Source organism: Strongylocentrotus purpuratus, unplaced genomic scaffold (genome assembly GCF_000002235.5).
Source record: "Strongylocentrotus purpuratus isolate Spur 01 unplaced genomic scaffold, Spur_5.0 spur5_scaffold_16, whole genome shotgun sequence".
NCBI lineage: Eukaryota > Metazoa > Echinodermata > Echinoidea > Camarodonta > Strongylocentrotidae > Strongylocentrotus > Strongylocentrotus purpuratus.
This window is the reverse complement of record NW_022145601.1, coordinates 27,980,496-28,041,443: the sequence shown is the minus strand read 5'-3', so window position 1 is coordinate 28,041,443 and position 60,948 is coordinate 27,980,496. Positions and strand designations below refer to the sequence as shown.

At 36.8% G+C, this 60,948-nt stretch overlaps 1 protein-coding gene across 2 annotated transcripts; it reads right to left on the bottom strand.

Moving 5' to 3' along the window:
* Nucleotides 1–475: 475 nt before the first annotated feature.
* On the bottom strand, nucleotides 476–46,272 carry LOC576735 (probable cation-transporting ATPase 13A3). Of its 2 annotated transcripts, XM_030987216.1 has the most exons (28): nucleotides 46,141–46,272; nucleotides 40,706–40,778; nucleotides 39,898–40,068; nucleotides 35,923–35,975; nucleotides 33,858–33,989; nucleotides 33,052–33,132; nucleotides 31,526–31,595; nucleotides 30,397–30,531; nucleotides 29,166–29,232; nucleotides 27,545–27,676; nucleotides 26,905–27,069; nucleotides 26,217–26,327; nucleotides 21,400–21,446; nucleotides 20,648–20,836; nucleotides 19,008–19,069; nucleotides 18,246–18,390; nucleotides 16,963–16,989; nucleotides 10,482–10,598; nucleotides 9,394–9,547; nucleotides 8,654–8,774; nucleotides 8,084–8,208; nucleotides 7,766–7,941; nucleotides 7,288–7,398; nucleotides 5,802–6,034; nucleotides 4,926–5,246; nucleotides 3,823–3,971; nucleotides 1,627–1,715; nucleotides 476–1,188 (listed from the first exon to the last, which is right to left on the bottom strand). In XM_030987216.1, exons 2-28 carry the CDS (start codon nucleotides 40,760–40,762, stop codon nucleotides 988–990), a joined length of 3,441 nt encoding a protein of 1,146 aa, XP_030843076.1. In that variant the 5' UTR covers nucleotides 40,763–40,778; nucleotides 46,141–46,272; the 3' UTR covers nucleotides 476–987. The 2 variants fall into 2 exon arrangements, with proteins under 2 accessions (XP_030843076.1, XP_030843077.1); XM_030987217.1 differs by lacking the exon at nucleotides 16,963–16,989.
* Nucleotides 46,273–60,948: the final 14,676 nt, after the last annotated feature.

Below are 60,948 nucleotides of genomic sequence, written 5' to 3'. Positions count from 1 at the left end.
GGTGTTCTAGAAGATACGTCACCAGATCCAGGATCACATGAGGTGTGGTGTTCTAGAGGATACGTCACCAGACCCAGGATCACATGAGATCACTATATGAAATACATTGTAAAACCTGATATCATTAGGGGCTTTAAGATTTACACGACGAGAGCGTGGACTGCCGCATGTGTTAAGGCACTGGGCAGTGCCTTAAAAGGATGTCACATTACCTTAAATGGATGTCACACGTGGCGGTCCACGTTCTCGTCGTGTAAATCTAAAAGTCCCTATTACTGACCTTCACAGACTACCTTCAAGGTAAATCCAACTTTCATAGAAAACTACGAGACAGGCTGAAAAAATGAGAGAAGTAGACTGGTGAAAGAATTTGTGCTCAAGGACTTATATGAACCCCTTACCTCAAACAAATAGTGAATATATTTCATTATGTTTTCTTCTTTCCAGCATATAAAATTTGGAATTTTAATTTTAATATTGCCTTGTGCAATGATTAAATACTATTTTTAAACGTCTGTTTTAAAATTTAGCTTTTCACTTTCTAAAATGTTATCAGCCGTTGTATAAAAAATATTATTTATAATATAAAAATGGATTAATGTCTTACTCTTATGTATTTACATGATGAACTTAAACGAAACAAGAATAACTAAATTATGCAACAAAATTGTCACTTTAAAGAATATACAGTATTCTTAGTATTAATGGTAAAAGAAATATATTATAGTGGTTAAAAAAGTTACTATTCTTTGATTGATACAAAAATCCTTACGATAACCTTAAACTTGATGATGTAGTGCATTTTGAATCCAAAATAATGTCTCCACATAAATGCACATCAAATTTGACATAAAATATAATTATGTGTAAGACAGATCATGACTGGCCATTCTTCATGACAGAGCACATCCTCTCATCCAATAGGTCTTCGTATAAAAAAACATCAAATGTGACCCAAATATTGAGAAACATTGAAGCACTTGGTTGTCATGACAATAAATTGACCTCTTCCATCTCGAGGCGTTGGAAGGTGTTAAGGGTCGTGAGACGCAGACACTGACATGTCAAGAAGGACATGAGGGCCTTCCATGGAACGAGGAGAAGCTCAATAATCTCAACTAAAGCAAAGTGAACCAGTGCAAAGGCCAGGATGATGCACTTGAACCCGTAGTCTGGGATGTCCATCAGCTGCAGATAGAATTGAGAGAAAAGAATTCCTCTGCTTGAATTTCAGTGTTTCTATGGCTCTGCACTGCAGTAGAATATTACTTTAATAAATCATGGAATTCCCTCTAGATCTTTATGCTCTCAAATCCTTGATTACTTGTTCTATCTATGCTTAAAGGAGAACTAACCCCAAAGAATAGGTGTAGGTATTCTGAAAAACAAGGTGAATTCATGCCTTTTGATTTACAATAAATCTTACAAACATGTACAAGAGATATATAAATAAAGATTGTTTGGTGAATATTTGTGATCAGAAACTGAAGAATTTAAAGGTAGGATTCATGGCTCATGAACAGGAGCGTATGGCTTCAAAAAGAAAGCCAGCCAAACTGTGAGAGGGAAATAGAGCTACATGTAATCGGTGATGAGACAGTGTTTCCAAAATGAAGGTTTACTCACCTCAAACTCCTCTCGCAGTTTTTCAGGTGGCCCAAACAGAAGGAAGAGATTCATCCCATAAAGGAGTAAAAGAGCTACACAATAAGGCCCTGTCATAAATCAAAACATAAATCAAGTTTATCAATCCATTTCATGTCCGATTCAAAATGAAGGTATCTGCTTTATATTTCATTCAGGAGAGTAATCATGTGACAGTACCACCTGTGCGCTTAGAAACCCCCGTATTAAGAGAGCTGCATGGACCAGGCAGGGACATGAGAGAGTGAAGAAGAACGACAAGTGAGACTAGATAGAAAGGGTGGCTGTGTGTGATCAAAAACTTAAATTACTCACAACGTCCAAGACTTTGTTGATTGATATTTCTAAAACTTCAATTATTATTGTTATCATTATTTGTGTATTTTATTTATATATGAACATTATTTTAGGGGGGCGAGTCGGCAAGGGATTGATATTAATATTGAGAGAGAGAGAGAGAGAGAGAGACAGAGAGAGAGAGAGAGACTCGGGGAGAAGGGATGTGAGAGGAACTGACCATCAAATGTGTAAACATTTAGAACTTTGCTTGTCTGAGAGTGCAGTAATAAGAAAAGGTACATGAACACATTGCAGAGAGAAGGGAATAGAGAGGGTGAGAAAATAGGGAAGAGGGCATGGTTGTTTTATTGTTTACAAATTCATTCATGGAGATTACTGCTGCCAGAAAGCTGGCACGCAGCGGACAGGGTGTAACATTACATTGCGGTTTCTTTGATTATCTTTATCATCGGCTATTAGCACATTCCAAAATGTATGCAAATAACGGTTAAACGGAGCAAGAAATGCGGTCGGATAACCGTCGGTTAAACGGTTTGACTCAGGCCTAATATTTATTATTATTAACAAAATTTTACAGGGAGCGGCCATTTACTCCTGCAGCCCCTGCAATTTAGGAGCATTATTCCATCACATATGAAGGAATCATCCACTATATCCATGTTAAAAACCCTCCTCAAATTGTCCTAGTTTAAGAAACGTTTTGTATGAGCTATGGTTTGGCCATTAAAGCACCTGTTTTTCCTTTGTTGTTTAGTTTTCTGAGGTCATAGAGATGCTGCGATACTGATATGGGATATGAATGCACTGTAATGTTATTTCTTATAAAAACACAACATATAAATTTAAACGGTTAAAGGGATAGTCGAGTTTTGTTGCAGGAGCGCTACACACAAAAAAATTGTGAGATAATGGAAAACTGAGTGTCAAATTTGAAAGAATACACAATTTAAATGACAAAATCATCTTTGTTTAATCAAAATCGGGTCAGAGACGGCTGAAATATCCATAAATATAACCATTTTGATTATTTGTGGTGCCCCACAAATCTTCGGTAATTTTGAACCAGCCGTTGAAAAACGAGAAAGCGCCTTATACGTTTTATTCCAGCCAATGCCAACATAGGCTTTTTATTGGCTTTTTGTGTTGGTTATTATACGTATAACCAGTCGGCCTATGTATTGTTATTATTAATTAATCAGTAAATTAACGGTCACCATATTTTTTTGAAAGTGGAGCTGAATTGAAATGATGGTATTCAATCTAAACTCACACATTTTGGGGTCTAAAATTACCTTCATAGCAATTTTAGGTTCTAAAAGGGCACTAGAAATGTCATAAATAAGAATAAGATCAATAACCATGCACTTTGAAGAGATTTGCGGTCTTAAACAAGAACTCAACTATCCCTTTCAGTTAAAGAAGCATGAGGAAAACAAAATTACCTTTTCTGCAATTGAGGGAGTTCTATATTTCATGTATAAACAGGACTTAATGTAATTTCACTTCAAACTATGGAGGTGTCTCTGTGCCCAACTACCTCCATGCGAGAGGTGTCGTAGTCAGGTGGTCTAAAAACTTGAGTAGAGATGCGAAGGTCGTGTGTTCAAGCCACTGCACCAACACTGATGTCCTTTGGCAAGATCTTAATCTACATTTACAATCTTAGTTTGCTCAGCATTGTGAGCTTCTGTCAAATGGTGCCTGGATGGAACAGTCCCCAGAAAATAGAGAGTGTACATAAATTGATCGTGTACAAGCCTGAATCCCAAGACCAGGGTAATAATATATCTTTATAGCGCTTTGAGATAATCGTTGACGTATTAAGAGTGTCTAAATTCAGAATATTATTATCATCATTCATTGTTATTCATGACTTACAGTTGGTGTAGAGTTCTTTACGGTATGGCGCCCCTGGTGAGAATGCTATGGCCGAGTTGATGTATAAGAAACATGTTAACATGAACACTGCTGTGTTCTCATAGCTCAGGATGTAAATACCATCGTCATCGTATACAGGAGGCTTGTACCTAGAGAAATGATTAACAGAAATAACAGTACTAGTTAGAATAAAAACACTTCTTGACTATTATTACTACTAAAGTCTGAGCAAATTACTCACAACTTGAACATACAGACTTCCCTCGATCAAGTATGTCCTAAGTTTTGTTTTTCTTCTATATGTACAGGTTTCGTGGTCGAGTGGATACGTCAACAGACTGTGGAGCACAAGGTCTGTGGTTCGAGTCCGGCCTCGGCACCAATGTCCTTTGGCAAGACATTAATTTACATACGCCACACTCAACCCAGGTGATGTAACTGGGTACCTGGCAAGAATTAATTCCTTGAAATGTTAGAGCCCCATAATGGCAGCCATGCTAAAGCCGAGGTAATAATCAGGAACACCAGGAGTGTCAAGTCTGACAGACATGAGTGCTATACAAGAACCCACTTTTATTATTATTATTATTATCTGCCCACAAAGACCAAATTTTATTTTGCTTTAAAAATGTTTTTTAACTGAAATATGTTTTGAAGAAGCCTGTATATAAAGAGTGGTCTTTACATGCTTCACTGTATGCCTACTCATTGAGTCTGTTGCTGGATAACCACATACAGAACAGCCTATAGGATAATTTGAACAACTACACTCTACACCCTAGAGAGATTGATGACTGGTATTTAAGCTCACCCTAAAACTAAAACTAACCCTAACCCTACACTCAAATACTCATCAACTATGTAGCTCAACTATCAAATAAAGCACTGTCCATAGAATGATCGGGATGCTTATACTAGAAACCATGGAGAGGATAATGGGTTATGTCAGGAAAAAACCATAACTCTAACCTCGATACTAACACTAACCCTACACTTTGTACTCACCAAGGTAATCTATTATACTCTATACCATGAAGACAGTGAGATAACCCTAATACTAAGCCTACACTAAACCTAACCCTAATCTTGAACTCAATACTCACCAAGGCTGCTGCTGAACAATCACATAGAGAATGGCTTGCAAGATGATTTGAATGATCACACTTGACACCATAGAGAAGATAATGGTGACCGTCATAAGCTGGGGAGGAGGGGGCACTTTGGAGAGGACAGGATAAGCTTGGTTCCTTCCCATTAGGAGGATGACCACGGTTGAGAGGATGATGTCGATGTAGAGGAACTGGAGATCACCGATGTAGCCAAACCCCCACAGCAGGATGGTGGCGGTGGTGAATTGGATCATGCTGTACAGAGCCATGAACTTGAACATTCCAAAGGAGGTGGTCAGGGCTGCACGACCCTCTCTGACAGATTACAACAGAAATAACGAATTAATGTTTTATCAAGAAAAACAGGGTGGCTTAGTAGTTAAGCTTGAATTTGGTAGTGGAATTGCATTAATAGAAAACAAATTTACTGAGTCAGAAGGGTGTTAACTCATAGACTCTGACTTTTATGTCCTTCTGGCTCTCATCATACATTTACAAACAAGTACACCATTCTGTAGCATGAGCAGATGAAGGTCTGCCAACTGTAAATATTAATAAGACAAAGCTAGATAGGTGCTCATTATTTATTGATGCACAAACTAGGATACACAGGGTAAGCGGTCTTTTCAAATCTTTTTACAAAAAATCCACATATTCGCTATCCATACAAGAACCTTCCTTTACTTTAGGAATGATTATTCTGAGCTGGGGACCTCTGCATGTTAGCAACATCTGGGGACATTTGGGCCATTCAGGTGGTGTACAAACTCTGAAATGGACTATCAAAGTAATACTAATGCCCCCCCCTCCCCTTATTATAAGATACTACAAGAAGACACATTTCAAGTAACATTTTTGGCTCAAACTCACTTAATGACAGCAGGTATACATGAGATATCATGAATCTTTGATGTAAACGGAGCAGCAACAGAAGCCTCTGCCTCAGACAGTGCCACCCCTGCGTGGGCCAGCTTGAGGGCGCCACAGTCATTAGCACCATCACCGCACATACCAACGTGGTACTCTAGCTTCTGAAGGATGTCTATTAGCTGCATCTTCTGGTCAGGTGACATACGCGCAAATACTTGGGCATGGACAGCAAGCTGTAGGATGAAGAGAGAGAGGGAGGGAGGGAGAGAGTAACAAAGTAGGATCAGGTACATGAATGACCTGCAGCACAGCCTATTACCATACATGTATTTGAATCTTTGCTCCTTCTGATAATAATGCATTACTCATCAAAATTAGATAGATAGATAGATAGTTTATTGGTTTCCACAATATCTCATTTTACAAAGAGTGTAACAACATATTGAAAATGATTATTTTATACATGTACATACAATGCCAGTACACACTATTCAGAATATTGTCCATTAAGTTTAACTTAAGAGATAAAGTGGCGGAGCCTATGGAAAAGCAGAGCTTGTTGTGAATAGGCTCCTTAAAACTAAAAAAAAACATAATTAACTAAAGTAAAGTTTATAAAATACAAATACACGCTGAAAGAGGGAAAGGGGGATTACAGGGATACATGAACCGATACTCACAATTAACTACAAAAGACAAGGAAAAGGGAAGGGAATATATCTGCAGCTTATTGAAACAATATTAAAATATAGTTTGTTCTCGATATGAGTATATAATAAACATAGTTGGTATGGTCATACCGTTAGTTACTCATTGTAATGAACAAAAGTATACAGTTTGGAGACAAGAATGGTCAGGAATTATCTCTCACAAAAAAAGTTTATCCCGTTACACCCATATGTTCAATGTTATACTCTGAAGTTTTTCTTCTTCCTTTCTTTTTAAAGGTAATACAAAGTTTTGAGAAATTGTGAAAATTTGGTGGATAGTGATTCTTTACAATTTTGATATAATTGGATGCCTCTGTGGATGTTTTATAAGCACAAGAAAATTTAGCCCTCAAAACACTTTTGCTTTCAAGAAAAATTGAATATAACAATTTACCGGTGCTCCCGATAAATTTTGATAAATTCTAAATAGGGCCTATGGCCGTACAATGGTAGCTGTGTCCATGAAAATCTCAGAATATGTAGTTGTGATATATAATTTCAAAACGGGAATAGCTAATTGGTTGATTTTAGTCAAGAAACATTGTTTTATAGCTTAATTAATATCTTGACCTTGAGAGGGAGCTATACAACATTGAACATGAAAAGTTTATTATTTACAATTTTATAATTTTAGAGTTGATTTCAACCCCGACAACAATCACTGAATATTGTAGGGTCGCATATGCTTCCAATATGTTCATTTGAACCAAATTCATGTTCCCATACCAAAACTTTGTATTACCTTTAATAAATTGAAATACTGAATGTTGACTCACCCTGTCCATTAGATTTGGTTCCAGTTCTCTGATCAGACCGAATGTCTGGCCATCCATAGCATACGTCGTCCTATTCTGATTCATTATGTCAATGAAAACTTCATTCGACCCCTGTAATAGTCCATATAAAAGAGATATATACTTGTATAGTGGTTGACGATGTCATCAACATCAGAGAACTAAAAACATTTCAATGGAAGTTGAAATGCGCTATACAAAAAACTGTTATTACCATCATCACCTTTCTCCTCCAAATCCCTCTCTTTCTTATAAACACATCATCTTGAAAAACAACATCATCAACACCTTCATCCTCATCAAAACCACTACCCCCACCACTACTACCATCACAATCGAGCAAGCCTTTCCATTCCTGTGCACATCCTTTCATCATACTCCGTCCTGTAAAACAAACATCAAGTCAAGGACATATACAAGCCCCAAGACATAACCAAACCAATTGCTACTATAAACTTACGATTGGTTCCTTAGTGGACACCTCTGCAGTCTCCTTATGGAATTCGACGGTCTGATATTGGATATCCAGTTTATCACCGTTGAGTGGAGGGACTGCCTCAACGTGCACAACCTTTTTCCCAGGCTGGATGATTTCGCATTTACGAGCGACGTTGATTGCAGTCAAAATGTTGTCACCTGCAACATGAAATAAAGAGTTTTGGAACAATCAAAACAATCTCTGGTTAATTTGGAATAGTCGCTGGTTTGAGTTTGTTTTGTAGGATCATGATACCATAGGATAAAGAGTAAGTAGAGTAAGAGTTTGTTTGTGACTAACCTGTAATCATAAGAGTCCTTATCTTGGCTTGATGAAGCTCCTGCAGTGATGGAATAGTCTCTGGTTTGAGTTTGTTTTGTAGGATCATGAGACCAAGGAATTGAAGATCACTCTCTACCGCATCCCTAATCAAAGGTACAAAAAAGAAAGAAACAGATTATTCACTACTTTTGATTGGCTGATGATACACCTGTCCTACTAATAATAAGGTATAATAGTCATATGTCACTAATATGACAGTTTTGAAGAGCCATTATATAATATAAAGCACTTCCACAATAGCATCAAACAGAGTAAGCATAAAGTTTACAATGTCATCAACATACACTCTTCCATGAGATTGGGGAATATTTTTGTAACCCATTAATAGAGGAGAGACAGAATTTGATATTCATAACAGTAATAATACAACACAAAATAAAAGTCTATGATTAACAAATGCTTTGTTTTCTTCCATTTCAAAATAGAAATTTCAAACCTCATAGAAACTAACAATTTGTTATGAAGAAACTTGGCATAAATATCACAATGTAATGACAAACATCAACATCTCTAAATAAACAAGGGTACCTTTGTATTTTCTGGGCCTTGTGCCACTGCAATGAAGTATCCAGTGGTTTCCATGCCAACGCTATAACCCTCAGACCATCCGCAGTGTAGGAACTCAACGTGTCTTCAAAATTGTTAGGAACTGCGGGAGAAAAAAATAATGATAGAGACAAAGAAATGATGGAGATGATGGTTAATGATAGGGACAAAAGTGAGGAGGGGATGAACAAATTTGAAATAGTGGAGTACTAAAAATATCATAAAATTTCAAAAGGTGCATTGTGTTCTTCACAAAAAACATATTCATTAAACTGCTTTGACCTCGGAGAGCATGACTAAGCTATGTATCACACATTTTGAAATCCTCTTATGTTTGCATATTTGTCATTCTTGTGACTACTTTAATCTTTGTCTGCAACTATTCCAACTTCTAAGACCATTTTTGTGAGCTTGTTCAAAGTCTGTAGACAAATTTCAGAAGAATTTTCTGAGCACCTTCCCCATTTAACTTGTTGGCAAACACAAACTTATCAGACATCCCTCCTCCCAAGAAAAAAAACATTTTAAAATGACATCCCTGATAAAATTACTTGCTAGTGTTGGATGAACAGAGTGAAGCATTTTTTTCTGGAGCTCCTTAGGTGTACTTATTGACAAATTTTGCTTTTATCATGCAACTTACAAGCAAATTTCATCCAACATATTTCCTCCCAAATCCCATCCCTGCCCATTCCTGTAACACCTCTTATAAGGCTCCTTACTGGTATCGGGAAGGCAGAGAGAAGCAATCTTCTCTGGGGCTCCTTTGGTATAGACACACATATGCTTGCTATTCATTGCCCTGGTGATGACACTCATACGCTGAAGACTGGATGAGAATGGAAACTGCTTGATAATACCGATCTCACCTAAATCCTGTAGGATGGATGAACAAAGCAAAAATATGAGCTCAAACAATGGACGGTGCAGTAACCGTCACAGTGCTCTTACTTATCTTATAATCAAGATTGCTAGCCAAGCACTGTACACAATTGATTAGGTTCCCAAAATTATATTTCTGGTGGCCATTTACACCAAATTGACATGATATAGAAATACCAAAGACACTGATAGAGCTTCAACCAAATAACAATGACACTAGTTATAGGTTGTCTGGCAGGAATTGGGGGTCAATGTCATCCTGGCAATCACTCATTTTGAACCCTGCTATCATTTCAAATGTAATTACTTAATTAATATTTTGGTTTCCCCATGACAATATGCAATACGAATCAAAGGTCATACAGTACACATGCAGGCATCCTTAGCCTCCACCCCTCTTCAGCACTGTCATCTTTCTCTTGAACCAATCCACTATACCATGTAGACCTGTTTCACAACTCAAATAAACCATACTTTAAAGACTCTGATTTTAAACATTTAAAAATTATTTTTACAAAAATGTTTCTGTCATTCCAGAAACCATTTGACACCATAGCACACAAATCAAATCAAACCAAATTTCAACTTACATTGTTTGGTGTCCAGAAAGTTTGGGATAACCTGATAAAAACCTATATATCAAGATATTATTTAGTATACCTCTTCATCATTGTCCCAGCCTGCTTTGAGATCAGCATGTACTGTATACCAGGACCCCATTTCATAAAACTTGTTATCAGTGACAAGGGACAGTTTTTGTTATAAACTAGTGAAATCCTTGCTTCTGATTGGTTATCAGCAGATTTGTCACTGGTTTTTGTCATTTGTCTTTGAAAAGAGGCTTTGTGAAACGGGTCCCAGGACTAGACACCATCATTGGGACCACACACAACATCCTCATTGGAAAACCAGTACATGTTGTATATACCTCTACATCACTATCTCCGCCTGCTTTCAGATCAGAATGTTTACCAGGACTACGGACTACTATTGGGACCATCGCATCATAGTTACTGGTCTCTGCTGGGTTCGACTCCTCAAGGGTCTAAATCAGTCAGAAAGGAAAAAGGTAAGGTTAACAAAAGAAGCAGCAAATTTGTAGTGAGATTACCTGCAATATGGTATGTTCGTTCTCATTACTTCAGTCATAACATTGCAAGTTGATATACTGACTGAGTGATCTACCCTTTACAGGCATTTCATCTTTTATTAGAAAAAGGGCAACTTGGCAAAGAACAATTTTCTATAATGCTCTAAGAACTTCATATATGGATGCCTAGCTACTAGCTAGCAAGAGTCTCTGAGGGACAATAAAAGTCTACTGAGCACTCTGAAATAGAGGCATCATTATCATCATTACTTTATTCCTTTAAGAATGTTATGTTGGGTAAGAAAAGATGTTAACAGCTCAAGCGGTTATTTGCATCATGACTTGTATACTCATTAATGTGGAATTTCTCATATATTGTCCATACTTTTGGGGGAAGATGTCTGAAGAACTGTAACTTAGTGATTAGAACATAAAATATGTTCTACTATCATTAAATCAATCAGCAATAGTAAGCAAATAATTACCGTTGGTGAAGGTGATGGGACAAACTATCACCTCCGAGGCGATCTGGATGTAGCTATCTTTCCGAAGCGAAGCTGAGGAAAGATAGCGTATACTTTCTGATCAACGAGGAAGTGATAGTTTGCCATCCCCTAAAACCAAAAGGTGATTATTTGCTTTATATTCCACATCTAAAACAATTTAACTACAAAAAGAAAAGGGCGTGTATGCATCTACACAGTATAAAAGACACAAATTCACACCAAAAAAGTTACAGTTTAACCCAGCCCCTTGAGGGTACGATGCGCGCATGTGTTTGTTTAAATTGCGCTCATTGGTAATGCGCGCTTAATTACGCCTGTTTTAGTGCGCTTTTAGATAATCTTCAGTGAAAGTGCGTTGCCCTGTGTAGATAGTACCTCTATCTTCAGTGAAAGTGCGTTGCACTGTGTAGATAGTAGTACTATCTCCATAGTGTAACAAACTTTTTGCTTTTCCCATCAATGATGGGCGAACTATCTTTCATCACATGATTTACTTTACACCAATCGTAGAGCAAGATTCTTAGTATATGGAATATAAAGTGGAATAAGTTTGGTAACCATGGTAACAATGCTGATCGAAGATTAGGAGGAGGTGATTGCATGATAACTATTCTCCAATGATATTGCAACTGTCAACTTGTGAAGACTGCTTGTTATTATGTGCAAAGTGTAATTGTATAGTTACCAGAAAAAATGAATAAGGTATGAAAAAAATGTAATATCTTGGTTTACCTTTCTGTTGCAAATGAAATAAATATGAATTGAATTGAATAGAATTGAATGTAAATGATGGTATGGGATCAAATGTAGCATCAATATGCATTTTAAAATGTACTTTTATCAAATACAAGACAATGAGAGATATGCAAAGTTATGACAATTCATATATTCCATATACATGTAGATCTTTTTTTTAAGTTTTGGAGGTGTGATAGGATTTATTAAAGTAGATATTCATTGATTTTAAAAACTAACTTTATTTTCATTATTGCAAAGTTGAAACTTTGATTCAACCAGGTTATCAAAATTCAATGCTTGGAAACATTCAAAGTAATGATTATTATAAATTACAAAACGCTTAAATACAGCCCGGCATAGCACCTGAAGAGCTCTCCGAACGCTGCTGAGATGTGTGAAATCACAGTATGGACATGATTTGCACAAGCAGACGATGTCCCATGACATCTCACACATTTTCACTGCCTGTGTTTTCATCTTCTCTTGAGTACTTTCTCTTACTTCACTACCGACGGCTAAATGTATAATCAATTACCTCACTCTAAACCCTGTGCATGTTTTTATTTTGATGACAAATGCAGCGATACAAAAATAAAGGAATCTGTCACTTGTAAACAAAATAAGACGCCATTGTTTATTCAGCTGTACACACAGCGGTATGTTCGGCGTTTCAAGAGGGAACAAATGCCGTCCTTAATATCATTCCGGGGGGTCTTCAATTTGAAAGTCTGGTTTCTTTGATTGTTAATCAACCCCTATCTTGTGTATTTACAAGCAAAAGATTTTAGTTATCAGAATCAGGTCATATTTTTTTTTAATTTATTTATTTATTTCTGATCTTTTGACAGGGTAGCCCATTCACCAGCAAGTAGTGGTCTTCCATGGGGCCCTGAATGAACATATTTACATCGTTTATAACATTTATACAGAACAGTTACAAAAATAATACTCGTTTGCAAAATTAACATATATCATTAACCTAGTAAGCAGTAATGTCAATAGGAAAATATTAATTAAGTCGCAATTATGTGAATAAGACATGTAAATATTACAGAACATGCACGTAGTGTATGTACGGCTGAGCCATTCACAAATTACAACTTTGTTTAAACAATCTCTTAAATGAATTGACAGAGGAAGCCGTTCTCAACGAATTATCTAGCTTATTCCATTCAAATATGGAAGAAACAATTGGGCTACACTTATAACAATCAGTGTGAAATCTAGGCACACGTAAACATCCACTGTCTATTTGCCTTGTATGATGCTCATGTACATCATTAGGATTGATTAAGCCTATCTGAAGGTAAGAGGGTGCTAAGTTATGAACGCATTTATATATCATCATAAAGCGACTTAACTCAAACCGCTTGTCTAGTGTCATCCATTTAAGACTTGTGAACAAATCAGCCGACGGTGTGTCATATGTCTTGTTCAATATTATTCTTGCGGCCCTCTTTTGAATTTTTTGCAGCTTAGTTGTATGAGAATGAAATCGGTTCGACCATACAACAGAGCAGTAATCTAATCGTGGCAACACTAGACTGTTATAAAGTAACTTTAAGGATTTTTGAGGCAAAAAACTCTTTGCTCTCTTTATCATGCTAATGTTTTTCTGGGTAAGTTTACTTACGTTTTCGATTTGTTTAGACCATTTCAATTCTTCATCTATCAAAAGTCCTAGGCATTTGGTGAATTGAACTCTTTTGATCAAATTGCCGTTTAATGAAATGGTGAAAGATTCAATTTTCTTGAGATTAGCAGGAGAGCCTATTAACATGACACAAGTTTTTTCAGTGTTAAGAACAAGACGATTTTCCTTAATCCATGCCATGACTCTGTTTAACGCAACAGTTAATTTTTCTTCCACAACAGTTGCATCATTTGCACTGACGGTAAGTGTCGTATCGTCAGCATACATATCTATGATACCTTCAGGAGTACATTCAGGTAGACTATTAACATATATTGAAAATAAAAGGGGACCAAGAATTGAACCTTGTGGCACACCTAATTTGATGGTTGATGGATGCGACTTGGCTCCTTTGAATTGGGTCACTTGTTGTCGATCCCCTAAATATGATTTGAACCAATAAATAGTCCTATTACTACAACCTATACAAGCTAGTTTATGTAGAAGTAGCTCATGGTCAACAGTATCAAAAGCCTTACGAAGATCTATGAAGGCAACTCCAGAAATTTCTTTGTTATCAATATTCAACGACCATTGATTTACAAGTTTTGCAAGGGCAGTAGCTGTTGAATGTTTAGGTCTAAAACCAGACTGATTAGGGTGTAATAATTTATTCACGTCCAAGAATTCACTGAGTTGTTGGTGGACGGCCCTTTCTATAATTTTACTCACGATAGGTAATATCGAAATGGGACGGTAATTATTCAAAGAAGAAATATCTCCAGATTTGAATATTGGTACTACCCGAGCCTTTTTCCATTCACGTGGAACAACTCCTGTAGACAGGGATTTGTTAATGATATCACAAAGAGACTCTGCGATAACATTCTTCGTCATCTTTAAAAGTTTACAGCTGATGTGATCTTCACCAGTTGCTTTATCTATACTCAGATTATCAATCTGTTTCAATACAAAATCCTCAGTAATCAAATTCAAATTAAATTGCGAATGAGTTGGACCAATATTATTGTCCTCGTCTACTCTCAGTTGAGACTTATTCCTTCGCAGGTCCTTTGTAATCTTAGTAGCATTAGAAATGAAAAAGTCATTAAAAGCTTCAGCAATATTTGCATTGTCTGACACATTAGCACCATCAACATTTATGCTATTGGGAGATATAGGTAATGACTTAGGCACAAGGTTTCTCAAACATCTCCACATTTGCTTACTATTGTTATGATTTTGCGAGATCTGGTCTGCATTATATTCTCTTTTTCTTTTCCTCATGAGATGAATAACTGTATTCTTTAGATATTTGTAGGTGTCCCAAAGATCATCACTTTTGTTAGCTTTAGCAGCTTTGAGAACTTTATCACGTTCCGTCATAAGCTTAACAATCTCGTCAGATATCCATGGACATGCCTTTTTTCTTATCCGCTTTTTACATACTGGTATGTGCTTGTTGATTATATTATTGAATAGAGTCAACCACATATCCCACGCAACATCAACATTATCTATATCTTTTATGACCTGCCATAAATTATCCATTATCCCCTTTTGAATGGTTTGACATGCCATTACATTTATATACACTAAACTCATTATAATTTGACAAATAATAGCTTTGCAATTATGTTCATTCTTTATGGGATGTCGTCTGCTTGGGCAGTATTGGTCCATATAGTGACATCATTAAAACATCGTTATTGTTCCGGCAAATCTCTCGTATATCCCAGCTGCTATGGAGGTGGTTGTATTTGTTTTTTTTTATAAATCACCCGATATGTAGTTGACCTAATACTTGTACAATAGCCATCTGTTAGCTTACCAGTTTCTAGTGTTACATTAGTTACATTAGAATTTCACCTTTAAACATTGATCAGGCATGGTCAAGATTGCCTGATTTGCTTTATTTGTCAGTGTTGGAGTAATCACTTGTTGTTATGGTGTAAATGATATGTACAAGGGTACACCATGCTACCCGGGCAGAGCTGAGGATTGAAATGGGTTATATAAATATTGCAAAATAATAATAATAATAATAATAACAGGTTCTTGTAAAGCGCTCATGTCAGTCAGATTTGACCCTCCTGGTGCTCCCGATTATTACCCTGGCTTTAGCATGGCTGCCATGCGGCGCTCTAGCATTTCAAGGAATAAATTCCTACCAGGTACCCATTTACTTCACCTGGGTAGGGTGTGGCAAATGTAGATCAATGTCTTGCCAAAGGACATTAGTGCGGCAGCGGGACTTGAACCGCGGACCTTGTAATCGACAGTCTGGCGATGTATCCACTTGACCATCCACTTGTATCAAAGAGAACTGTTGCTGAGCTAGCGTTATGAGCATCCCTGGACGGTGTGTGTGCTCTAAAGTCTACACTATTATTATTATTATTATTATTATAATGTGGAACCCTTTTAAAAAAGCGACTAGCTTTGATATTCACGAACCCTAATGCTCCTTAGATTGGATCGCTGTATTATTTGAATACAAATGCACAATGTATACCAAAAAACTGAGATAATGTTCATTGAATCATAAGTGAAAAATACTTGAGTGTGTTAGAATTGAAAAATGTACAATAAACTTGGAAAATAGTGATGAATATATATAGACATTAGAACTATATCCAACTTAATGAAATAGTTATTTGACTATGATGAAATAAATGATTTATATCACTAATTTCATATTTTATGAAACCAAGAGTATAAGTTCTGTAAACTTACATTACAGTGAACCAATAAACCAGTTCATAGATAGCACCTGGTACAAATGATTGCCTCAAATATCCACAGATTGTTTATTCATGGAGAATTAGAATAATCACTGCCAAAGTGATGTAGGTGCTTTGATAATCCCTTTCGTATACAAATGGTGCACAAGTGAATGATTATCTCAATTTCATGAACACGTAAGCAGGGGTAATATTGGAGTGCCTTGAGCACCTTGCATGGTGGATATGTGCGCTATGTAAATACTCAATATTATTATTATTATTTACAGGTTTGTGCAAATTACCGTTATCTGTCCATGCCCAGATAATATCTATGAACTGGCTTATTTTTGTTCACCATTCACTTCATATTGCTGTACTTCCAGTGGTATATGTGTTTACCGTAATCGTACATGCTCCTTCTCCTACTTACACAATCACTTTTCCAATAACTCACATCAGCTAAACCAATAGGTCTCTTTTTCTCCTCTTCTCCTCTGTAATTTTTAAAAAAAAGAGTTTACGTACATCTCGCTCTCTCTCTCTCTTTCATTCACTGTGCTTCTGAGCATTTTCTGTTTCATCCTGTTTTCACACCAAATGAACAGGTTACATGTATGATCAGATGCTGAAGATATTATGCAGTGATTAATATCTGCTGTAATGGAGTGAATGCAAGATAGATAAACAGCATGAAAGAAGTCGAGGAGCCCACATACCCTAAAAGCATCTCCTTCATGTAACGACTTTAACCATAAGAACAAAAATAAAGTATAGAAAATAAGAAATTCATGCATCAACATCAAACAAAGAAATGCAAAACCATCTTTTTATTGGATGAAAATGTAACAGAGTAGTATTCTCTACTCTTCAAATTAATAGTTGACAAATCTACACAGATAATGAATGCTTTCATTTGTTCCTGATTTAAAAAGAGATTAAAGGTAAAGACCAGTATTGGAAACGCCCTAATTTCAAAAAATGAAATGGAAGCTCTTATTTCCAATCATGTGAAACACAATGTTTTGATTAATACATAATGACAAAAATTTTGCCGGGAAACCGCCTACTAGATCGATATATTTGGTAAATTAGTTTAGCTACATGGTCTGTGAGAGATAAACGCACGTGTCGCGCACATGTGTGTAGTCCCATATACATCTTTCTGTGTACAGTGCTTGTAACTTTACGAAGACTGGGCCAAATTTCTTATCATTTTGATGATTCCAGAACCTTGCAGTTCACACCAATACTTATACTTTTCTGATCGATTCCACAACGTTTCTTTCACAATGCAATTGCATGACCATTACTGGTCTTTACCTTTAACTAATAAACTTTTTGCCTCATTAAATGGTCTCAATTATTGCTAGTTTAACTTTGGCTAGCCTGACGGGGTTCATAGGCAAACAAAACAAATGTATTACATGTTTGGAGCCAGAAGGGCATAAAACCATATACTTTAAAACACGAGTTAACACCTCGTGACAATATGATAGTCCCACATGTGCAAATGCCAGTTGTGATTGTCATATATTGTCATATTTGATAGCATTTTGATGTTCCAAATGACCCACCTCCTGCATGACAAGTCAGAAATACTTTGCGTAAGTTTTTGTCAAAATAGACTTCCATTTACAGAACTAAAGTTGGAATTCTTGGGCAAGTCCATGTTGTTTTGTTCCATAAGTGACGACCACTTCAAATATTTTTTTATTAATGATGACTGTATCAACATGACAGCCCTACTATACACTGAAACAGACAGAACGTCAAGTAAAGTTATATTTTCATAATTCCATAATAAAGTTATATTTGATAATTCCATAATAAAAGCATATTGATCGAAAAGTTTAAAATCAAAGCGCTCTTAGTAGAGCAAACCAGCCCTTTCTATGGTTCTTATTCCTATGAAAAAATTACATGGCGTAACCCTAAAAACATTAAGAAATAATTCTATTCAAAACAAGTTATGAACGTTTGGGAGAAGCCTTGTACTTACCCATCCCGTAGCTTCGAACATCTTAGCATCTAAAGGATCTCCAGCGATCTCCTCATTGATATAGGTCAATGAGTGACACGTTGCCATGTTAGACACAAAGGGGCCGACAGGAAGGCTCTGGACGTCCGTCACCATGGGAGAAAACCTGACAGCGATGAGAAGGTTAAAAATTGTTGGACCGATTTTTAAACTGAAACATTAGCATAGAATTGAAACTTCAATATCAGCATTAAAGTATCAAAATATGGAAAAGGTCCCAACAAAGAGAGAGAGTTGGTGTTTGTTGAAAGGAATTTTAAAATGGGATATAAGCAAGTGAATTCTTTAAAAGTGGAAATACACAAGAGACAGAGCCGGAAACACAAGGTAAAATGTTTGAGTTTGTTAATTTTTCTCTGGATTAGAATATGAGCATTCAAATTTTTTGAATTGGCAACATCAGTCAAATGCATAATTAGTTAAGTAACATTCAAATCAAATGCAAAGGTACGCTAAGTAATGAAAATTGCCAACGTATAAGCTGCATTATTTAACATTTACTCATTTGCTTAACTTTGGTCAAATGTTTTGTTGAACTATACAGCATTGTTAGCCTGGCAGGAGGGTGCTAGCAAGGGAATGGCCATGGATTTAAGTTAGCTAGGAATGGCTCTGCTAGTACCTTCTTGCTGGACACACAATAACAGCTATCAAAGAAATCCAATCTAATGTAAGAAGCCTACGGGAGCTACAAGCACAGGCTGAAGTATTCTACATTCTTACCCTCCATTAGATGTCTCCTGAACACCCAACATATCTAGACCATCTTCAGTCAGAGTACCAGTCTGAAATAAGAAAATTGTGATCCATTTCACAAAGAGTTATAATCCAATCACAACATCAATCTCAAGCAAAAAGAACCAGTATAATATGACCAGGGTAATAATATATCTATCTGTAAAGCGCTTTGAGAGGGCCTTCGGTCCTGAAAAGCGCTATATAAGAACTAGCTATTATTATTTATTATTATGATGGGTTTATTCTGTATATAGTCATGTTCACCATTACAGGCCTATCAAGTTTAAGTGAAGCAAAATCTTTGAAAAGATAGAATATACTGGATGTTTTTATCTGCATCCAAAATGGTCAAATGTCAAGTTTCTCACAGCATAATTGATGCAAACATGAACAAGATAATACTAATAGATACATTTATATAATATGGACTGGCCTTGAGGGAGATACCACATAATATTTCCCAACTAGACTCATATTGCCCCGAGTCAAAGATGAGGGCAATACGGGTCTTGTGAGGGCAATATATATGGTATCTCCCGAAAGTTAAGCCAGTCATTATTGTTATTATTATCCAAATCAGATATCTAGAGCAAATACATACAAGACAATCTCATAGAACTGAAAAAACTTTGTCAAACTAGCACTGTGCATCCAGTGCTTGACAAAATTGTCGACACACTGCAAACAGTGTACCTAATTTGGTGTAATTATTACGTCACAATAGAGCGCGTGCAAAGTGCGCAGGTTCTCATACGCATAATAGATGCGCAATGAAAATGACAAAATACGGCGTGGTGAATATGGTCTTATATTTCATGCTTTTTTAACACGTAAAGTCCATAGGCTTTTTCATGAAAGGTAAATATGGTCTCATATTCCCCGATTAGCCCTTTAAAGATTACACACAAGTGTAATATGATTTTGTAAAACCACTGCTCAGATGTCTGATACGGGTAATAATTACATTTATGTTATGCACATTTCCCACCACGAGGATGTTCACCTACAAAGTACCATAACTGCCCTTGCTAAAACAATACTTCTTTAAGGTGCTGATAGTATTCAAGGAATTACTTCCTACAATATACTGATTTACTGCACCTGGGGGAGAGTGACAACTGTCAATAGAGTGGTGAAGTGTGACATCATCAACAAACTAGTTTTAGAATTTCTCAATTTGAAAGGAAGAGCATCTGAAAGAGCATCAAAAATGATGTCCAAATGCCAAAAACAAATTGAATATGTTAAGTATTGACTGAGATATGACCATCTGAATAAAAAGATTTCCTATAGGAACTAAATGTTATTTTGCTCTGGTTCATAACATTACGAACCAGAGCAAAATAACACTGAGTTCCTATAGGAAGCTTTCAAGTAGGTTTTTTTTTTTTTTCATTTCCTGTAACCAAATAATTTTGCATTACAATGACCAAAAAACAATGTCAAAGATATTTCAATGCTCATTTCTGTTATGTCATTACGTTTATTATTGTCTGTTATTGTTTATATTATGTAAAAAGAAATGAAAAATGAATTTGCTCTGTATAGAGCTACTACTACTACTCTAATAGTGTCATTCCAATTTGAATAAAATAAGTGAAAGTGCTTTAGACTTTAAGACTCACTTTATCAAAGCAGACAATATCGATTGTACCACACAGGTTGATCCTCTGAGGGCTGATACAGAAAATACCACGTTTCTTAAGTCTGAACTGAGCATACACCATACCAATGGTAAGAGAGGCAGGCAACGCTGGTGGAACAGCAATGGTAATGATATCTAGAGATTTCAGAATAATCTCTCTTGTTTGAGTCTGAGAAGAAGAAAAAATATACAAGTCAATATTTGATGCACATAGTTGTAGGTTGACTAATCTGACATGCTCTCTGAGTCTGAATTAAGTTAAAAAAACACTTTGATGATTACAGGGGCAGGCAACATAAGAGGGACAGGCAACGCAAGAGGGACAGTAATTTTCCATAAATGAGAAAACTTGCTTTCTTTTAGAAGTGAAAACTGAGCTGGTCATACGTGTGACCACGCAAAAGAGGTGTTTTTAAATGTCTAAGTACAAAACATTATTTTAGGGAAATTATTTATTCAAAGAGAAATATTTTTGTAAGAAACTGGTGATATAAAAATTAATAAGATGCAATCTGATTTTGTGGCAAAGCAGGCAAATATAAAGGTCGTATGTGTGACCATTTGTTTAATAAAGAATGGCTCATTGACTCATCCAATCACCAACTAAATTGAACACCACAGCTCTACAACACAAAAGACAAATAGTGTTAAAGAAATGAAGAGCTAATTTGTTAACTGCAACTGTTTGTTTTTTCTCTTCTATCTACAGACACCCTTGCTTTTTAAACTTACCCCATCTAATGCCAGAACAATCACTGTATAGATGAAACCAATAAAGGCTGCAAAGAAACAAAGACAAAATAAAATCAATACTGTAAATCATAATTCATAACAAGTAGCAGACAAATCTTGAGGGTTTCAAAGTCATCAGGAATAAAGAAAATTCCAATTGAACATTCCAAAAATACCATTACAGTAAATGCAATGCTGGGTCAAAGACACAGTTCACTTGACTAGGGATGAAGCTTAAACCTGGTTTAAACCTGGTAGAAAAGGGGTCTATGGGTTCTACAAAAAAGATATTCTAATTGATCCATAAATTCCTTAGTCAGGTCAAGATATGGTTTGACCCCCAAAAAATTGCAACAAAAGGTTTTTCAACGGTTTCTAGTAGTATTCGACCTCAGGAATAACATACTTAAAGTAGACCAAAATCGGAGGTTCAGAAAGCTATTTTTTCAAGATGGCGTCCAAGATGGCCGCCGATACCTTAAAATGGCCATAAATCACTTATTATCCATCCTAGAGACATAATTGTGGTGTCTATCCCATGGTTTCGGGGGTCAGAGAATCCATTGGGACAAGTAAGAATGGTTTGTGATGGTCTACGAAACCCGAAAATCCAATATGGCGTCCAAAATGGCCGCCATAACATAAAAATGGCCATAAGTCACTTATTATCCCTCCGAGAAACAAACTTGGGGTGTCTATGCTATGGTTTCCGGGGTCATAGAATCCATTAGGATAAGTTAGAACGTGGTTCAGGAAACTATGAAATCCAATATGGCGTCCAAAGGGCCACATAACCACTAAGATTTCTCAATAGAGGGCGCACTTTATAAACAGGAAATGAACTTATAATGTTTCTCTCTCACCCTTAGGCTTATGGTTTCACCCACCTCCCCCTTCCCCCAGAAAAAGGGTCAATTCAACTATTGACAGGTCATTGTCAACACTAGGGGAAGGGGAGTGACAATGACAAAGTAACAACTTAATAATAATATCTAGACACACATTCCATTCATACTACCCACCCACCATACGATTTAAAATGTTAAAACCTTGTGTTGTTCATGTCATCTTATAGCGAATACACATGCAGATCTTCATGTACCTTCATTTTGATGAGGAATGTACTTGAGTAAGAATAAATCATCTTCTGCCTCATTCTATGGATTGTGACATACATCGAGTTGGCAAGGTCCACACACACTGTTGCATGGTAGTCCGTAACATCTGCAGGTACAGCGAGGTGTGTTACAAGCAGCGCGGCAGTCTTCGTATTCAACATCACTGGAACCAGGTGATTGTCTTTTAATTTCCAGCCCCAGTCTGGGACGTCCATGTCTTATAATTCACTCTCCATCTACGCCATGACTTGGTAGTATGTTCTGAAGGAGTGGAATTTGGTGGAGGCTGGTGTAGGAGGGAATCTTGACGAACAAGTTGTATCGTAATGATGCAAGTGAGTCATTACAGCAGCAACCAAACATGGAAGACATTGCTTTGGTACCAAGTTCCTCTATAAGTTCCTTTGGCTGACTTGGAAGAAGGAAAGTACTAGCACTGGATTTTTGAGTGGGGCTGTATTTCACAAGCTTCTCGAAGACAGCTCTCTTTCCGATTCCGAATATCCTGAAAGTCGAATCGCAACCAGAGCATAGATCTTTACCCAGGTCCACTTTCAACTGCTCAATGTTATACACCTCGGGAGCCTTGGCTGCATTGCCAGACCTAAAGTATAGTACCCTGCTATCTACATCCACGTAATGCAAGAGTAACACTAATATGTCAGTGCCTTCTCAAATCAGAATAGTAGACTGACGACGAGAAGAATTCAATACAGCTTTAGCAATATGTACATCTGCATCCCCGGATACATAGATGACGATGCAATTACTCTTCCTCAGTTCATCACTAATGAGTTTTATGAGTCCCTGCTTATTGTAGTCTCTTGATTAAAACTCATCCTTCTTACCTGAGAATACTGTGTCTGCATTGAATCTGACAACTGGATGGGCATTCTGCCCATGTCGCTTGTGTGTATTATCATTAATTGACGGCCCTCCACCATAGCCATCAAAAACTACATTTGCAGAACCATATAGTGGGGGGGGGGGGGGGTTTGTGAAATGAGCATGGGCGTGCTATATATTCTGCCAAAGCTGTCTCCTGTCTTCCATGGTATCCGATGCACCAAGGAACCACAATCATACTGTTCTGTGTTCTTTCACGGCTTCACTCGACACTTTACTTGCATGATCAGTTATAGCATGAGCTAGCTGAGGCTTTTCAGACCTCCGTAACACATTCCTAGCCTCGAAAAGTGCAGGTCGGAACGGACTGCACGAACTCAAAGCTCATCACCTCTGCTACTTAAAGCTCCCTTGTTTTTTAAACTACCAGGAACCGTTGAAACAGCAAAGCAAAGCAGCATTTATGGTTTGTTCAGGTACAATTTTTACTCTCGAAATCTCTCCCAGAGTCGTAGCTTTGTCTTTCCTTTTGAACGAGACTGTGAAAACAGCATATTGAAAGGCCGCTGAGCTATAATCATTGATGTACCCCCAGAATAGCCCACTGAAAGGGATTGACTGCAATTAGGTTGCTTCCAAACCTTCATGATTTAGATGGAAGCAATCGGTACCCTGATGAAAGGAACTGGACTTCGCAAAATCTTTGGAACAGATAGCAGGGAACTATACTTCCACTCTTATAATGCAGCCAAGGCTCCAAAGGTGTAGAATTGTAAGCAGTTGGAAGAAGACCTGCGTACGTGATCTGTGCTCACAACTAATTTTTCTGGATGCCTACACCGATTGTGATCCGACTTCCCAAATATTCGGAATAGGAAAGAAAGCAGTCTTCCAGAAGCTTGTGAAATGCAACCTGTGCAATCCTGTGCTAGTACTTTCCTGCTACCAAGTTAGCCAAAGTAACTAACTTAGAGGAACTTGGTATCAAAGCAATGTCTGTCATGTTTGGTGACCGCTGTAATGACTCAGTTGCATCATTACGATACATTTTTTCTCGAATTAAAGCCCATGTTTAGGGATTTTTGGTTAAAAAGTAACCCATTAGAGTGGCACACACCCATATGTACTAATATGTGAGTACCCCCCTCCCCCTCCCCCCTCCCCCCCACCTCCCGGGCTACCAAGTCACGGCATGGATGGAGAGTGAGAAGATATGGACGTCACAGACTGGGGCTGGAAATAAGAGGACAATCATCTGGTTCCACTGATGTCAAATACGGAGGCTGCACCTGCCACCTAGTAATCTTCTTAAGTTGATTCATTGCGACTTCTTTACTGCTTGAAGCACACCTCACTATACATGCAGAGGTTACGGACTACAAGTAACAGAGTGTGTGTGTGGACCTTAATTGCCAACTTGATGTATGCCACAATCCATTTAACGAGTCACTTGATATAAGCAGAAGATGATTTTTCCTTACTAAAGTACATTCCTCATCAAAATGAAGGAACGTGAAGATCTGCATGTGTATTCGCTATAAGATGACATGAACAACACGAGGTTTTAAAGGGAGTCACGCGTCAGTTTCCATGTGCAGAAGGCACTTTGCTTACACCAGACTTGGTGGAAATACCATTAACGGCAAATCCGCACACAGCAAACCCGTAGGCCAGTCAAGAATTCCCCCCTAATCTCTCGGAGAACACTCAAGAGTAGTTCGGGTGAGGGGAAAGCAAGGCATATTACATAAGGTCTAATGGTCATACAACTAAAGGCTAACCCTGGTGATTGACAACACCTGTTATTGGGTAAACACCCGACGGTGTCGAATTCCCCATAAGAGCCGACGACTACTGAGTGTCTTTAAACATTTTTAATTGTATGGTAGGTATTATGAATGTGTGTCTAGACTTTGTCTTTGTCACCCCCCCCCCCCCCTCGGCCCCCTCCCTCAGTGTTGACAATGACCTGTCAATAGTTGAATTGACCCTTTTTCCTGGGGGGGGGGGGGGGGGGAGTGACGCCATTAGGGTGAGAGAGAAACATAAGTTCATTTCCTGTTCATAAAGTGCGCCCTCTATTGGGAAATCTTAGTGGTTTTGTGGCCCTTTGGCGCCATATTGGATTTTGTGGTTTCCTAAACCACTGCTTAACGTTCTAACTTATCCTAATGGATTCTATGACCCCGAAAACCGTAGCATAGACACCTCACTTACGTCTCTCAGATAGATAATAAGTGACTTATGGCCATTTTTATGTTATAGCGGCCTTTTTGGACGCCATATTGGATTTTTGGGTTACGTAGACCATCACAAACAATTCTTACTTGTCTCAATGGATTCTCTGACCCCCGAAACCATAAGATAGACACCACAATTATGTCTCTAGGATGGATAATAAGTGATTTATGGCCATTTTAAGGTATCGGCGGCCATCTTGGACGCCATCTTGAAAAAAACAGCTTTCTGAACCTTCGATTTTGGTCTACTTTTAGTATGTTATTCCTGAGTTCGAATACTACTAGAAACCGTTGAAAAACCTTTTGTTGCAATTTTTTTGGGGTTGGGGTGTTTTTTTACGGTATATTGACCTGACTACCTGTTCTTTCTCATTCTTTCAAAACTTACTGGAAAGTTTTACTGAGACTGGCCAGGATCATTATAAAAGAAGACATTCTATATATATTTTATGATATTCTGAATATCCTAAGTATTATTCTCATGATTACCTCTTTTTCAAAGATATTTTGAACTTCCTGCTGTAAGTTCTGATTTCAATAGATATGAAATATCTCACTCATGCTTCATATTCCTGCTATTTTTCATAGTTGTAAAATACTAAAAGGTACTTACCAAAACCAGCCAAGATTCCTACAAAGAGCAGAGCATCTCTAAAGAGCTTGATTTCTGTTGGCATGGGATAGAGTATGGATCGTACCATGATACCCTTGGCTGTTGAAAATCCTGTAGAATAAAACAATAAACAAACCAAAACTTTTTTGTTGTTAATAGGTCAACATCATGTTTTTGTTTCTTTAGTTTGAATTTCCACAAAGCCTGGTTTCTTGTATTATTTGTACCACAAAATCCAATTTCTTTCCTGCAATAATATAATGTGATGAACAGTTGGGCCCCAAAGAACATACACCTGGAAAATAACAGTTTACTCACATATTCACAACTGCACTCATTCCCATCAGGAGTCACATACCTGTATATAAATGTCTCAGAGCGATCATAGGTAACACTCAAGAAAGAAAGATTCATGACAGTCCTTTTCAGGACTCCAAAATCCTCCCCTCCCCCCCCCCCCCCCTCTCTCTTACATGGTGCAACCGTAAGCCTACTGTATAACATATACATACTATAAACAGAGACCAAACTTGTCTTCTTCCTGAAGTGGAAGGCTGGTAAGAATGAATGAAGTTGTGAAACTGTACATTTTATTTTAGTTTATGAGTCTTTGCATTTTCTGTTTCTCTTATAATTGTGTGATTTGTGCATAGAATCTTCGCTGGTGTTTAAGGGAATGTCAACTTACCTGTAAGTATTACCACAGCTTTAACATGTTCATCTGCATAGAATCTCGTCTGGATGATCTGCGTCCCACAAAACAGGGTGTGTCTCTTATGCTCGTCCATGGAGAATTCCAACTCTCCAGTCTCTGGACAAGGGAGGGGCGTCTTCGTGATGGGCACACTTTCACCTAGTTAAGGTTTTTAAAAATGAGAACAATTGATTTCCTACTTCATAATTTGATTATTTATGGACTAGCAGGACCCGCTGAAAATCCGCGGTTCTAGGGGGTGGGGGTTGTAAATAGATATATGTGCTATCGAAAACAAAATTTGAGATATGACCATCTGAATAAATAGATTTCCTATAGGAACTCAACATAACGAGCCAGAGCAAAATAACACTGAGTTCCTATAGGAAATCTATTTACTCAGATGGTCATTTCTCAGCCAATATTTAACATATTCAATTGGTTTTCAACATTTGGACAATATTTTTGATGCTCTTCGGAAAATGAAGAAAAAGTTGAGGAATTTAAAAATACATTTTAATGTCACAGCTTCGGTACTCTATTGAAAGAAAGATAAAGAGAAGAGGAAGAAGGGTAGATGGAGAGACAGAGGAAGAAGGGTAGATGGAGAGACAGAGGAAGATAAGAGACTCACCAGTTAGAGAGCTCTCGTTGACAATGCAGTTACCAGCGACCAGGACTGCATCACAGGTCATAGTACAGCCATATGATGGTATGATGATTACATCACCAGGCACTAACTGATCCTCCCAAACAGTCTCAATCTCTGTCAAGAGTCAAAAGATAATGTTTACAGTCACAATATGTCACCAGGGCCTATTTTTGTAACATAATGATTTTACTTAAAGGGATCCAGTAACTTTGTCTCAGATTCTGAAACGAAATTCTGGATTTAGCTCATGCTGCAATGATCATTATAAACCTTTAGGTCAGTCAGGAACTCCATGACTTTTACAAGCCGATCGCCTGTCTGATTATCAAGATATTTATGATTGGAATTACAAATTTTGAAAGCAGTTTGCCAAATGGTTTTCATAACACTACAGTCTATTGGGGGAAACAAGTATGGTAAAACCAGTCACTCAAAGATTTTTATTTTTTGAGGCACTTCTTGATCATCTTGAAGCGCAATTTTAGTTGGGCTTCAATATTACACCATATCACAGATTTAACATGGTTAAACGATGCCTTTAATGCTTGGTATACGGTTGATTTAATTTGATTTTTACTTGATTTCTGCATTTTTCCAATTACAATAACTGAATAACAAAGAACATATTAACGTAAGGTATAATACAAATATACAAAGAATGATAACTTCATGTTAGAGGTGTCCTGGACGAGTGTCCTGGACGAGTGGATATGTCACAGGACTGTGGATCACAAGGTTCGCGGTTCAAGTCCCACCGCGGCACTAATGTCCTTTGGCAAGACGTTGATCTACATTTGCCACTCTCCACCCAGGTGTTAAATGGGTACCCGGTAGGATGCGAAAGCTAATGTGGTTAGATTAGCAAGTGTGCGCTTGTAAAAAAGACGCCTGGCTGGAATGCTCCCCAGGGAGTGGAGAATGTGCATACATTGTGTGCGGGTAAGCCTGAATCCTATGACCGGGGTAATAATATATATATATATATATATATATATCTGTAAAGCGCTTTGAGAGGGCCTTCGGTCCTGAAAAGCGCTATATAAGAACTAGCTATTATTATTATTATTATTATTATTAAAATGTTATACACATATAATAACAAACTTAATATTTCTATAACATATTATTATAAATTCAAAGTATTATCTAAATTAAGCAAGGCTTGACTAGAATGGTGACCTTGAAAGAAAAATCTTAATCTAATGCAGCCTTCTAATATGAAATAGCAAAAATTACATAGCAATGTGACCAAAATTTGAGATATTGATAATTGTCTACTGCATATTGAAACCATCTATGATGACATTTTGATATAAGTGTTTTTTGAAGAGATGCTTTAAAAGAGAAATGAAACACACAGTGCCTTGTGGCCAGACTCGATGGTTTGCCTAAGGGCTCTATTAGGATCTTGGATGCATTCTGGTGCAATCTGAGCCATGTTTTGAAGCATTTTCTAACACATTTTTTTTGACTGATATTTCATAAATTATTTTGGTTGAGAATGAATATTAACCTGTTGCTGATTTTCAAACCTGTCTTGGCTGTTACATGTTTCAGCCCCTTGTGGACCACCTTACTAACTATAATCATGAATTATTCTTACCTCCATTGGGCCTTAATACTTGCACTGTAACATTGGATTTCACCATATTCTTTAGAGTTGTTGCTTGCTGAAAAGAAAAAAAGAACACAATTTTTAAAAACTACTACGGAAAGCATCGGAAAAGCTAAATTGCATTCTAAATAGGTCAGGGCTTTAATGTACTACATTCCATCATTTACAGACTGGAAAAAAATTCCTGTCATATACCTATGTAAAACCCTAGACTTTTTTGTTTCAATAGATCAATGAAAAAGTACATCATCTGAGGTTCAGCGAATTGATTTGATTGGCCCATTTAGGACTCCTCTATCAGGTTTGACCAGCCATTACCAATTATCTGTTGATACCACAAGTGGCAATTTTTTGCATTGCAAAAGATATACAAAAATAAAAAAACCTAGACAGAGCACAAAAAATAACCCATTCCTTTTAGTTTTAAAGGAAACATCACCCCAAGCAATATCTTTAGTTATTCTGAGAGAGCTATTGTATTTTTGATCATTAATCTACAAGATTCCCATAGTGGATAAATCTCCTGACTTCCAAACTGAGTTTGAATCCCTTTCACAGTTTTAACATCCTTTAGCAAGACATTAATATATATTTGCCACGATCTAAATTTAGAGAGCTGTTACTTGGCAGGATCTAATCTTGCAATGCACAGAGTGCTACTATTGCCGAAGCTCACACAGGGATAATAAGTCCTTTGGAAGCACATACAGACGTTTTACTATCACGTCATATGTGCTATACAAGAAAAGGTTATTATTAATTTTCATACAACACCTACGTTGATCCTTGTCATTTGATTGGAGGTGTGTTGGTCACATGATATTCAATAGATGTTACATTTCACGGGCGTGCATTTTTGGTTATATGCAGACTGCGTAAATCTCTGCCGTGCGCGTATCCCTGTGTGTATCTGACGCGAAGGCAATCTGAATGTATGTAATCGAGAAGGCTTGGCTCCAACTTTAATAAATATAAGGAGTAAAGCATAATTTGTTGAGTAACGTTCTATTAGATATTCTTTGATGTTGTATAAAACAAATAATGAATGTTTTTCATTCGTTCAATAGTGCGAATATTTTCATTCGTTGAAAGATTAACATTAATTCTATTCAACTCATGAAAATATTCACACTATTGAACTCATAACCATTCATTATTTGTATAATAATAATGTTGATGATGATGATCATTATTAGAATCAAATGACAGTACTGCTTACAGCTCTGGTGGTGTAGAGCGAGATAGAGATGGAGAGAGCAGACAGTACAATGATGCAGATTGAATAGTAGAGGTACTCATCCACTATCCACACTGTCACACTGAAGATTTGGAAGATGTAGAATGGATTCAAGATCTGGAGGAGGAAAATCAAAATGCCAATGAAATGATATATCTATGAATAATTCAAGAAAACAGACATTAAGAGACATATTATAGCTGATTGGAAGAATGTAATTACAAGGCAACATACCCATCAAGTAACAAAATACATTTGTTCAAAACAATTTACTATTGTTATAGGTGTTACTATGATTGTAGTTAAAAAAAACCAGCATTCTTCCTCCTTTTATTCTACCTTTCTTATAATGGTAAGTCACTTTCTTCCTTTTACAGTCATTTTTTAGTTTAACTGAGGGCTACATGCACATGAAGCATGGAACTTAATTTCATACTTTTTCTTTACAATGTCATGTATTGAATTGGATAAAATGTATCAAATATAAATTTCACATTCATGCACATGGAAAGGTAAGTTTTAAAAGATGATATAGAAATCAATTATCAATTTGACTACTGTTTTACTGTTAAGTGAATGAATACCAGCAAGTTCATAAAGTTTTTGCATACACAATGAGCCCCATGACTTTTGACCTCATGACCACCAATTCTACTCAGTTCATTGGCTCTGCAAGATAAATACATGTCTTGAGTTAGATGCTAATCCGTCCGTCGGTTCTAATGATAATGCGATCACGAGAGCGGGACATAGGGACGAAAGGACGGACAGACACCCCGAAAACATAATGCCTCTGGCTACAGTACTTCGTAAACAGGCATAAAAACATATATTCAACAACTGAAATACATGAATATGGCTCTTCCTGAACAAATAACTCAATAGTTTAATTTGAAGAATATAAACATGTACAATCAAAGTATCCCAGGCCAAAAATCAATTCTCCAAAGAGTTTCCAATATGAATCTAAAAAGATACAGTGTAAATAGAAAACCAGTTCTCAGCACACAATGCTCATTTGCATACAAAAGATTAGAAACTACACTTTTGAATAATGTCAAAATATAACTTTGAAGGTATTATAAAGGAAAACAAAAAGTTTTTTTCTCACCTCTTGAATTAGGAGAAGAGGGATGGACTTCACCCGTACAAGAATCATATTAAGTCCATACAAGGTTCGCCTAAAAATGGAAAAGAAAATAATGTTTAGAAATATATGCAGTAGTTCTTATCCCAGTAGTAGAACGTGAAGACATTTAATATTTCATGAATCTGTGTATTTTGCTGTTGTTGGTTCTCTTCAAGTCTGTGATTTTTAAAGTGCTGTGAGTATGGTACTTATTGTTTCTTATTCTACTGGGGAAGCTGTTTGTTTGATTCAAGCTCGTACGATTAACTAGGAAAATCATACATGAGAAACAGGTTCTATAAGAGGGGGTGGAGTTGCCCCCTTCCATGGTAAGCACATTTGATGTGTGGGTGTTCCAAATTGGGATTTAATTGCTTTCCAAAAGTAATAACAATAACATTATTCTGTTCTTTTATAGCGCATATAATATTATGAAATAACGCCTGCATGTGCTTCTAAAGGACTTTAGACATTATAACCTGGCTTTAGCTCTGGAATATCAATAACATAGTGTGTATAATGTTACATCAAATTTTAACTGCACAAACATATGGTGACTAGTTAATGATCAGAATAATATCAATTGAGACCTTATTTTCTCCATTACAGTCCGAATACACCTGTTACCGATGAATAATTATAGAAATGTATTAATATCTTCATATTCTCACAATCATTACCGTAATACAACCCAATCGTAAGGGGAAATATCGGCTTCAAATTGTTAATATCCCAACTGCAATATGAATAAAATATCAGGTAATGGTAGCTGATAATTTTCATCATGTCATCATGTTATACCAGTCCTGTAATATCTTCTATTACCTCGTTTAAACAGTTGTTTGTAAAATAGACTACAGATGCTCAAAACTGCATTTTCTTGTCTGTGCTCTGCAAGTTAGAATGTAGGGTGAATAACACCATACAGATGCATAAGCCATTCTATGAGACACTCTATAAGACTTTCTTTAACCCATAGCAATAGAGTGTCTCCTTTTAGTGATGTTTTTGTGTTTTATTTTGTTATACAGTAGCAGAAAGAGCAAAAAACACATATTTTTTGTAAGTCTTTTTCAAATGCAGTAGGGCCTATGTTATGCCCTTCCCATATAAGAGTAATTTAATTGATTTTTTAAAATTTTAATTAATGGTTCATTCATTAAACAATTTAATTTTTTTCAAACTATGAAGGAGTAAAAATGAAAAATTAATTGTTGCCAATTTGAAGAGGGAAAACTGATCAATTCAGAAAATGAGAAAATTCAGAAAATGAGAAAACTCAGAATTCATTTGAGTTAAGTGAAAGTAAGCATGTCAGCTGAACAGGACTGGGGAAACATCCACATATACAGTACTGATTTGCCTGAGAAAATGAACAGTCAAGCAACTGACTATTAAAGTAAAAGTTTCAAATCCCGTATCTGTCATCTTACTATCTGATACAACAAAGTGAATCAAGGAGTAAGAGGAGACTTTTGATGATCAGTCTGGCGCAAGGTTATACCTACCTTTGAGCTGTTTCACGAAGGTCAAGACCAATATTAGCTCGCCTGTAGATCTCATCAGTAAGAGTGTGTTTATCCAGGCCCCTTAAAACAAGAACAAATCACAATGACTATCAGTCACAGAATGAACACTTTTCTAGGAAAAACTGGCAATAGTACATAACAGTTGTATGCACTGTTGCATTAGTAATCGTGTGGGACCTTTTTATAATTTTAAATACACCATGAATATTAGAATGAACTGGATGTACCATTGACCTAGTCAGAACAATAAGATTCAATTCTTCTTCTCCACTAACTTATTTTTAGAGCTCAACTCTGATTGTTTGAAGACACTTCTTGAGTGCTTTGGTCTAGGAACAGATAAGTGGACCTCATGTACCACTGCTCCAGCAACAATTACTCGGGGCTTTACTTTGTACAAAAAGCTGAGGGTTTTACACACAATATTTGATAAAGTAAAGTAAGGAATTCAGTTAGTATAAGGAATCGACAGAGGGGAAATTATTGCCAGAGCATGTGTCATAAAATACATTTTTCAGGGGTCAAATCCATGCCACAGCACAGCACCAACATCATCAAGCAACGCAATAACCTGCATATATGCCACCCTCTACCCAGGTGAAGTAAACAGGACCGCATTGGAACAAAGTCTTTGAGAATAGTAGCTCAGTTGAAGCTGAGGTAATAGTAGTATTCACTGCCTTGTAACCTCAAGAAAAATCTGTCTATAAACCCGACTATCACTAGTTTTACCCCCCCCCATACTTTATTTCCCTTTTATTTGCTAGAAAGAATATCTGACTCACCTAAGCTTGAAGAAACACTGATCCTGTGGATTCCAGAAGAACTTGATCTTATGGAAGCAGAAGTACATGAATGTATCCTCCATGAGGACATCATGCTTCATCACATCCTGGAGAATCTCCTTCTCAACAGACCTGGCATGGGAAGAAAATGAACATGTTGATGCCATTGGGTATGGTATGGTCTGGTATTTATTTCATTCTTCATAAAAAACATATACAATACATACAGAGTATTTAAAAAAAAAATTGAAATACATAAATACATGTAGAAGGGTAACATTACAGATAATATGAATACAATAAAATTAACAAGGAAATTAGTTAAGAAAGCAAATTTATAAAGTAAATTTTATAATCAATTTTATGAACATCACCATAAAAGGGTTTAAATTATAACTATGGCCCCAACATGGTTCGCTCTACAGCTTGGGGTCAGTCAACGAAACCAACTTTCAGGAAGTGGACAACCCGTTTCACAAAACCCTGATAACCAACATATTCATGGTTTAGATACTATCAGATATAAACATATAGTCTTTGTCACTATCAACTATCAACCAGTTTATTATTCTGAATTACTAAAGAAGATGAGGCTTAATATCACTCAAACTGGTTGATAAAGTAAAAAAGAAAGTAGCACAAATCATATAAATATCCACTTTGCATGAGAACATGACATCTAAGAATTTATCAAATTGAGGAAACTCAAGGTGGCTTTTGTGACGAGCGAATCAAAATTTGCATGTAAGAGCCATTTGTTTGCTTGTATAATGCTTCTATTTATAAGAACTGATCAGTAAAATTAGAGCTTGAAGATCAAGAGTAAGTTTTAAATATCAGACCTTAATTTTAGTTTTTAGATGATATAGTTTTATGTATTATTTATTAGTTTGTTTGCCTTTCCTCTTTGTTATCATGTTTGTAACTGTTTTCTATTGTCATTACTTTGAGGACCACTTTGAAGACCAACTTCTCTTGAATAATTAGATACCAGTAAATGAATAAAAAATATGCAATTAATTAAGAAGGGGATTCACTGTAGGAATATCACGTACAGTGTCAAAGAGATTGAACATTGTGAAATATCCCTAAATCAAAGCACAGCTTTATGTAATCAGTATTTGCTGAGATGCTTAACCGACAGATGTTTGCCACAGTGTCAATATTATGATGTATATCTTCTACAATCTACAAGTAGTACTTAGACCCCGGCTAATAACCAGTTACGCAAGTTGTAAACTTGTGATAAAGAACACACCACGTACACCGTGTAAAGTGTTTTGTCACTTGATCACTATACCCTTTGACCTAGCTGTAGTCCGTCCATTCCCCACACATTGCTTGCCAGACACACATATTGAATCTCAAATCCTCCAGTCCAATTACACAGGATATTGACACAAAGATTATTATTTGTCAATTTATGAATGATACACAAATACAACTCAGAAGCTCTATTGCATTTTGTAATTTTATCGATCAAACTCCACATGTATTAGACATGCATTTATAACCCCAGTAGACTTGCTTACTTTATTGAGGCTGTGAACTACCGGTATAAATAAATAGTCATGATTCAGTTTCTTTTATTGCGAACATGTCTTTTTTTTAATGCTGTAACTCTTTTCCCTTGAACTCACTTTGCTTCTTTTTATCATCAAAGTATTGTAAATTTGATGCATGTTGATATAGAGCCCTATTTAATCATGGTGATTGTTGAAGTGAACAACAATGACATAAAACAATGCCTTGTCATATCTCCTTCTCTCTTTTAGGCATAACGTTAATAAAAACAACAGCAATCTGGCAGTTCATGTATGAAACAATCATTATCATACAGTAGCTGCACCTCTACAAATCTTGATGATATGTAAGACAAGTCTGTTACATGAAGAGAATCCTTACAAGAATCAGAGTGATTCAGATGTTCTTCTCTAGGACTGTCAGATCACACTCATTATGGTACAATTTTCACTATGCATGGGGATGTATAAAATCACTGATTTCACTTTAAAATGATTTTTGATGCCAAAGTAAGAATGGGGCTCCAGGAAAATCAACTTACTTTCCGACCACCTCCCTGGAGACTGGAACGACATGGTACCGCTGGAAGCAATCCTGGGTGGGTTGAAATAACGGGGAAAATGAAGGGATGTGGTTAAATGAATAAGAGGAAATGCAAGAACAGAAATTGACATCCTAAATTGGAGAGTATAAGAAAAACAAACAACAAAGGGTAAAGGAATTACAAAACATATTCATACAAGGTATGAGATTGAGAAATCATGAAAAGAGTACAAATGAAATGTTATGCTAAATTATGATAATTATTTAATATAAAAATAGACAAATAAAGATAGATCATTAGAAACACTGCTGAGTGCAAACTGACCCCAAAATGTTATCCTGAATCATCATTAAATAAATATAAACAATTTACAAATGTGTTTTACATAAGTATGGGCATTAAATATTTTACTCTAGACCCATAGGGAAAAGTTATTGCAAAACCAAAGACTTTCAAAACTACAATATATATATATATACATGTATCTATAGGAACATATATTAGCAATCTTTCCACAAGAAAACATGTAAAATATCAAGGCAAGAGATGTACATGACTACGTGTACAGAGGTAGTTTGAAACAGGAACATAATAACCCTGCACATAAAAATGCACTGAATGTTGATGTTGAATAAGGTGCATTCAATTTAATATAAGCGGAGAAATCGTTCAATGAACAAATGAAAGCATGCATCTTTTCTTTTATACAACAAAACTTCTAGATCTTTATTATTTCATGTAAAAAGAATTAATTGTTTTGTGTCATCGCTAACAAATAAATCCCAATTTTTAATACCGGTAGGCGTACTTGTGTACACATTTAAGTGCACACATTTAAGCCCATTTACATGTACCTCTGTTTAGGTGCAGTGCTATGCAAGTATAGGCCCACACACAGTATAAGTGCACTATAAACCTCTATGCACACTGCTGCGCATCACATACTTTTAAATCCTTGGATATAGAACTGGAAACTATTGCATGCTTTTTCCAAAAAAAACGTGGGATAGTCTCAACAAATCTAACGTGATCACGCGTGACCAATTATTTGATATGGATCTTAGAGTGATTTGTATAATAGGAAATGTGTATAAACCAGAAGTTGTGTGTTAGCCACATTTTGAACTCTCTCCCCCTCCCTCCCTGTAAATCCATCACTCCGTCCCTCCTGCCCCCCTTTTCTCCTCTCTCTTTTTCTCTCTCTCTATCTTGCCTTGCCCCTGTATCACTAAGCTTTCTTTCTAATATTTTAAATCTTGGGGAATTTTCACATGTTCATATGCTAAAAACCTTGAGAACCAACGTTTTCCCTCATTAATCAAACAACAGCTGAGACCAATAGGAAATGAACTCTGCGCGATTGCATGAAGCACATTTCCTATACATCGTTTGATTACAAAACACAAAAAACAAATGGAGAACCAAGGATGATTGCTCATAGCCTTGCAGAAATAGGCCCATTTACATTGCAAAAAAAAAACATGTTATGTTTACACGAAAGAAAAAAGAAACCTAAAAGATGCTGGTGTCTGCTCATTCTATTTTTGGTGCGAGTAGTGTGCATGCGCCATGTGTCACTGCTCTAAATGAGTTAGCATGGAAGCGAGTAGATTCACACGACCAAAACCCTAATAGTTTAACAGTGTTTTGAGCGCAAATCATGCCTTGTTTTTATAATCCTTTTGATGGCTTCCTTTAATGACAAGTACTGTATTTGCCGGCGTAAAGGCCGCAGTAATTTTGGAAGAGAAAATATCAAAAATTCAGGGAGGCCTTTACGACGAAAGAGTAAAAAATTAAAAAAACGAAAGTCAAAACCAACACGAATTTGCACGTATGGGACTAGAAACGGTAAAATAACAATACCACTATGGTACAGGACATTTCCAAACATCTTACAGACAATTTTAGCTTGCATTGTTGACATGAAGACGAAAATAAACGTCCTAACACAACATTTGCCGATAGATCTTGATCTAAGTTCGTGCCAATGCATTGCAAAAGTAAAGGAAGGGACAGTCTAACGGAGCTGCCGCAAACATCCATCCGAAGTCGCCATTTTGTTTTTCCATTTCATGCAGTTTCGCATTACACTGTACATTGTGGTAGGGGTATATCGGACACCAAATCTGCCTGCGATCACTTTTTTAGCTAAACTTTCGGTAAATTATAAGAATATGGATGAATTTGGTATCAGTTCGTAAAAAAAAAATAGTGTTTTCGAGAAAATTATGATTATTTTGTTTTGTCAGTTTGTTTTTTTTCCTTTTTTTTTTTCCCCCCCCCTCTTTGAAATGTCAAATTTGGGGTGCGGCCTATGCGTCGGTGCGGCCTTATCACCGGCAAATACGGTAATGACTTCTTTCAACACAATCCCTATAGCATGACAATTGATTCCCTGTCTTATCTCATCTTACAATACACCATGTGGAAAGTCATCTCTCCTTACTAATGAGGTATATGACCACTTTCTGGAATAAGGTGAACACTTCTATGCACTAGTATGGGTTACCGCTAGACCTTTCAGGTATGCTACAGTGACAAGCAGATGGCAGGATCCGAAGGTAATAGGTATACCTGTGTGATCCTTTAAATTGATAAAAGAAATATAGTATTGCAGTATCCTAAACCTACATGTATGCAAGAAAAACCTGAAAAAGCATCTCAAGTTTGATTTACCGGTAAGCAATATTACATACCAAGACCCTGTGACACAACTTTGTGTTGCTTGCACAGGTAAGAAATCAGTTTTAAAGGGAAGATCTACACTGCCGTCAAGTTGGTTTAAAACGAACCAATAAGAACAACAATAAAAAGCAGTTCAGTGAGAAAAATGTGATAGAGGATAAAAAATTTATCAAATTTAAAAGTCATAGTTGATGAAATGCTTATTGGCAACTCTGTGATGCACTTTCAGGGCACTGCTCCCATTTGGTAAAAACTAAAATTGTTGAGAATTTCCATTCTTTTTGCCTGGCTTCCACAGTTCCTGTTATAAGTAACTTTCCAAGACCATCTCTTCTTACTTCTGGCAATTCACTTACAGAGCGACATCTCTGTACCCATTTTGTCCAGTATTCATTGGTTTGTTCTTTTGTCTGTCCATGGAACCCTCAGTACTCACCAAAATCAATTATAACTTTAGATATTAAGGCAGAGCTGCCAACCTTGTGCGACCAAAAAAAGGAATCATGATGGCAAAAAAAAGGAATTTCAAGCCAAAAAAAGGAATTCATAAAAAGAACCTTACAACCACGCGTGACACACTTCCAATGCAGAAATGTTCATTCATCATGCTGTTTTTTCCATACAAGCAGGTAATTTTTTTTGTGGTTATTTTGGTATTATCAGCATTTATTTTCTTTTGAGAATATTTTTCTCTTCAAGTATGTTTTAAAATAAGTTTTCTATTGAATTCGTGATCAAATCACCATTTAAGGGCAGTTGTTTGACGTGTGGTATGTAAAAAAAAAATTTTAAAAAAAATAAATAAATAAATAAAAAATAAAAAATTAAAAAAAAAAATTAAAAAATTATTAAAAAACGTATTTTAAGAAGAAAAAACGTAGTACCTTAATTTGGAGGAAAAAAACGGGAGTAATTCCGGCAAAAACGGAATGGTTGGCAGCTCTGATAAGGGCAATCTAACCCATGTAATAAATTCATTTGTATGAAAGCAGACAAATTAGAGAAACAGTATGGCTATAAGTTTGAAATAAATCGTACCAATAAAAAGAAAGTTGTGAATGTTTGAAATGTGAGATCACTAAATCTATGCGAATCTCAAATTAGCAATTTGGTCAGTGGATGGTGATGTAGTCGATGATAACACTCCCATTTGTCAAAAAAAAATACACTTACCTTGATGAGTATGCAGTCTGCATTCTATAGAGAGCAACTCCACAACAACTACCACTACCACTACTACTATTAGAATCAACAATAGAATAGAAGATGCTGCATACCACATACCTGAATGAGTATAGAGTCAGCATTCTGTAGGGAGCACCTTGAATGGGTCAGCTTCAGACCCCAGTCACGTTTCCAGTAGTAGACCAACAAGAGGAAGAATCCAGCCGTGATGACCCCAAAGAAATAGACCAGGATGACCCTCAAAAGACTGCGCTGGTAACCACTGCAAATCTGGAGTTTGACAACAAGAAAATTAGAAGAAACGACTGATAATGTATTCTGTTTATACAGTGCTCCGAAGATTTCTCTGGCGATGATTGCTCCAAGCTCTACTTCAAAAGTATACTAATGCAACTGGGCTTTTACATTAGGTTTAAGGTAAAAGATAGAGTTAGTTTTAAGGCTGGGTCAAGGATTGAAGTTTGGAATCTGGGATCGTCCACTACTGTATTCAACACTGCTATACCATTGACCAATCACTCTGCATTTTGTATCTATTTTATTACTTACTCTATTACTTATTATTTAAGCCTTTTCCAGTTTTAAGCCTTATCAAGTCATTGATGATGATGATGATGATGATGATGATGATGATGATGATGATGATGATGATGATGATGATGATGATGATGATGATGATGATGATGATGATGATGATGATGATGATGATGATGGTGATGATGATGATGATGATGAATATGATGATGATGATGATGATGATGATGGTGATGATGATGGTGATGATGATGATGATGATGATGGTGATGGTAATGATAATGATGATGGTGATGAAGATGACAACGATGATGCTACTGATGAAGATGACAATGATAATGACGATCATCACTATCATCTTGAAGATACTCACCAGCTTCTCATCCCGATCCTCCTCAATGGTAAACTTTGTCACCTCACCTTCCCCCATTGTCTTCTCGTATGTGCTACACAAAGAGATAAAAACAACAGGGTTAATAAGCTTGAAGAAACTGAAACAAGTTTACAGTTTAACCCTCCCCCCTCAAATTTTTTTTTTATGGGTGTGTTTTGGAGGAACCCCCCCTCCCCCTCTCCTCAAATTTTTTTAATTTGTTTTTTTAAATTAAAAAAAAAGTAAATGCTATTGCATCGCTAAAAAGTAACAAAAGGGAGCGTTACGGAGGGAGCTGCCGCGCAAGGCAACGGCACATCTAGTCGAAGTCGCAATTTTGTATTACACCGCACGTCGTGGTAGGGGTATATGTAGGATACCAAATCTGCAAGTGATACAGTACTAGCTTAAAAATCGAAGTAGATTTGCTAAATTACAATCATTTTTGAGGTAAACTTGCTGTAAACTATAAGATTAAGAATAAGAAATTTTGGTATCAGTTTGTAGGAAAAATAGTGTTCTTTGTTTGGTCTGCTTGTTTTTTTTTTTTTTTTTTTTTTTTTTTTTTTTTTCCCTCTACGAAATGTCAAAGTTTGGGTTGCAGCCTTATCGCCGGCAAATACGGTATCTGAAAGAGGTAATAAATGCTGTCTGCTCCTTTTTGTATGTTGAATAGAGGCGGTACAGTAATAAACTTGATTAAAACAACTTTTAGTCATTTCCATTTGTTGTTAACTACACTCATAATAAACTGATTTTGTAATTCACACTTGATTGTTATAATATTGATATCTTTATCAAGATTTAAAAAAATCACTTTTGTTAAGCGTATGAATACAAAAATCTCATTAATGCAAGGTTAAGCACTATGCATGTGAAAAACAGCAAGATTTATATATCAATATTTCTTTTCAACATTCATGTTTGTATTGCAGGCGAGCAAAATCAAAGCAGGGGCAGGGTCATTCAACATGGATCTTATCCCAGGCATGCGCATTACAGGTGTTATCTACTTGTATTTGATTGTGAGATTTTTACCAACTTGTGAATAGGCACAGTAAACAAGATATTATGACCATAATCAGAAGTTTCTTTTATGAGAACGTGTGAATGCCCCTACAGCTTTCAGATCTCCCATGAGGCATGAACAAACCTTTGTAACAACCTTTTTAAACAATGATAAAGTTCAAGTCATATGCTTGAATAACCACAAGTTTGAAAACATGCTATTGTATGAATTCAATGTATTCTATAGAAATGAAGACCTATTGGCCCGAATTCACAAAGCAAGGTTTGAGCTCAGACCAAGGTTTGAGCTCAAACCTCCTTTTGTTTCGCCAAACCTCCTTTTGTTCTTTACAAACCAGGTTTGTAAAAAACGCGTAAAATGCGTCATATGACGTACGAAAACCAAGGTTTGTCGACAAACCTCCTTTGTAAATTCGGGCCATTGAGTTTCAATTTCAAACGGTTGTCAAGAAAAGAGTAGGCAAACAGTATTAATATATATTTGTATACAAGAGTTCAGGACTATCTGGGGCAAAGCTAAGTTCGAAAAAGAAAGAAAAAGAAAGACTGGTACATTCAATGTGAAGAGAAAGCCATCCCAGATTGATGTACTAGAGAATACAAGGGTATTCCATTGTTAAAGGGGCAGTCAACACTAATTATCAGCTTGTATTTAATAACAGCAGAAAAATGAGAGAAACAAATTTGTGAAAGTATGAGCAATATCTGATAAATATCAAAAAATGAAGAAAATTATGAATTCTTAAGGTGGTCATCAGTGAAACACAAATTGGCAATTCTACATGAGAGTGATATAATTTGGTAAATTCTATCATCTATAACTATTCAATTAATGACCCCTAAATGTAAATAATTTGGTGGCAGCAGTAGGATTCTTTTATTAAGATTCAGCAAGAGGTTGGGCATCATTTGTTATGCTCTTTGATAAGTTGAGTGAAACAATATTTTGTGCTCGTATGTTTGCTGACCCTGTTATACAATTCAATAATAAAGAGTGTCCTGCTTTTCAATATTATATATTCATTTGGCAATCTCTCAAAACAGGACAAGAAGAAATTGGAAAGGCCACGTAAAATAGCACAACACATAATTGGGGTAGAATTAGCTTCTGTCGAGTCTCATTGTACTGAGCAAATTGTTGATAAGGTCTGTACAATCATGATGATGAAAGACAATACGCATCCACTTCATTTATTTTATTCATTTAATCGTTCTGGTCTCCGACTTCGCTCCACCCCAAACCGCCTTTCACGATTCAGATATTCATTTGTACCCGACTCTGTTCATAAATTCAACTCACAGGTTAAACGTTAAACTTCTGCGTCAGAATTTAATCATATGATTTGAAATACCAATGACCAAGGCCTAATTCTGAAACTCATGATTTGAAGTACCAATGACCATTTTTGTCACTTCATTATCTTTTGCATGTATTTGTTCCTTATTTCATCTATTTCATTCTATAAACGTGATGTATTTATTTCTTGTAATTATGCATTTGTTGAATATGACTGTAACGCCAGTGAAAAACAATTTTCTATGTAACTTGTTTGCAAAGACCAAATAAAATATCTTGTATCTTGTATGTTTGTCAAAAAGTTCCATAAAATTTAATTTTGCGAGGTCCTCTATGATTTGATCTTTACAGAAATTTCATAAACTTTCATTTTTTAGTTATTGATGACGGAATAAATATGTTTCATATTTGCAATAATTATTTTAGGATTAATTTATGATTGAACATTGTCTTCAGGTACAGAGCAAATGGGAAGGAGAGATACGTCACAGAGTTTCCAAAATTATGTTTGGTTGCTCGCGACTTCATAAATTCAAAACTATCATATTTTTAAACAGATTTTGCTCAAACTTTCACAAACATATTCGTCTCATTTTTCTGTTCCTATTAAAACCAACTTAATATCAAGGTGGACTTCCCCTTTAACATTAGTTACTCCTACTCAGTCATGCACCGCTGCTCACATAATGTACACATCCAATCAGAAAGTGTGTGGGCGTGGCCCACTTTGGCAACTGCTGGTAACTCCTGCAATTTTAGCAGGTTGCCAAAAATGGTAGAATTTTGTCCCTGATATCTTTAAAAAGCTACAAAAACCTACTATCTAGTTGATGTAAAGCAAAAGCAACTAATCATCTTGACTAAGAATAAACACCAATGACCACTGCCGCATCAACAAACAGATACAATCTATCACCACACGACCACCTGAAAATTCACCAACAACAGTGGATACATCGCCGGACTGTCAATCACAAGGTCTGTGGTTCGAGTCCCGCCGCTGCACTAATGTCCTTTGGCAAGACATTGATCTACATTTGCCACACTCCACCCAGGTGAAGTAAATGGGTACCTGGTAGGAATTAATTCCTTGAAACGCAGCGCGCGTCACAGCTGCACTGCTAAAGCCAGGGTAATTATGCTGCATTATTGTAGAGCGCTTAGAGACTTCTGACAAAGTAAGTGTTAGACGCTATATAAGCACTGTAATTATTATTAACAATTTAACACCAACTTTTGCTTTTTTGTCAACAAGGTACTCACTAAATATCAAATTTGCTGATAAAAAATATATGATTAGGTTTGTCACAACCCCTCAAATCCCACCCCCTTTCTAGTGATGTACGTTCCTACACCCCCACTTTTTTCCTTCTGAAAAAAAATTGCTGAAAAAAAGCTAAGAAATACTCACATAAATGTTCAGTTTACCGGTCAGAAATGCCTCAGAATGTACCATAGAGCATTTTAAAGCTCAACATTTTCTGGGGCCCTTAACCTTTTAGCAATTAAACCGCCGCCTGGCGCCTGAAACCGCCCCTCCTTTTACTCACCAGCAGTCACTGAACTGCCCGAAACCGCCTGTCCGTTTTAGCAAATTTTTCTTAAAATTCAATGTTAAATGAAAACTCATTAAACAGGGGGGAAAAAACTTTGACAAGTATCTTCACCATCCATCTAAACTGGAAATTAGAGCTACATGAATGTACTGCAACATAACATTCACTCCCAAACCTTTCAGCCTCAAATAATGAAAACTCATCAAATGGATTTAAATCACATAACTTAAAAGAAATCATGAACATTGTAGAAAAAATGAAAACATAAAACCGTACATTGGACCATCCTATAATAATCATTATTCGCCTCACCTTTCAACAAACGAGATCTGTTTAATTTAACTCTTTTATCACCACCACAAAAATTAAGTTAAAAACAGAGTAACAGACCCTCTGCAAAGTGCAAACACCACATCACGAACAGCAGTAGCTTTATGCCTGCCCTGCAGTGCCCTCCCTTATATGTATCCACAAACTGTACAGGTGCAAAAGGAACAACAAAAGAAACTACCGGTATATGCATAAATGTATCAAGGCCTCTCTATTGCTGAGCACTTGTAAAAAGGGGGAAAATAAAGGTTCATCCAGTAGCAAGGACTCATACAGTAATTCTACGCACACAATGAAAAGTTAATTGTGTAGAGAGCTCAAAAAGGACACCATTGAATCTCCCCAATACAAATATCTTTCTTTCTCTTTTTTAAACAGTCCTTTGAGAGGGCCTGCAGGTCCTGAAATGTGCTATAAAAGAACGAGCTATTATTATTATTATTATTATTCTCTTCTCTAGCTCTTCTCTCCTACTCTTCCTTCCTTCGCTTCCTTTCTCTTTCAATCTCAATGTCCTCCAATCTACCTTGCGAGAGCTCGTTGTCTTGTTGTTTTAAAGTCAAACTAAGGATTTGCTCTGTGATAACTCCTTTGTCAAATCATTATTTCATTAGACTCAGCCTAATAATGCTTTACAGCCCATTGGAGACAATCATGTACAATGTACATAGGAGACAATCCCACAAACAAACATCACAAACATAGTAGTCTTGACTGGTATTGGAGGAGCTTACATGTGCAACCCGACAAGTCTGTTCAACGTACCGAACCAGGCTGGCCACAAACTACATTAAAAAACAGCCAACCATTTATGCTGACAGCCTGTCGAGAATCTCCACAAATTGCAGAAAATTGTGCAGCTTAGATTTTTTTGTTCTTTCTTTCTTCTCCTTCCTTTTATTTTGTTCCAATGCAAATGCAAATTTGGCCTAAATATACATAATGAATGATATACGTCTAAAACAACAAGAAAATTGGCTTTTATAGGGGGAACTCTGATTCTTTGAAGAGTTTAGGGGGCTCTTCGCCCTTCAGCTATATCCTCGTAGAGGGGGGTGGTTGTCTGTTTCTGTTGATTTCTCTGCTTGACACCTACTTTGAAACTCAAAACACACTCTTTCACATTTAAATTCTATGCACAGTTGCACACATCCTGAAAACTTGCAAGTAAATGTAGTTTCAGTGACCTTCAGTGACTGGTAGTATACCAAACATGTACTTACCAAACAATGGCAAACGTGCAAGCAAAGAATACATGTATGACTGAAGCAGTGTGCACACGTAGCTCACACTAAGATCACAGCCAAAAACACAGAACTGACCATAATGATACCTGGGACATTGTCTCTTATGATACTAATACCCTTTTCACATCTACCAAATATTGCTTAACCCCGGGAAATAGGTGGGGCTAAGGGGGCTCTTAGCCCCACCAATTCCTTCCTTAGCCCCACCAATTACCCGGGGTAATTTTAGCCGGCTTTCTGTTCACATTACGTTTTGCCAAAGTGGGCTAACCCCACAAATAGTACGGGACTATCTGGCCCTGCAAAATAGCAGGGTTAGCCGGGCAATTGCGGGGTTAGCCGGGCAATTGTGGTGCTAAGCTGCGTAGTGTGAATCCGAACCGGGCTAAGGAGAAGCGGGGCTAAGCAACAGCCAATCACAGACAGCGTGGTCGTGTGGTCGTGAATTTGCATTTATCGCGCGCTATGCATGCAGTTCACGTTACGCATGCATGCAGTTCACGTTACGCATGCATGCTCTCTGTATTGACGTTTAGTCTTTTAGGAGGCAGAGGTCATTATGAAAAAATCTTTATTATAAAATTGATTAAAAAAATAGTGAAAGAACATGTAGCTCATAATTTTTTATTGCATTTATCATTATCAGTCATATTTACGTAGGTAAATTTATCAAGTGAATTGGATGAAAAATGGGTAATTGATTTGTATCGGTAAAATAATGAAGGGAAAACGCTTTGCGCAAGGCTGGATAACACAACACGAGCGAGCTAAAATTATTACGTACCGTACTGTATATTGTTGGTCTTTTTACCACAAGCAAAGAGTTCGTTGACCGATATTGATTATAGTTCAATTGAATTTATATTTATATTGAATTTAGCGCGCGGGTTTTTCCCCTTCATTTAGTCGAAAGGCGCATGCGCGGTAGCAAAAGCATTAATATTCATGAGCTATCGAATAGTCCGGGGCTAAGGCGAACGTAGTGTGAATCGCGTGAAATGTCTTAACCCCGGCTAAGCACATAGTCCGGGGTTAAGAAAATAGATGTGAACAGCAAAAAAAATAGTATGGGGTTAAGGATAGTATGGGGTTAAGGATAGTCCGGGGTTAAGAAAAATAGATGTGAAAAGGGTATAATGGGAGTAAATCTCCCGACCATACCAATGGGTCAGTTTGGACCTTGCATTCCTATTATCTCTCTCTGACCCAGAGCTAAATCACCAAAGTCCAAATGTTTTGACCATTTATAACTAGTGACCACAGTTACAAAAAACTCATCATTTTAGTTTAATCTACAGTATACACTGATTTATATCCAGGGGGTTTGTTTATTTACTTCCAGGGACAACTGACTCTCCAAAGTACAAATGTTTTGTCTATTTGTGACCCCTCACCACACAAAACCAGCAGGAAGTTGTATGGTGTGATTTTCAGTTAGAGCGTAATAAAGGTGTATTTTGACAGGTTGATCAAATTGTAGTTTTAAGCATTCCCTAAAAGTGTACCGGTATACTTTCTTTTTTATCTAATTAAAAAATTTGAAGCACCAACCAATCTAGAAGTAGGAATTTTGTGTAGTGTTTGTGAATCAGATTTAAACTAAAAAGTCATTTTTGGCAACTTTTTGGTGGGTTTTTTGTGGTGCATTTATCATTTCATAGTGACCGCAGTTATAGAAAAAAGGTTATGTCAGTTTAATCCATAGAATAATTTAGATTTACATGCAGGAGTTGTACATCCATTTCCAGGACAGGGGAGGGGCATTAAAAGACCATTTTGAAGGGGTAGAGGTGTAGGGTGTCAGACAAAATTCTCCAACAAGATCGCAGAAAGTATTTGGACAAGCAAAACTAAATGAAAGGGGTTCATCAACTTATACAATCTGCTGTCTTGCCTTACTAATTTCAAGCATGCATAGTGACTTTTTGGGAGGAGCAACTGCCCCCAATGCCCCTTCCCCTCCCCCTCCACACACACAAATATCCCTATTGACAGTCTAGAACTGGTCATCCAGTCCATTCTACATTGCTAAGGGTCAGTACACCTTCCATGCATTTCTATAAAATTATGAAGTAAACTAAAAACTCAACTCAATATGCAATATGCAATATGCAATAAGCTACAAACGTTCATGTCAAGCCAGTTATAATGCAATTCAGGATATCAAAGGAGTAAAAATTCTTTAAAATCTAAATAGATTTGAAGTTCTCAAATTTCTACTTTGATTTACTTCCAAATTACTGGAATTCGAAATTGTTGTAAACAAGCATGGAGAACTGTTTTAGAGTAAAAAGCAAGATACATGTACAAGCGGAAAAGGAATAATGCCCCACCTTTTTTGTAATGACTGAAGTATTACAATGTGTTTACAATTAAAGCAGGTTCAGCTAAATCTGAGGCAACTTTTTTCCACGCTCAAATAGAAGGTTTTAGAGACGACTTAGGCTTTGGGGTTTTCAGTATCACAACGCAAACATAATAGTGGTTATAAAATATTTGATAAGAGAGATTATAGTCCATTTCTGTAGTCATCGGTCATCATGGATGATGTACATTGTATGCCAGCGGTGATTGATACAATGCCGGTAAGGGGGGCATAAAGCTGAGGAATTCGCCCCATTCCATACAATAAGTAGTGTACATGTTACTACAAACTTGCATGTCTTGGTCCATCAATAACATGTAGGTCTGGTACTAAGCAAATTCAGAAAAGGGACATTTTTTATTACTTTCCAGTAGATAGCACAATGCAAAAAGGTATCACTATAACATTTCAAAATGACAGAATTGCAAGTTAGAATGTCCTGTCAATTTATCTTTTTTAATCAAAATTCAATCTGATAAAACATTTAGATTGATAAATTTTATACTTGGTACATATACCATTCAAAAGTAATCAGGTGGGCTGTATCTAATACAGACCACCTTATAATTTTGTTAAAATTGCCTTTATTATTATTATTATCAGGTGGGCTGTATCTAATACAGACCACCTTATAATTTTGTTAAAATTGCCTTTATTATTAGGTGGTCTGTCAATGACAGATCATCTATTGTTTTCGTCAGAATTTTCTTTCTTCTTTATTATCAGGTGGGCTGTATCTAATACAGACCACCTTATAATTTTGTTAAAATTGCCTTTATTATTATTATTATTATTATTTATTTATTTTTCTTATTTCGACCCACTTTTTTGTGAGCAAGATAACTTGAAAATGGTTCAATCAAATACCTTGAAATTTGGCACACATATGTATCGGCATTGAACAAAACACAGAAATTTTTTCAACCTTGACCTTGACTGATGACGTCATCTAGGCGCCATTTTGTGAAATTTTCTGAAAATAAACTCTTGATCATATCTTCATAACCAAAAATCATTTCTCATTCATATTTATCATGATCAAGGTCAATATCCGTCCGGTCAATTTCAGGTCAAAAAACACGCACATGCGCGTACATCCGCGCGACAATGCGCGCGCAAAATTTCAAAATGCTCAAAATCGTCTCAAAATTATTTTGCATATGTTTCAGGTCATTTCAAGCATTTTATTAGAAATCGTGCACGCGCGCATATGAACTGTGACCTTCAATTTTTTTTCATATTTAGATAGAGTATGAGTCGAAGATATGATTCCATGTCTCATTTGGCCATTAAGTGTATCGTGACATCATCACAATGGCCTTGGAACTCAAAATACGAATTTGCGTATTAAAAGTCAGCATATTTATGGAAAATTGATTGTATCTCTGTAAATATTGATCAATTTTCTTCAAAATTTCGATATGATGTAGCTGAGACAATTCTCAACAAGCTCAGTCAACACCATTTTTCATTTTGATGTTTCATCATAGTGAAAATTACGATTAAAGGGCACATATTAGAAATGTCTTACGTTGCGTGTTATGCCTATGGAAGGTGAATTTCGTTTACATCATTACATCAAAATGCTAGTTTTTAGTTGACCAGCCCACCTATACTTGTTCCAAACAAGTATTATGTCTAGTTTTACCTGGATTACCTGGATTAAAAGGTTATCAGCTGCCCACTTTGTCATGTCAAGTCATATTTTATTTCATTCTAGCTTTATTTTCAGTATGTTATGTAATCCTAACTAATCACCAGAATTAATCAAGTCCTGTCTTGAGAATACATAATAATAAGTAGCAATAACAATGATTGGTTTATTAAAAAACTAGATGGAATTTTGACTGCGCGCAGTCGAAAATGATGCCTCCGCCATAGAGCAATTTAAACAAGTTTGGAGTTTAAATCTCCAGTGGTTCTTGAGATATCATGATAACAATCTCAATGTATGGAATTTCATAAGTTGACCTCTGTGACCCTTGACCTTTGACCTACGTGCTCCAAAATCTAATCAGATTGTCTTCCTATGGTGATACACACTATCATTAAGTTTGAAGTTTAAATCTCCAGTGGTTCTTGAGATATTATGATATGGTGATACATACTATCATTAAGTTTGAAGTGAAAATTCTCCAGTGGTTCTTGAGATATCGCGAAAACGATCTCAATGTATGGAATTTCATAAGTTGACCTCTGTGACCCTTGACCTTTGACTTACGTGCTCCAAAATCAAATCAGATTGTCTTCCTATGGTGATACACACTATCATTAAGTTTGAAGTTTAAATCTCCAGTGGTTCTTGAGATATTATGATAACAATCTCAATGTATGAAATTTCATAAGTTGACCTCTGTGACCCTTGACCTTTGACCTATGTGCTCCAAAATCTAATCAGATCGTCTTCCTATGGTGATACATACTATCCTTAAGTTTGAAGTTTTTACATCTCCAGTGGTTCTTGAGATATCATGATAACAATCTCAATGTATGGAATTTCATAAGTTGACCTCTATGACCCTTGACCTTTGACCTACGTGCTCCAAAATGTAGTCAGATTGTTTTCCTATAGTGATACACACTATCACTAAGTTTGAAGTTTAAATCTCCAGTGGTTCTTGAGATATCATGATAACAATCTCAGTGTATGGAATTTCATAAGTTGACCTCTGTGACCCTTGACCTTTGACATACGTGCTCCAAAATCTAATCAGATCGTCTTCCTATGGTGATACATACTATCCTTAAGTTTGAAGTTTAAATCTCAAATGGTTCTTGAGATATCGCGCTAACAAACTCAATACAAGGAATTTCATAAGTTGACCTCTGTGACCTGTGACCTTTGACCTACGTACTCCAAAATCTAATCAGATCGTCTTCCTATGGTGATAAATACTATTCCCAAATCTTAAGTATAAATCTTAAATGGTTCTTGAGATATTGTGATAACGGTCAAACGGGACGGACGTACGGACGGACGTACGGACGAACAACCCGAAAACATGATGCCTCCGGCACCACCTTCGGTGGCGGAGGCATAAAAAGCAGCTACTATGTGAATATGCTTTACTGCGCTTGATACTAAGTATCTTACTACCCAGCTGTAGCTGAGCCATAATCATTAGACACTATGGCCCCTGTTACATATGCGTCTGCTTTTAAAGCCAGCCCCTAAGACTCACGCCTACAATTTGAAGCCGCATCAATATCATTAAACCCCTCAGGCCCACAATTTTGCGTCTACACATAGGTCAGCCTCACGTCGCCTTTTCATGAGCTGACGTTGGGCGCACTCCAGATGGCATGGCTCGCCTGATGATATATGATGACAGGTCAAGTCACTTCAGCTTCTAAGCCGGCACCGAGTCCACTTTGGTGTTTCACTCCTGATTGCGGGACTGAGTCCAGACTCAGGCCGGTTTCAAACCACATCCAGAGGTGGACTGGATGGAGGTGGCCTCAATCCGGCTTTTCAAAAAAGTTGATGTTACACATACGTCGAGGCGGCCTCAGTCCACTTTCAGAGGTGTAACAGGGGTCTAAGGCATTCAAGGAATTACTGCCTACCGGGTACCCACCCATTTACTGCACCTGGGTAAAGAGTGGCAAAGGTAGATCAATATCTTGCCAAAGTGGGACGGTGCCACGGTGGGACTCGAACCATGAACCTTGTGATCCACAGACAGCTACATTTCCACTAAACCACAAGACCTCTACATGTACAATTAACAACTTAATTATTCACACTTCTTTCAAAATTGAAGTTTTTCATGCTTTTTGTATAAACCCAAGAACGAAAGGTTGAAGTAGGGACTTTGTTGATTACTTTTAGATGTACTTGGGTAAGCTTTAATATGTCACATTCTCAAGAAACAGAAATCAGGACAAATAAATACCTTTTTCAAATACTAAAAAAAATTAGATAACTTGGTAAGTATGACACATGTAGTTGTTAACTTTATCTTCAATGCCATAATTCATCACCCTCCATAAATTTTGCTGATGTTCAAGTGCAAATTTTAAAGTTTTATTCCACATAAAAGCTATATTTTTAATAAATTTGATTTGATACAGGAAATAAATAGTGATATCAAAAAGATAAATCAACTTTATGACAGAGTTTTATGTGTTTTATGTAAAAGAATTAATTGATTAAAGGCTGCTGGCCTGTCTGGGATGAACCCCCTTTATACTACAATACATACCATAAGGTACATTATGAAACAGGACACAGACATAGCAGGAAACAAATAACAAATTAGTAAGTTTCTGGGACATACACCCCATAACCATTGCTATGAGCATGATCCTGTTTTCAAAATTAATTTTGAATAATATTGAATAATATACCCCATAGAGAAATAGCCAAAATCATTAATCAATAAAATGTTTTTGTGGCCTTCCATGTCTTGGATTGATATACGGCGTAGTACAAGCCAAACAACTGAATGCCCAGAACCCAGAGGGCAGCATGATACTTTGTAGGAAGTGTTTAATTAATCATGCAGTTAGTCAATATATGTGTACATATATGTGTAACCAAACTGGTTAGCCATGTTATAATTTCCATATCTTAAAATCTAATTTACAGCTCCCCCCCCCCCCCTTTTTTTCTCATTCAGATATTTCTTTGGAAAGTGAACCCCTATTGGATTACATTCCCCCCCCCCCCCTTGATTGTCAGAATTTTGAAGAGTTGGACAGTGGACACCCCTACAAAGTACAGGATATTTTCAACTTAAGTGGCTGATTTTATATTTCTCTGATTCTCTCTCTCTCTCTCTCCCCCTCTCTTTTTCTTCATTTTGATAAACTCCAGACTCACAAAATTTAACCTTGTAATCCACAAAATACATTACAGCACAGGGTTTGAATTAAGCTATCATTAATTAACTTTTCTTTCCCAAAATTATTTCGAACCCAGTATCATTATAAAAAAAACCTATAGCTTCTAGGGAAATGCGCCTTCCTAATCAGGGGCGCTGTCCCTAGACCTCCCAAGGGGCCTACACACCTATATAAATATATGGAGAGAAGAAAAATCCACTAAATAATATTTTAACCCTATATAACCCTGCAGGCTTTCATCATCCCTCTGTTATATTACCAAGCATTTAATAAAACTTTATTATGAAATTGTTAACATAAATTGATAATTTCATTTGAAGTTTTATCTGATTTTAGCTCTAGTGGGGCTATCATGTCGATATATGTACAGTCATCAGAAGACTGAATTCTTTGATGTGCTTGGTAACTTTAACATGGTGTGATAAATGGGCTTACTCATAATATCTCTCCCTTTGTGAAGTTCTTGCTTGTGCATACTTGTAAGTTCTTGATTGGTGAATGGTGACAAAAAGCTTCATCCGTCTCACTGATCACAATGCAGCCATATAAACAACATGGTAGCATCAAAGTGGCTACAGAATGGTCACTCAAATACAAAGACAATTCAGTTACATGGCTAGTTCTACACGCCTGTTAAGGGTAAATACGGGCAAATACAGGTAGATATATCAAACTCCTACTATAGGCACATGTATTGCCACGCTTTGACTGTAAGATTCAAATTAGTGTGCAAAGATTATTCCTTCACCCATTGCCAACACTACAGGAACCTGGTGCGGTGGTGGTTCCTGTTTTTAAAAATAATTTTGTGACAATTTTTCATATCATAGTTTACCAGTAACTAACTTTTAATTTAGTTTTAAAAGAGAGCCATTTCGAAATTCTACCAGAAAGAGCATTTCTGAACACACTGTGTCCACTGTCCATATTTGTTGCCTTTTGATACTCTTAATGACACCAGGAATTAAAATAAACAAGGGAAACGCTCTCGGCGGTCTCGCCTGCATAAAGCAATTCAATATGATAAACCAGAACGTCAATGACGTAGCGCTCATCCGCATCTCGCAAAAACAAATATCATAAATTTTATGTGGTACACTTTTGAACTGGTCAAAAAATAAAAATTTGATGCCCTGGAAGGGACATAATTTCATTTCATTTGCATAAAGTATCATAAATAATCAATGGAGCAAAATCTCAAAATTCTGAGTAAAAGTTTAGTGTTCCAAATTTAGCTCTACCAGATAAGGCAAACCAAATCAAAATCGGTCAAGAAATGAGGGAGAAGAAGCAATTTTTGTTATTTTTTGGAATAAATTTGCATAAATTACCATAATTAATTAATGGAGAATAATTTCAAAATTCGGTGTAGAAATTTAGTGTACCAAAGTTAGCTCTACCAGATAAAGCAAACCAAATCAAAATCGGTCGAGAAATGAAGGAGAAGAAGCATTTTTTGTGATTTCGAATACATTTGCATGCATTTGCATAAATTAGCATAGATAATTTCACGACTCTGTGTAGAAGTTTTAAATCCCCCTCCTAGCCCTATCATATGAAACAATCAGAATCAAAATCGGTTGAAAGATAACGAAGTAGAAGCATTTTGAAATTAAATGACCTTTGACCTTCACTTAGTGACCTGGAATTCTACTCACATGATCGGGGAGACTTGATAACCCTATAGTCCAAGTTTCATTGACTAAGAACTTATACTTTCAAAATTATATCAAAAGTTCAAAAACTTAACCTTAGGTTAAGTTTTCGATGATGATGCTACAACATAGTCCAAGTCTGTTGACCAGAAATGACCTTTGACCTTGACTTTGTGATCTGAAATTCAACTCACATGATTGGGGATACTTGATTACCCTATAGTCCAAGTTTCATTGACTAAGAACCTTTACTTTAAAAATTATATCAAAAATTCAAAAACTTAACCTTAGGTTAAGTTTTTGATGTTGACGCCGCCGTCGCCGCCGTCACCGGAAAGCAGCGCCTATGTCTCGCTTTTTGCTACGCAGGCGAGACAAAAAGGATATTAAAGCTTACAAATCCGTACAGAGGCAACATTTTGAGATATTAATACATTTTTTCGATATACTGTATGTTGTGGCAACGGCATCAATTCCCCTTGCAAAAAATGTGCCTGTATGTAGTTCGCCTAGATGTCCACAAATTTATTCTTCAAGGGTGTATAATAATAGTGAATTCTTGTAAATCGCTCATTTCTGTCGGACTTGATACTCCTGGCGCTCTACAATACTGCACCTGCTAAAGAATGGCTGCCATATTTACAATGCTCTAGCATTTCAAGGAATTAATTTCTGCCAGGTACCCATTTACATCACCAGGGTTAGAGTGGCAAATGTAGATCAATGTCTTGCCAAAGGACACAAGTGCTTCAGGCCTTGTGATCCACATTCTAGTGACTTATCCATTCAACCACGACATCTCTACGTCTTACTGTACAATTGTACATGCCGCATACATGAACATTTATTCACTGGAATCATGGGAAATCATCACAAACATATGCATTTATTTTGCAATGCTTCTCTTATACAATCTCACACTCTGAATGAAAATTGAACAATCAGTCAACACAACATTCTCCACAAGACTAAGTTTGTAGATCAAATGTTAAATAGATCCAAAATCAAATTTTTAAACTAAAACAGAAGAAATGAAATGGAGCCAAGCTGATCATGTTGATGCCTCTTTCATATTAAGTCTACTGGCTAAAATGTTAGAACCAACTCCTATTTATGGAAGGCCCGTTTCAAACGTTATGATATTGTATTGATAAAGGGCAGAACTACTCGATTATTAATATTATGATCCTTAAATCTTTTCCTTTTGAGGGATGTTGGATCTTCTCCTGTTCATTGCTCTTTGTCTAGTCCATGCTGGTGCCAGCACCTTGTCAATGTCTTTTAACTTCTTTTTGCAGTATACTATTTTCAGATGTCACACTGTGTGCTGGAAACTCCTACTTTTGTGCTGGGGAGGGGGGGTCTCATTTTATGTTCAAATATAAATATGAATCAGTTTGTGTGACCTTCCTGTACATGGAGATGGATGCTTATGAAAGGTCATCATTCACATTAACCTTGTGTCCAGAAAGTTCAGTGACCTCTCCACCTCTTCCTCAACAGTTAACTTTATGTAATGGTCGATACTAATCATTGATGTCATCAGTAAATCCATCAATGCCGTCCTTATCAATGACGATAAGAGTGCCATCAACATATCTCCACCATATCCTTGGGTGGGTATTATCTTTTTTTGTTTTGCTGGTCATTTGACATTTTGATCCTTCGATTGTGATTTTGTTTACCCTACCAAAAATAAACCAGTAAGTAATGACGAAAGCAATTCTTCCATTTTAATCGGTATGAACATTTTAATGACACTTAGAGCATTAAGTAAGAATCATTAATTAACAGTGTACATCTTGTTCTTGGTACATCTTGGTCAATGGACCTTTGAATCATGTATATTTATATGTCTTTTTAAACTATTAAACTTTTCAAACTATTTGAATACCTTTTTGCACAAATATTCAAATAATTGGTATTTGTCCCAGGCTTATTGTTTACAACTCTTCCCGCAGGGTACAGGTAGACCCAAAGCTTCAATCTCTGATATTGAGTTATTGACAGTTGTTCTGGTGACCGATTCTAAGGCTGTATTGACAAATGCCAGTTTTAAGGAAGAATTCCCAGCGCTTGTTCACAACTGTGACCATACTTTGGACCTGTAACTCCGGCGTGGAGATACCTTCCTACATGTATAGAAGTATAACACACACAAAAATCATATAAATCTTCCACAATTGTTCAAATACTAGTAATTATATAAAAGTCGTTATCATTCTTACCTGCTTCGATCGGTCATGTCAATTTTCCTATCTTTTATTGGAGTAATTTTCCTAAAAACGAAGACATTACGATACATTTTGTTGCCTGGCTGGCAGAAGGGCGTTAGCTCGAATTTCAAGTCAATAATGAAACTTTAAGCAGAAGGGCGTTAGCACTAAAAAAACCGCCTCAAACTTTTATAAAACTGACTTATTTCTGAGAAAAAAATTGTGGCTGTGTTTCACTACAACATTTCTATTAGTCTTTTATGCTTTAAATCAATTTTCGGAACGGAAAGCAGTTTAAATATACAACAAATCTTTAAATGCAAATAATTCAAAAAGTAGTTTTTCAAGCTGCTATCGCCCTTCTGCCACCCAGCCGACGATTTTCTCACAGGTTTCGCGGCAAACCCTACTAACGGTGCTGTGGGTTTCGGGCCCAATGCACCTATGTGAAGTTAGCAACCGTAAGAATAAGAATAAGGCCATAAATGGCCATAATTTTGCAAAATGTTTGAACACGAACGTCTATGGTCGGTTTCTGTCTCTAAAGAGAGGAGCCGACCCTGCCCAAATCAGAGGCTAACGAACGAAACTTCGGTCTAGGACTAGGGTATGCGTACATAGCCATGGGTGCCAAACTCCCAAATATTTTTAAGGCTAGTGGTCTAGTTCAACTCCAGAGGGACTTGGATGCTGTAAAAGAGTGGACCTCCTCATGGCAGATGAGCTTCAATCCTTCCAAATGCCCAAACATTGCATGTAACAAGAAGCAGAAATCCAAAATTGTTTACATACATGTCTGGAGTCAACCTAAAAGCAGTCACCCAGTGTACCTACAGTATCTTGGGGTTCACTTTTCCAACGACATGTCATGGAACCACCACATAAACCACATCTTAAAGGATGCCAGCTCTCTCTCTCTTGTATCCTTCCTCCGCTCAGGTCGGAGATCGTCGGCACTGTGAGTCTGCCGAAGTTACATATATGGCTTTCTATAGGTCACTACTGCTGATGGGTCCAGGAGGGAGAAAGAGGACCGACTACAAGAGATAATAGGCTTCATACAGAGAAATCTCTCAAGGTGTGATACTGAAGTGAAAGCAGCTGCCTACAAAGCCCTAGTCCGCCCCAAACTGGAATATGCTGCATCTCTATGGGACCCTTATCAATCTAACCTCATAAATAAGATAGAGATGGTCCAAAGATGGGCAGCACGGTTTGTTGCCAATGACTACCGCCGAATAACAGGAGTGACTGACCATGTGAACTCACTGAACTGACCCCCTCTTCAAAATACAATGTGTCTGAAGAGATTCATAAGGAATGGGAAATGTGATAGCCCAGTACTCGGAGAACTAATTTCAAAAGATGGGCCCCCGGCTTGGGGATTCGGTCTATTGGTCAAGAGGCCATTGACCCTAAACAGCAATTGGTAGCCGAAAAGAATTGTCTTTCAGCTTGCCTCTTTCCTAGAAGCTCCTGATTAGTAGTCTAGACAATTTCAAAAGGTGTGTCTCAAAAAGATTCATGAGCATAGAGAGGGCCAAGGGCCCAGAACTTGGAAAAATAATCTAACGGGGGGGGGGGCAGCTAGGGAATTTGATCTGGACATTGGTAAATGGGCCAACAACCTTAAACTGTGAAGTGTGAACTAGGCTTTGAAAAAAGAATGTTATAGGTAAAAAAATACATGGGGGCTCTGGCAAATTCGGCCCCGAAATACCAAAAAGAGCCCCCGGAAGTCATAAAAGAGCCCCCAAAAATGTGCATAGAGCTCAATGCAAATGAAAGTAAAGAGTGTTATTTTCATGCATGCAAGCTTGAAAAGTAGCCCCCCGAGATGTTCGAATACTTTTTCCATGGAATGTACCATACCAAAATACTCTCTTTAACTCTTTATAAACTCCCTGTGCCACAATCTATTTATCATGGGATATATAGCTTGAAGATTTAACCATTTTCAGTGCAAGGAGCTAGTCAAGAACGGAGAAAAATAATATGCAATGCCATTGTGTTGTGCAAATTGTATGTGGCAAACGAGTGACCACGCAGAGAGGCAAAGAAAGCAACCAAAATGTTAAGTTGGCCCGGCCCCGTACATTATCAGACTACAATGTACACTGTAGCAAACAACAAGGATTTGTTTCAAAACTACTTGATTTCCTCTCCATCCATACACAATCCATGCTTGAATTCATCTCTTTCCTCCAGTACACACCTGTATGTAAATACATGTATCCTTACTTGCAGCATGTACATTATAGAGTTCATACGTGTGCACACAAATATTGAATTTTCAGGACAGGAAACTGCATGTATTTGTAAACATGTATGAAACAGTAAAATGAAATTGGTTCTTTTTTAATAATTGCATTGATGATGGTACGGTCAATAGTAGGGTTGTAGGTTTCTTGATTGGGATAGGAATAATGTAAGGATAGAGTTAGAGTTAGGGTTCCGCAAAGGTTTAGGGTTAAGGCAAAGGCTAAGGCTAAGGCTAGGGTTAGGGTTAGTATTTTATATACATAAAATGATTGCTGAAACAATAAGTCTACAGATGTATACATATCGTGTAGATCAGTATTCATTTAATGCATCAAATTGGCTCAAGAGCGGAGGAAAGTTAGCAGACTCTCCATACTCCATAATAGGCCCGAGTCATGTCGGGATTTTCATAAACCGGGTCCCGACGGCCTTGCACCGACCGGGACCCGGTGTCCCGAAATCAGCTCGCAGGATTTGTCACTTGCCTCTATAAAAAGCGCATATCATCAGTATGTCCCTTAAAAGTGACCTCTTTTATCAGTCAAATAAATCAACACATGCATACCTCGGCACAGATTGGTATATTCTACCATTTGACATTATTTTCATCCATGATTGACGATATTTAGTGCTATATCGTGCCTCTAAAAGTAAAAATTCTCGAGCAAAAACATAAAGACAACATTCGAGCCGCCATTTTGATTCATGCAGGTTGAATAAATCAGGTAAAAAAATATGAATGTTAGAATAATAAAACGGCTTTCTAAAAAATTCTTCTTTACAACATACTGATCAAATAATTTTTTAAAGACAAATAAATATTTATCTCTTATTTTAAACATCGCATGCTTTTTTTTAAAAGCGGAAATTTACTTGGTAATCACAAGAAGTTTCGATACGGATAGCTGTCGCAAGGCTAGTTCAGACTAGTCACAAAAAAATGCACCTCTTAGCTGCAATGCGTGCCAGACCGAACCAAAACAAATATACTTGATCGTAACAAGAAATCATTCAAAACTAGGAGAGCACAATTGGAAAGAGAACTACTGCTCAAAATTATCATAATCAGATACATTACTTGGACAAAGAATTCAATAATCGCCCAAGAAATGCCACAGAAATTGTGATAATCGAGGAGTAACTGGGTACATTTTTATTGCAAGGGGCCTGCTGCAAATACTTGAATCCTTCGTTATACTGCTTTTACTGTAGAGGGCGGTATTTGCGTATTTGTTTTCTAGCCTCGTGTTCAATTAAAACACGTGTAATTCGGAGCAGCCGGCCCATTCCGATAATAATTGTACCTACTGTATAGTAACTCCTTAAATATCACTATTTCTGTGGCTTTTCTTGGACAACTATTGTATTCTTCCTCCAAGTTATGTATCTGCTGACGATAATTTTGAGTAGTTGTCTTTCCAATTGTGCTCTCGTAGTT

What these genes read in the sequence shown, in the direction of transcription:
- LOC576735 (XM_030987216.1), bottom strand. Translation starts at nt 40,762, where the DNA reads ATGGGGGAAGGTGAGGTGACAAAGTTTACCATTGAGGAGGATCGGGAT. An exon ending in AGGAATCTTGGCTGGTTTTG is followed by an intron (nt 21,447 to 26,216) that starts GTAAGTACCTTT and finishes GTTTCTTTGCAG; the next exon opens with CCTTTATTGGTTTCATCTAT. An exon ending in AACCAAATCTAATGGACAGG is followed by an intron (nt 6,035 to 7,287) that starts GTGAGTCAACAT and finishes TTCATCCTACAG; the next exon opens with CTTGCTGTCCATGCCCAAGT.